We start from the raw sequence: 72089 nt of genomic DNA on the forward strand, positions 1-72089 counted from the left end.
TGCGTGAGTTGTAAAATAAAAACATTTGTAAAATATTAAATGTGTCATTCTCTTTAAGCTTCAAGGATGTTTTAACATTGTTTTTTGATTAAAGTATGCTGATTTTTGTTAAGTCACGCTCAGAATCATATTAAAATCACAAAAATATAGAGCTGGGGTAACCCTAGCCCCCAAACCCCCGGGCGTGCGACACTGTCACCTTTTTTACTCTGAGGAGATTGCAGGTTTGGTAATGGTGCGGAGATTGGGCATAGTGTTATATTACTACAGAAGTTGCCATTTATGAATGGGAGCATTTTGGAAGTGCCGTCTTTCTGTTCTGCTGCTGTGCGGAGGCTGCCCTTGGCTTTGAGGTTGGTTCGTTTGCTTTAAGGAAGATTTTTTTGGTAATTGAATGTTTGTTTATTATCTTAAGTTTCTGTGTAGCTCGTCAACAAACTATCCACTGCATGTTATGGTCCGAGACCGTGCATAGTACCGCATTATGAACATCATTTGTTATGTATGAGAGCTTTTTGCGCGGTTTTTCTTTTTTTATTATTATTATTATTAATTTTGCTGTTTCATGTTTGACAGATGGAGTGAAAGGCGCAAGGGTTTCATATTATGGGACGAGATGCGCGTTTGCTAATGAACGCACTGCTGCCTTGCCTGTGCTGATTTTGTCGTTTCCTTAGTTCGAGCGAATTTAAACTTTCATTCTAGCAAACGGGGACGGGGCTGCTCCCGCTGGTTTGCCCTGCTCTTTGAATGTGTCGTCGATTGCAGTTTGTTTTGATTTGTTTCTTATTTTGTTTCGAATTATAAATGAGACTTGTTTTCTCTTGTTTTGTGTTCACTTGTGTATTTTGCAATTTAGTTTCTTTGTTAGATTTAAGTTTAGTTGAGTTCCCAAAACGAGACTGACATTATTATTGTTTTTGTTTATTATTTCTTTTTGTTGTTGTTGTGAACTGATTTTCTTTCCTTTTGGGGGCTGGCTTTTGCCAGTTAATGTTTATAGTGTGTCTTTTGTTTTTTTTTATATACATCGCGTGACGAAGAGGGTTAATAGAGGAGGGGTTTAGCCGCTATTTAACGGGTTCACACTGAGTGCAGTGCATTGAGTGACTTGATTTCACCAGCGTGGGTGTGTGGGGATATTAAGTGTGTCATGTACGGATATCAAGTGTGTCGTGTGTATTGAGGGTCATATCAGGCCATCACCCTACCCCTTAAGCCTTCTCGTGTATCTGTTTCTTTCTGTGTTCTTTCTTTTTGAAGTTTTGTAAAGTGTTGTATTTTGTTTTGATATGTGGCTATTGAGCCTTTGATGTTAATGTGTTTGGGTTTTAACTTTTATATTTGAATAAAGCTGCTTATCTTTGGTACTCCCTGGCCTATGTCTCTTTGCTCACCAATTTCTTTTGGTTACGAACCTGTGTGTCCCTTGTTTTGGGGCTGAGTTCCCGGTGTATACCGGGTGGCGTAGTCGACCACTATATAATTTTATACAGTTTCCTCAATTATCTGACGCCACTGGCCACAAAAGCATAAAGTTATATCAGATTTAAATACTTTACTGCGTGTTTGGGTGATAAACTACAGGATCTTCAGTTATGTCTGGACAATGAGGAAGAGGAAAGAAGCGTTTATCTTTAAGGTTACCTAAGAAGAACAATGAAAGACCGACAGGAGGAGGATAATATTCCTGAAGTCATTTATCCTCATTTATATATTTGTTATCATGTAATATGCTTATTGCTTGTCCAGTTCACCCTGCATATGCAACCTCAGCAGACTGCAAGCTTCTGATTGAGAAATGGACATTGTTTACAAATGAGGACGAGTGTACTCTTGTGATGGCGGATAACTCTCTACATCCGTGCAGTTTAGACACAGTAATTCACTATCATGTATCCTTCAACTTTCAGTAAGGATACACTACAGGATATTTTAAGTCTGTGCTGTAATATGATTCCATACACACCTGACAGCATTGTTTAAAAGCGCCACGTTGTTTACGTGTAAAGAGATGCAGGTACTAATGCACGTGGACACAATGCAATGCAAAGTGTTTTTAAACAGATTTTACGTGCTTAAAGAAACACACCCATTAATATATTGTTAAAAATGGAAGCTATAAACAATCAGTCGATGGGCATCTGAAAACGGTAATCTGAAAACAGCTTTTTATAAAACTAATCACTGCAGATGTTTATCTGAATTTAGTTTATGTACATGAAAGTTTATCTGAATGTAGTGCTATCAGTGATATTTACCCATCTGTTATGTAAGCTTATGTGGTAATTTTGTGGACAATATATGCTAACAGCTATTTATAACTTTCTTACAGGTCTGCATCACTCTAATCAGTACAAAACCATGAAGTGGAAAGACATATTCACACTTTTTGGACTTATGGTAACATGAACCACATGAAGTTTATGTTACAGCCATTGCAAAGCTCTGTTGTGTATCACTCAAAGTTTCAGTTTCTTAGCATTGCTTGGATAAAGACTTTGGAAATGCAGTCATGTGATCAGTGGCGGAACTAGAATTTTTTTTAATGGGGTGGCCAGGGGGTGGCCAAAGCTACTTTAGGGGGTCCATAGTCCATAAAAGAAAATGACGTGTAACCATGTGTCAAGAAAGCATAAATGAATCTTTTGATCGCATTAGACGTAAACATAATAAGGGTGAATTTTAAATCTTTCTACTGTATTTCTTACATCTGATTTACTGTCTGTTAAAGGGATTCACCCAAAAATGAAAATTCTGTCATCATTTACTCACCCTTATGTTGTTCTAAACCTGTATTTTATTTTAATAAACACAAAAGAAGATATTTTGATAAATGATAAGCACACAATAAATGGTATATCCATTGAATTCCATCATGTTGTTTTTATTCCTACTATGGAAGGCAATGGTTACAGCTGTGTGCATACCATCATTTATCAAAATATATTTTTTGTGTTCATAAGAAAAAAAGAAATATATATAGAACAACATAAGGATGTAAAAATGATGACAGAATTTTCATTTTGTGAACTATCCATTTAATGAAGCAAAAGATCAGGAAATATAAACTCCATGATAAACATTAAACTTACTTCAAATAGCAGAGCTCAACACAAAGGATGTTTGGATTCATCTTTATTTACGAAGATACAGAAGATGCAAAAGTTTTCTTTTTACGTTTGATATTTAATTAACTTTAATGACAGAGAGACTTCAACAGGTTAGGCTAAAACCAAATGCAATAAAATATTTATTTGTTTAAGACGTAAAGTAACCAAATGTTTGGAGACTCACCGAGACAGCTATTTTGACATATGAGCATTTGTCCGTTTAAGCCCAAAAAGACGCGAACAGTCGTTTAAGCTCTGGCTGTGCGACGAGCACTATCGGATATGCGCATCGCGCTTTCAAGTTCAATGTGGCAATCCAGTCGAATTAACAATCATACAGTAGCCTATAAAGATCACGTCAAGAATGAATACATCGTGCTGGGTTTTGTTGTAAAAAGAATTGGCAATCTTAGATAGGGATGGGAATCGAGAACCGGTTCTACTTAAGAACCGGTTCCCAGTGAATCGATTCCTTCGAATCGTAAGCATGCCTGCTTAACGATTCCGCTTATCGGTTCCGCTCGCGCTCGTTGCAAATGTGTCATGACGTCACATACACGCTGTGTTGTTTTGGTTTAGAACGCAGCAAACATTGCATCGAGGCAGAACAATCCAAAGTTTGGTTATATTTAGTGGTGGGCAGAGCGAGGCTTCGCGAAACACTGAAACAGTTGAATCAATAACTTATATTTCACGCGAACATACGACAATACGGTCGCGTTGCAGGAGGTTGCAGGACTGTCGCGTGTTTGACACACTATTACACAATAACAGCAGCGAGTCAAACACCAGCGGAGCTAACGGGACGTCATCTGTTATTAATGCAGAAGGTAATGTGTTAATGTGAGCGCCATTTCATTATGTAAACTTTTACAATACGGATAATCTCCGTTGTCATTGTCCATCATATTGAGTCTGACTGGCTCTCACACTGGCTCAGAGGCTGCAGAAAGTATCTCTCGTGCACCTCCAGCTACTCAGTTTACAGAGGCAGGGAGGAACTAAATGACCGAGGCGAGGATAAACACATTTCACAGAGCAGTAGAGGCAGACACTACTTAAGTATTTCTACTTAAAAGTACATTTTCAAGTATTTGTATTTTATCAGTGTTTTTGTATTTTTTTGAAAACATACATTCCAAAGCATATTATCATAATTTTAACTCCACCACATTTCATAATTTCAAGTTTTTGGTTTATATTTAATATTAAAGTACATTAAAAATCTAGTAATGTTTTTTACTTTTACTTAAGTAAAAAGTACTTTTACTCAAGAAAAGTAAAAGTACACAATTTTTATGTAATTATGTATTCAATCAATTTTAATATGCAATATAAATACACAGTATGATTCTATGCTTTAGTGAACATTTTTAGTAAAGTAATTTTTTCCCCAAGACAACACTCTGATAAAGCACAGATGCTTGGAAAATGAAACTAAAATACTCAAGTAGTGTCCACCTCTGCCGAGCAGTGACTAAGTTTGTGGTAAAGGGTTTGCATCCGTTTGCCACAGTAGATGTCTCTGCATTTCGGTAGGTTAATTTGCTGTATTTTGTCCAGCATCATGTCTTTAAAAGAAAATAACAAATGCATGCATGACCAAAAGTGGCATGTTTTATTTCAGTCTAGTTCAGTTTAATTAATTCCTAGTCCGATCACACATTTACTGGTTGAGAAACACTGCCCTAGGCTATAGGTCCCTGGACTTTACTTTAAGAAGTAGCTCACCTACTTTTAAGTTGGTTCTGATGTTGCTACACATAATTTGTGTATACTCTGTTCTGTGTCTTCTGAACAGATATTAAAGCGAGTTAATACAAACATGCAAATTTGTGCTTATTCCCTCACCCAATGAGAATTGATAAGAGAATCGATAAGGAATCGGATCGATAAGCAACATCGATAATGGAATCGGAATCGTTAAATTCTTATCAATTCCCATCCCTAATCTTAGACTTTATTCAGTCCACAAGAAAATTACCACAATTCCAGCATACGGTGAAATCATGTAGTATTAGCAATGTACGACTTCACTTACATCATTTTAAAGAGATTCCAAGCATTATGTAGACATGACATTTATCTTCTGATGGTATGAAAAGAATTCGTTAAGCTACAGTAATTTTTCTGACGCGTTTTTGAAAAGATGTGATGGGAGAGATAACAGAACGCGCATTATGTATATTTTCTTAATTTTGTGAAAAGCACAACATTCAGTTTTTATAGACACACAAAAAATGACACTTTAACATTTTAAATGATGTATAAATAATATCTGTATGTCCAAAATCAGCAGAGTAATCCAAGTCTCTTTGCGCAGTTATTGAAAAATAAAGAGTTTGCGCCGCGACCGCAGGGAGGGTTAATATTCGGCTCTCCTGATTTTGCCAAGTGGTTGATGTCCTCAGGGCATCATTATGTTGACCCTGGGACAACATTTCAATCAACCAATCAGATTTCAGAAAAAAGTTTAGAGTTAGTTTTAAGTTAAAGCTTAAAACCAGGATTAGCTGTTTCTAGACTATTGTTTTTCACTTATCATGTCCCTCTGGTTTTAGGGTTTGGTTATGGTTAGGGTTGGGGTGGGTTTAGGTTTTATTTAGAAAAATGTTGTCCTTGGGTCAACACAATATGTTGCCCTGAGGACATCAACCACTTGGCAAAATCAGTCCGAGCATATGATTGACCCCTGAATCATCTGAGTGGATTCTTCTGGATATCTCTTTGTCATCTTGGGTCGTGTTTCAACTCTTCTGCTCTTGTTTTTCTGTTCTTGAGAACCTGGACTGTTATTTCTGGGAAGCGGTAGGACTGAGACATTATTTCATGCACATTGCCCAGGACTGAGATATTTTTTTCTTACATATTCTTCTGCATCCTAAGGAAAAACTGAACATTTACATATTGGGGATATGCTTTTTGAAATACTTGGGTTATAATTTTACTGTTTATATTTGTTTGAATCTAATTGTCAAATTATTTTCATTACTTGAGTGTTTTTGAAGTGCCAGGAAAAAAAGGGGAAAAAACATTTACCTATATTGCCACAATATATATATATATTCCTGGCTAACTGTTCTTTGTGTGTGGCATTGATATTTTTATATTTCCATTTATGGTGTTTGTGTCATGTGTTTTTTTTTTTGGAAATCAGAGTATTTGACTTAAATCAGTGGTTCTTAACGTTATTCCTGGAGGCCCACTGCCCTGCACATTTTGTATGTCTCCCTTATTTAACACACCTGATTCAAATCATCAGCTCATTAGAAGGGATCTTCATGAACTGAACTGAGTCTGTCAGACAAAAGAGACATACAAAATGTGCAGGGCAGTGGGCCTCCAGGAATAACGTTAAGAACCACTGACTTAAATGACACGTGCCCCAAAAACTCCTTGAAGAAACTTGGAGTAGAGCTGCACGATTAATCGTTAAAAGATTGTGATCTTGATTCGACCCCCCAAACGATCTTAATTCAGTATTTTGACGATTCAGGTAATTATATTTTTAAGGAGGAAAGACGCCGTTTCGTCAGTTCTCTCGACAACACGCAATCACAGCGGCCGCGATGAGGTCTCATTTATTATTGCGCAAGCCAGGTGTGCTCGTGTTCGCTCCACTGGTACAGCGGATGCTTTCGCCGAGAAGTTAGACAGAAAGAAACAGAAACTGAAGAGAATGAGTGAGGCAGAGCAATGCGCAGGTACGTTCAACAAGAACCTTGACGTTGTTTTAGTACCAAAAAGAGAATCTTATCCCTTCCGAAAGGGTTTTTAGCACGGGGGAAACATTGGCTGCGTCCAAATAACCACACTTGCTGTTTTTGCACTTGACTGCTTAAATTACGTTTGTATTTGGCCCAAGTGTAGTGGGCGTGACTATTAAGCGTGCATGTAGATTTATTCATCCGATGAACGTTCACGCTGCCAGTGAGAGCATCAAAAAAACACTAATGCATTCTCTGGAAATCTCTCAAGTGGAGGTTTCCACCTTTCGATTGGTTGGCGCCGAACGTTTCCGTCTTGGTGCCGAACCGCGTCAAAGCTCATTACCATAAAGTAATGTTAATCCATGTCTACTTAAAATGTATATTTTCATTTTTTTCTTTAAATAAAATAAATAAATAATAACTCTACTATAAACATTAACTGAATTTAAAGATTATGTACATTTATCTGAAACTTTCAGAAGCACAATTCTTTGCACCTGTAAAAACTAATCTTAAACTAATGTTCAGGGGTTGTACATCTTTAAAATTAACAAAGTTCTTGAGAATCGTGAGAGAATCGTGATCTTAATTTTAGGCAAAAGAATCGTGATTCTCATTTTATACAGAATCGTGCAGCTCTACCACACTCACAAGATAATAATTAAAACACGTTATTGCATAGCGCAAAAAGCACATGCACTCACATATCAATGGGTTTAAAAACAAACATTTTAAGGTTTAAGACATTTTTACCCCATTTTCTGGTTTGTATTCATCGTGGATCCTAACCTCCAAATGTGTATTATACAACAAACGGAATTCTGTCAACGTCTGTGATTTAAACATGTCATGTTTTTAAGATGAAGCGTCCCATGTGTGTTTTATGAAAAATACTATTCGATGTAAACTTTTGTTTGTAACATTCAAAGGTTCTTATACACAATCAAGAATTAAACATTTAGACGTGTCTGAGTAAACTTATATCTGATAGCGCATGAACCGCTCGTGTCTTTCTGTGTGTGTGTGTGTGTGTGTGTGTGTGTGTGTGTGTGTGTCTGGCTGTTTCTAAAACCTTGATGTTATTTCTGCCCCCCATTGACATAAAGTAAAAGTTTTTTTTTTTTAGATTTTAGGTATCATTACACAGATACTGAGTACAAACATGTTATCTCTTATTTGTGATTTAAAGAAGTTAAAAATCTTTAAGACATTTTAACACATCTACTAATTTTTTTAATGTCTCGTTAAACCCATCTGTTATCCCTTTAGGGAACAATAAAATGTTTGCAAATATTATTTATCAAAGTTGACGAAAGGCTATTATAATCTAGGTTGCCAGTAACTTGACAACAAACATTTCTTTAAAGACAAAACATTTAACAAACTTGGCATGTCACACAGAGACACACTAGGATTTTTTTTGTGTGGTTTTGTTAAACATGATTGTGTGCTTCCATAAAGCTAGCTATAACCACAACACAAGATAGGACATGGCTCTACACAACATTAAAAACATGTGCTTATATTAAATAGGTAAAACCTTAATTTTTTTACTAAATAAAATAAAAATATACTATTCGAGCATCTTAACCTAAGGTTAGGTTAGGTTTAAGATGAATCAGCGTCTCTAGCTTTACGACTTACAGCACAACCCCCCCAGAGGATATAGGGGTGTGTGTGGTTTGGTAGTTATCACGTGGTAGGCGCCCAAACGATCAACGGCATGGAGGTTTGTGAAAAGGAACGGGGCCTGCACAGATGAGAAGCTCTTCGACTGAACACAGGAACTTTATCAAAAACTTAACCCCGGATTAACACAACATAGAACAATTTTGAACAACTGTGAAGGAACCGCACACCCCAGAGGCTTGTTTTAGGTTTTGCAGGAACTGTGGACACTATTTGACCAAATTAAGGCACGATTCTTTTGTTGCTGTGAAGGTGTCCGAACTCACAAACAAACAATCAAGCGCTGCACGAAAGTTGTCTACGACGTTACAGATTTTTGAAAAAGATGGCGCAAAGATCATTCGAACGATTTCGCAATGGGCAGATGGGGTATGTGTATGGTACCGACCTTTTTAAAGATATGCTTAAAAAGAACTACAAGCGGGAGATGACCAATCTACTATGTACTGTGATATACAAAGATGCCAATGTGTGCCTGCCTCCAAATTATTGCGAAGCTAATGCCGAGCGTGTAACCAGACTCAAGGAAAAAACAGATGGTGTGAAAAGTATAGATGAATCTTCAATAACATGGTTTAGATAACTCTTCATACAAGAGAACCAGCCTGTGTGCTTATTAGAAAAGCCCTAGAGATATTTTATGAATGTGATGATGGCGAGTTTTACATTGTTAACATCATCCTCATGTCGGCATTTGTAATTCATGTATGCGTTGATATGCTTGTAAAGAAGCGTGAAGTTAATGTATGTGAAATCATAGAAAAAGCCATACATTTTATGCTTGAAAAGGCCATAGGCTCCTGCATACACTTTCTATGGTATCTAGACAACATCATAACATTTAATGATGATTAAAGGGCCCATGTCACAGGACTTTTTTAAGATGTCAAATACATCTTTGGTGTCCCCAGAGCACATGTGTGAAGTTTTAGCTCAAAATACCATATAAATAATTTATTATAGCATGTTAAAATTGCCACTTTGTAGGTGTGTGCAAAAATGTGCCGTTTTGGGTGTGTCCTCTAAAATGCACATGTGCAGATCAAGTGCAAACACTGATCACAATGATGGTGGTTTGTTGAAATTGAAACTCAATTGTTCTGTGAATTATTTTCTCTCTGCACTAAATGGCAGTGCTGTGGTTGGATTATTATAATAAGAGCTCCTTATGACATCATAAGGAGAGCCAAATTTCAACGACCTATTTTTTCATGTGCTTGTAGAGAATGGTTTACCAAAACTAAGTTACTGGGTTGATCTTTTTCAAATTTTCTAGGTTGATAGAAGCACTAGGGACCCAATCATAGCACTTAAACATGGAAAAAGTCAGATTTTCATGTCATGGCCCCTTTAAAAACCATGCGTGTGAGCCAGTGGCACTTCTTACGCAAGTTTTTACATGATATGTTTTTAGTTTTCCAAAAGTCTTAAGCTATTTTATTTTTCACTTGCCACAATGATTGTCAATCCATGTCCATCAACAATTGTATACTTAAAAAAAAAAACTATGTTTTAGTAGTTTCAATGTTTTGTCACTGTGATATTCTGCATTGAATTTGTTTACTGCTTATGTTTCTTGTATGTTTCGCTGCACCGATTTCATAAAAACAAAAAATATACATGGAATCTTTGTCTTAATGTCTGTGTTGTTACCATTAGATGTAGTCCTCAGAACATTTAGACATCTTGTTTAGACAATGTGTGACATTACTCATTCTACATATGTTGTTGCGACAGAGAAACGTGAAACATTAATAGAAATTACATGTGCCTACTTCTCATGTCCTTCAGCGGTGTAAAAATAAAGTCATCAGCGTTAGTATGAAAAGCTAAATCCCACAGGCACGATCTGATCCTAATTCTGTAATTTGGTTACCTCCGGCTGTCACATAGACAGAGACCAGCTACTCCATGTCTCTACGAATCCTGACAGAGTTTTGGCTTTATGTACACACACACACACAATATGTTACAATATGCCTATGTTACAGACAAAATATGAATAGAGAAAAACTAGTCAACGAAATGTTGTCTTTCATATTTTGTCTGTAACATAGGCATATTGTAACATATTGTGTATTGTTTTTTTATGATATATTAGGGCATATAAATGTTGATTTCCAGTTTAGTACATTGCTTATACAAAGACATTTTATTTCAACACAGTTCAGTCAACTTTTCTCATCTCAGTATAGCATTATAGTTTGGTAAAAGCTGTTCATTCATTCACACACAGACACGATTTATAAAACAGTCTTTTTGCAGTTTGCATAAACTAATCTATATCTCGATAAGAACAAAGCACTTAATAATGAAAAACCGGACTATTGAGTTGCTCCTCAAAATTAATTTAAATCAGCACTTCAGAGGTACGTTTCCCATGATTAATCATCACAGCCTCGCAAGATGATGTAAAGTACTGTAATCTGATTAAACTTGTTGTGTTTATCGATTTGATGTGGGGGCGTTGAAACGTTTGCATGGATCGCTTCAGATTATTTGCGTTTGAATAGGGTGCGCTCTCCATGGCCCTGGTCACATTAAAAAATAATACGCTGAAATGAGAACGACTGACATCTCTCTATTTTCATACAGATTACATAAACAGAGAATGTGTGCTTTTGTTATTAATCAGATCATTTAAAAGTACACACTTAAATGATTATAAAAATATATTGCTCATGCCTTGGTGAATAGTATTCGCTGAGTTTTGTTTAAGTTTAAAGAAAAAAAGTTCACTGAGACTAAAAGCACACCCTGTTTATTTTCTTTATTTTACATAAGCACAATGTTTTATTTCGATTCTAAGTGGACACATAAAAAAGAAGACATTTAAGAGTATATTTTTTATATTTCTTAAGTCTGTATGACCAAAAATGACAGAGTATTTTAAAGGCTCTCTAAGCGAATATGTTCAATGTCACTTGTTGTTGATATTTGAACTGTTTTCAAACAAACGGAGCGTAGCTACCTCCTCCCCCTCCCTTCCGTGCTTTCGTGAACGCGACCAACCCTCACCCTCAAATCCTTCTTGGCGTTTATTGGCTGTAAAACTTTGTTTTGTTTCGTGGTGCAGGTTTGGCCACTGTGTGTATATTGAAGTTTGTAGAGCCTGGGCTGTCTACAGAGATCGCGTTTTTACAGTTTGATCTGTAATACGCGCGACGGCATAGGGCGGGTGTAGGCAAGTTCAGTCCTACAGAGCCGCAGTCCTGCAGAGTTTAGTTCCAACCCTAATCAAACACACCTGAACAAGCTAATCAATGTCTTTAGGATTTAGACATCAGGTTAGATTATCAGTGCTTAGGCTAAAATATGCAGGACTGCGGCTCTCTAGGACCGAACTTGCCTACCCCTGGCATAGGGTTTTGAGCCAAACAACATAAAATAATGTGTTGGACACCTACAAGCATATGGCAGGCAAAACGTGGCACAATATCATCACGTTAGCTAACATGAATATGCCAGCATGACATTAATGGCCTGAGTAAAAAAATTATATGACCTAATATTGCTGAAAATGATGGACAGTCTGCTGATGACTTTATACACATCGTTTTGTTTGCATTTAGATGAATGAAAACAGATTATCTTACCTTTTTCAAATGAACTCCAGGCACAAGTTCTTCAGGTGATAATGTCGTTATTTTCCTGGGCACTCACGCGGTAGCCTGGTCCAACCAGACTCTCGTACTTTCATTTCATTTGTACAGAGAGTCTGGCCACGCTCCATTGCAAAGCGTTACTTCCATTAAGGAGGGTCCTCTGTGGAAGTTCAAAACTATTGGATCTACCAAGAGTCACTCAGGATCTGACATAGGCGATCGCTAACGTGTGGTCGTGACGTATATCATGCGCCAAACTGGCCGGAAACAAGAAGTCCAAATAATCATAACAACAAACTTAGCATACCTGGTTCTTGCTCCGGCTTTAACTTCTGTATATTCGGTAGTTTTGCAACAACAACAGAGCTTTTCTCACGTCTTTCTCCGCTGCCATTACTGAACTACAACTCAAACTGACGCACGACCTCAACGTCATCGTTCTTAGCCACACCCCTCTGTTCGCTGATTGGACCTGCAGAAATTTGCAGGAGAAAACGAAAGTCTACACAGAAGTCCCAGACGTAGTACTGAAGCGAAATGAAAATTAAGCGGTAGCAAGTAGGAGGGCGGAGGCAGGCTACTCACGCGGTTTGTCATCTAGCGTAATCTCCCATGATCTTAGTCCATCTTCAGTGCAAGATCATTCTGACTATGCTTATCCACCATGATTTTCTCACATTCACTCTTAAAACATTAAATTATTTTGTTAAAATTGCACGTTCGACTTATTTTAATGCAATAACCAGCTAATTTCCTTTTTTTGAGTTCAGGGTGTGGTTATCCATATTGCTTGTACACTTTTTTTTACCACATATTTTCCTTCCATTTGCCTCTCTATTCATGTGCTTGGACACATAGCTCTGTGAACAGCCAGCCTCTCTTGCAATGACGTTTTGTGTCTTACCCTCCTTGTGTAAGGTGTCAATGGTTGTCTTTTGGACAACTGTCAAATCAGCAGCAGGGCTGGACTTGTAATCTGGCATACCGGGCAAATGCCAGTGGCCTGACGCACTTGTGGTCTAGTCGATATAATATGATTTTTTTAATTAGCAAATGACCGGCCCATAAAGCAGGGACAGCGGCCCATTGGTTCATTTTCCATACTGACATTGGGCTGGCCCAATCATCTCTTAACAGGCTCCACCTCTCCCCCTCTGTTCTTGTGTCAGATGCAGTCAGTGGCTCAGAGCCAGAAATCTGTGGATTTAGGATGGAGAAACAAAAGCACAAGGGGGGTGCTGAGAAGTTGCTGGCCAAAAAAATAACAATTCTAGAGGTTGATGCCTCAACATGTGCAAAAACCTGACATGTTTAGTGCTGTAGCTTCAGTTTCCAAGCCTACAGTACCTGATGCCATTTTGCAAAAACAGGTGAACATAGCACAAGGAGCTAGGAGACGTGACTAGTAATGGCGGCCCCCAGGGAGAGGAGCAGGTGTCTGATAGTGAAGTCAAGGAGGGACAGAATGAGCAGGAGAGTGTAACTGAAACGGTAAGCATGGCAGCTAAGGTAGTCAGGAGGATAGTGTATGTGTGGGCCTGGTTGGGCCACGACGACGAAGATGATGATTTACCTAAATGAATGAATATTATAATAAGACAACATAATCGTTGTCGCTATTATAAAGTCTGTCACATTGTCACCTACTGCACCAGCCACTCAGTCAGCTAAAGTCAAATAACACTGCATAAGCTAATTTGCATTGTTTTTTGTAGCTAGGTTAGCAGAGTTAACTTATTCAATTGCAACTTCGGCTGACTATTCTAATGTTTACCCTTTAAAACCTATAACGGCCGTATGGGCCTTCTCTAAAAAAAACTTAAATGATGCCATTTGATTATTTTAATTATTACTCAAAATGGCTGCGTCAAAGCATCCACGACGAGTTACACGTTGTAAGAGAGGTAGCTAGTGCATGCTATTTCGGGATTAAAACCCGCTTTGCATTTTGAAAGCTGTATATTTTTGTTTAGCTGTATATTCAACGAAGTAGATATTTTCTCATGTTTCGAATGAATTTCCAATATCATTAATATTCAATATGTACGGTGCGTGAATAATATGAATGCATATATATTATATACAACGTTTTGTGTGAGTAATTTGGTAGTATAGTTTGTTTTTCTTTTTTATGGGAAGTATCTCAACAATGAGAGGTAAATGTTGTTTGGTGTCATATAAAATAGGGGTTTGTGCTCTTTAAAACAAAGTAGCCTATACTTGAAATTGTAAACTAGTTTTTCTGTTGTCTGATTCATTGAAAAAAATAATAATGTAAGAATTAGCAGTATTCTACATCCACATTCTATTGGGTTCTAGAGGGTTAACCAGCTTTTATAACATGGAGCACATTGTCCATCAAGAAATCCTGCTCTTTTAGAATACAGGACTATACAACCAAAATGGATCTTACTAAGTGTACTTTTAATAGTTCTTCTTAATAATTGTAATCATCTCTCTCTCTCTGTCCTTATGTATAGTCAAGCCAGGTTAAGTTAGCAGTGGAGGCGAGAGACAGGGAGGAACAGGCTGTAGACTACTTTGCCCGTCCTGAGCGTGCCATGATGCAGGTGTTTTTAAATCATCACCCCAAACAGGATGCTAAAAACCCTATGGTGAAGAAGGTGTTCACCAGTAAAGATGGCAAAAAAACAACTTTATATATCAAAGATACTTGTATGGTGATAATTTTACTCATTTAGTTATTATTCTTGTCCCTCTCTCTCTCTCTCTCTCTCTCTCTCTCTCTTCTTTCAGGATGCCATTTGTGTCCATCTTTTTAAATGGAATTCATGAAATAAATAAACTTTTTCATGATATTATAATTATATGACCAGCAACCTTATTATAAGGTATACGATATATTCAGTATCACATTATCCCACCACTCACAATTGTAAACAATCTTAAAACACAATTTTTCACACACATTTCCATAATTTCCCCATAATTATTGATTTTTTTCAGAGGGTTACATATGAAACATCATTTGTATATTTTCATGTCTGGAAAAAAATGGGTTAAGTGTTTCTACATTAAAAAGACCAGTTAAAAACACTTGTACAGAACAATGAACTGTACTATATTGTGTCTATGAAGAGTGTCAGGCACAGTTGATGGAGCAGCAACTGAGTCCAACAGTCGATCCAGTTTTGTTCTCAGCTGATCCCTCTGGCCCACCAATGCCCTCTTCTCTTCACACAGTTTTTTTTTAGGGTAATGAAGGCAGTAGGAACTAGGTTTCCTTCATGATCAGAATCAAGAGTGGTGGTAAGGGGATGTCTTCTGTACCACTGTCTTCCATGGCTTTAACTCCAAAGAAAAGAGTGCAAGTCAAGTTAATCACTTATCACAAATTACTTATCACATAGCCATGTCTAATGACAGTAATTATATTAAGTATGTCAAAATTTGCTAGTAAGCCTGCATTAGCTTACTCATTAATATAATGTGATGTTCAACAACAAATATAATATGAACACAACAGTATTTAATATTGTATTTTTTGTAAATAATGTGTGTTAATTTTGTGTTCTCTGTGCAGTGGGTCAGGAAGTGGCTCTGCTGCAAGGACATTACACAATTTACTTTCTGCGAATAGGTTTACACCTTTAAATGTACATTTAATGACATATTGTGACATTTTAGTGCTCTAACTATACATTTAAAGTAAAACACATTACGACTAGAAAACATCTTACCTGATTTTAAATCTTTGATTTATTTTTGACCGAGAACGGGGACCACGGCCCTACCACCGCCTCCCGGAACGTGCACTACTATGGTCAAACTTCTGTTCCTTCTTCGTTGTTTTCCCACACACACACACTCACCAACAACTTCTAAACCTAACACATGGATCTGTCTCTCCCAGCAATAAAATTATGATTGTGTGCATTTCCATGGTAAGAGAATGTCCAGCAGGGGGCAAAGTTTTTCTTTTTTCTAGTAAAATCGATTTTATTCAAGTGCCTTGAATCTTTTTTCCAGTTTTTGTTCATTGTAACTATATAAATAATTCATTATTTCAGTAACACTTTACAATTAAGTTGTATTAGAAAACATAACAAGATGCATTAAATAACATGAACAAACAATGAACTGTCAGGAATGTGGACGAGAACCCAAACGCAGACGATGAGGGGTTTAACAAAAAACACTATAAAGACAAAACTAGAAAACAAAGCCCACGTGGGGGCATAACAACATGTAATACACGATAACGTCACAAAAGACAGACTTAACACTAAACTTGACTAGACTTTGATATTTAAACTGAAAGGCACACGACTAGAAACACAGGACAAAAGACAAGAGGGGATTAAATAGGAAAAACTAAACAAGATAACAAGGAAAAACAGGTGAGGGGAATGAACTAATGATTACAATGAACAGGGAGAACAAGGGGGTGGAGACAACCTACGAGACACCGAAGGGCTTGTTCGACAGCCGGATGACGTCAAAGTATCGCGAGACGAAATACGATTTCTTGAATCATTCTCGCGGTACTTTGACGTCATCTGGCTGTCAGTTCTTGCGGCGCCGCATGAAGTCGAACAAGCCTAAGGTCATGAGCCTTCACATAGAACATGGGACTGCCAGAACCCCACCATCATGACAAGACATATATAAAACAGGACTCTTTGGCAGGATCCTGGCAATGAAAAATATATTTCTTTTTGTTAAGTTATTAAAAATCAAAACAGTAATGCAAACAAAACAATTACAATACAACCACAACAGTGACAATTGAACAGTGTGTTTAATAATTAAAATGGTTAATTACAGCCAGAATGTTCAGAATTGTGTCATCCAGGACACAAATTACTTCAAAAAGTATAAGAAGTTTAAAACTTGTTTACTTTTAACAGAATTATATTTGTAAATTCTACTTAAATGTGTAATATAACAGACAGTACAACACAAAGAACTTTCTTATGGTTATAACCAGTCTCTCTTTTTTTTCCAATTTTCAATAAAATATAAAATACGTTTTTAATGCAACATGATCTCACAAAGTTCCGTGGGATAGTCACGGAATTTTGTGCTCATTTTTCAGTGGCATTCTCACGGATCTCCGCATTTTTCCGTGGCCCTGCTACGGACTGTCTTTTTCCGTGGCATTCTCACGGATTGGTTACTCAACTGCTTTTTCCTATTTTCAAACCATTTTCACTTCGGTTTAGGGTTAGATTTGGTGTTTGCGTTAGTATGTCACTTTAACTATTGGTTTATACTATTTTTTCAGATTTATTTTTTTTATATTTTCTAAACTTTAAACAATTGTCGCCTGGCGTTGGGGTTAGAGTTGGGTTTGGGTAGGGATGTCATTTCATGTAAATCTAACCCTAAACCGAAGCGAAAATGGTGAGAAAATAGGACAAAACAGTTGAGTAACCAATCCGTGAGAATGCCACGGAAAAAGACAGTCCGTAGCAGGGCCACGGAAAAATGCGGAGATCCGTGAGAATGCCACGGAAAAATGAGCACAAAATTCCGTGACTATGCCACGGAAATTCGTGAGATCAGGTTGTTTTAATGTCATGAATTAAGTGGCCAATGGATCCATGTCTGTGAATCTTACCAAGCCAGCAGTTCCACTCAGTTAGACAAAGATTTTTTTAGTGAATGTTTGGTGAGGTTTCCCCTGCATCTATATATTATCACCTGATTGTGGATGGATGAAGTATCATCGGTGGTTGACCTGAAAATGAATGTAACTGAGCTGCTGCAATCACTTAGAATTGGACTCACAGATCTTACATACTTTCGTATGATGGGTAGCAGATTACTTCTGGAGAGATGTTTGACTAACTTCAATATTGGTTTTCGAGATGTTGCTTCCATCTCCAACATTCCAAAGACCCATGAATGTTTCCTTCGCTATGTACTTAAAGCATCCACAAATGTACTACACACAGTCAAATCAAAAGGATACAGCAATGTTATTATTTAAATTTAAATATCTTAAATATTTTTATATTTAGTAATCTCAACAGCATCTGCTATTTAATGTTGTACCTTTCATTTATGCCGTGATGTTAACAGCATGGTATTCAAAAGTGTTATTTGTGCTTATTACACGGCTCTCTGGAATGCTTGATTCTGATTGGTCACTTGAGACATTTGCAGGTTCGTTCTTTTCAAATAATAACCGCTCCAAAATAATAACGCATAGCCGGACTATAATAACGCCGCCAATAAAGATCAATAAAGATTACTGTCTGTTTGGCGCCATCTTGTGACAAACACTCGACAACCACGACAAGACACAGACAGCTTACTGAGACTGAACTTGACAAAATAGAGCATGACAGCTACGAAGCCAACACACAAAAAATACAGAATGGGCATTAAAACTTCTCAAAGACTGGCTAAAAGAGAAAAAAATGGAGACAGACAAGTATGAAGCAGAGGATCCTAATAAGGTATTACGATCATTTTATGCATCTGTGCAAAGTTTCGCGGAAGGATAAAAATGTTAATTTAAAACAAATATGCCAATAAAATGTTTCAAATTCATATTCATGTCCAGTTTTTTTTTTATGTGGCAAGAAGCAGTGTAATAAGCGGGATAATGTAGAGGCAGCCGGTAGTTATTGGGAAATAATCCCCTTCAGTGTGATACAAGACCCTCCGCTTCGCGTCGGGTCCTGATCACACTGTCGGGGCTTATTTCCCATTATAAAACGGGCAGTTCTGGTTCTTCATTCTGATTGGTTGAAACGCGTTCTAAGCCGTGATAAAATACACCGGTAACCTCACGGTTCAGACCACATTACATAAGTATCACTGCGCCACTGTTACTGCGTATTGATTTATGAAAATAAACACCACAGTCTTAAATCATATTTTTAATTTGTCTACAATTGCACAATTAATGGCGATATCCAGATGAATGTCAATAAATATTGTTGAGTCATCTCGTCGATAAAGAGAAAACGTTGTCTAAGGATTTTATAACTCAAGTTCATACGTCTGCTATTATCCACTGGGTGGCGATCTTACCCAACTTAAACACTGACACATTCACTGAAAACACCGTGTAGTACTGTTCATGGCTCCGTCTGAATCTGATCTCTTACTAAAGTTCTTCACAAAAATGGAATTATCTCCGCTTTTAATAAAAAAATTTGAGAGGTGATAAGAGATCAAATGAAGGTAGGATTAAATGTTTTTTTGGTTGTTTTTGTTTCAAAGCGGATGGTCTGTTCTTTCATTTGATATTTTATGTTTATATAAAGAAGATAATTTTCTGGAAGGCATTAAACTAAAACTGGGTGGCAACTTAAAAAAAAAAAAACCGCTGACGGGGAAAGAGTTCAGCATGCTTCCAAGCATATTTGATCATCACTTCAACAGTTGCACGATATAAATGTTAATGTATAAATTAGATGAATGGTGATTTATAAAATAAACACCACAGTCTTAAATCATATTTTCATTGTGTCTTTGCTGTGTCTGTGTTGGTTGGGAACTGCGCTCTGTTTCAGTCACACTTGATTCTGAGGAACTACTTTGTTTGGCGGAAGAGTAATATTTGTTCTAATATAATTACAACTTTTTTGGGTTTTATTTTATAAAATCCCGCTAACGTTATGCATATGAAGTAACCGTTTTATAAACGCAATAAACCCCTCGAAGCGTTGGGTTACCAGTGCATTTTATAACAGCTAAGGGGGATTAGGCACTCCGCTTCGCGTCGTGCCTAACAACGCCCCTTAGCTGTTATAAAATGCACTGGTAACCCACTGCTTCTCGGGGTTTATTGCTTTAATAACTACCGGCTGCCTCTACATTATCCCTTACATAATGAAGTGAGTGGAGTATACTTCCAACTATTGTTAAAGGTTCCATTCTTTTTTTGTTTTTGAAGCTTTGATTGTGTTAACAGAGCGCAATATAACATGTGTTCATGTTTCACCGTTAAGCCGTTAGCTTAGCTGGCGACTGACATATTCCTGTGGGCGAAGTTTAGTCAAAAAACTGTTCTAGTGACGTCATTTAAGCAGGAAGTAGAGGGCTGTAGAGGCAGAGATATCTGGAGCAACAAAAATGTATAGAATGAGGAAAATAATGTGTTTTTTTAAACATAAACAAAGCAAACACACTGTATTATACCAAATACACAAAATAGCGTTGTTTTTAGCAACAAAATGCTTCTTCACAAAGTGCTCTTTAAGTCTGCATTTGGCATTAGCCAGTAACGAACATCAGTGCCCTCTGGGCCCTCAGAGAGAACTTAAATTAGTTTTTTTCTTCAGAGTACAGGAGGTTTTTAAGTAATTTGATAATCAAAGGTAGGTTATTTAAAATCCTAAAGGCTGCTGTGCCAAATGATTTTATTGTGTTAACCAGTGTTTTACAGTATAGTGTTAAAGCTTCACTTGAAATAAGTTTAATTACTTAAATCATATTGCTGAATTACAGGTCAATCAGTAAAGTTGGGTTAGGGTTGTGGTAGAAGATCTAGGTTCAAGAGTCATGGTTTGCTTCTAGTTTGAACTAACTAACCAGAACAAAACACATTTGTTCAGTTTTTCAAAACACAAACTTTATTATGCCACATTAAGAAAGCATTATACGTTTAAATTATTAAGTCTTGGTAGCTACCAAAATTATGCCAGCTGAACAAAACAATACAAGCTAAGTTGACAATTTATCTTATCGTACTTTGAGTTAGGTTAACAAAAACTAAAATTAAAAGTTGAGTAAACCTAGAAAAGCTGTTTTGCAAGTTGCCTTAAAATTGTATGTATTTTAGTCCTTTTATGAATTACAAATTTTATTTAAAATATAATTTAATGACAAATTTTGAGTTTACATAAAGTAACAGCTGTATAGATTTATTTAAACAAAAAACTTAGTAAATTTAACCTCAGAATTTATCCTTATTTTCCCTTCTACATAGATGCCCATTTAAAGGCGGAGTGCACAATGTTTGAAAAACACTTTGGAAAAGAGAGTCATGCCGACTACCAAAACACACTTGTCACTTGCCAATCAGCAGTAAGGAGCGTGTCTACTAACCAACATCCTTGCCGGAGTTGCGTATGTGTGGGGTGGGTCTATCAAAAGAAGGTCCAGATTCTATTGGGGTAGGGGCGTGTATGTTTAGGTGATTTCAAATTTCAACATTGCCTTTGTGCACTCTGCCATTAACATTGTGGTAAAATTATAATCAATGAGTGCGTTTACATGCACAGTCTTACGCCGATTATGCTTAATAAACTGATAACACGTGGGGTCATGTAAACGCGTAAAGCGGTTTTCTTTAATCGGGGAAAGCCCATAAACAGCGTAAGCAAAAACCGATCGGCACAAGTAGTTTTTTGCTCGTTACGCCGATTTCGCGTGGCATGTAAACACCTTAACCCGCTTTCTCACGGTTTTCTCCATGTGCGCATGTCTCCGCATATGAAAGATAAACGTCACACGCGGAAGTAAGCGCAAGGTAACGCATAAAAGTCTCCACTCGACTAAAGCAGTTGGCAGAGAAACTGTGAAAATAGAAGCTCATGTTACATTTACAGGTTCTGCAGACACAAGGAGAGATACAACAGTACAGCTTAAGACAGATATGCCGTCGGCTTTTTGATCGACTATTATGTACTATAGGCGGTGACGTCACTGCCTGCGAGAAAACTGATAATTCTCCAAGTCCCATGTAAACGCACTTGACTGCATAGCCGGCTTATTGATTTGCATGTAAAGGCATGAAAACAGTTTTCTATAATAAGCAGATTTTGAATAGTTATCCGCTTATTCTGTGCATGTTAACACACTCATTGTTTAAATCTACCAACATACACTTTAAGAGATAAAGGTCTCTTTTTGGTTAGCACAGTGGCCCTGATCAACGACTTTAACCATTCACTGCTTGCAGAATCTATTTAGTATTATACATACTAAACTTTATAAAAAACAGGCAGTAGCTTCCAAACTCTGCAAAGGCTAAGAGCAGATTCACACTGGATGTGTGGGGTGAGCGTCTCAGCTGCGTGGCGTGTCCGTTTTTTATTTATGCTCCCACGTTAGCAGGTTTGACTGTGCATACCGCCTGCATGACACGCACGTCTCAGGCGCGGCTTGAGCCGCATCGAAAACGTGTGCATGTTAGGAATAGGACCGACGCCTATTTTTCACGTCACACGCAAGCGTCTTGGAAGCGTCAAGTCAGCTTATCAATAGGAAACATACATGTATACAGAATAGGCTAGTAGCAGCAATGCCGCGTCAGAAATGCTTCTGGTAAGGAAGGGCATAGAAAACGCCACACAGCTTCCATGCGAAAGACACACCACGCATCCGGTGTGAATCGGCCCCAATATGGAATGCACAAGTTCATCTATGCAGAAAAGAAAAGTGCTTGCTAATATGTCCAAAAACTGTATCTGTAATATATCTACTCTTGTTATTAAACATAAAACTGAATACTATCAAAATATCCATGTAAAGCATTTCATCTGCATCTGTGCAGCATCATTGCTGTGGTTTAACTTCTACTAATAGTTTGTGTGTAACTCTGAATAGATGTTTGAAAGTATGCAGCAGTGTTTTTCTTCGGTTGAAATAACATGATGTAAGATTTTGGTATGAAATAGCAAAAGAGAATTCCATATGTACTGGACATCTGAACAAATGCATTTATAAGAAAGTTGTCTCTGCTATTTACGAGAAACGCAGCTGTCAAGAATGCGAGCCAGATCACAATAAAAAAAATTATACTAAAGGTTATTGATTTGGCCTCATTGTAATTTTTGGGAAGATCTCGTGCCATGTAGGAAAACAAGATACACAAGGCACCAAGAACAATATCTATGAATGCAACTGTGCTAATGGATATTGGATGCCCCAATTTACAGGTGAGAAATATCTGTTGTTTAAAAGACAGTAAGTCACTAAAAAGTTTAGGAGGTCCCAAAGTCATCCACAAAACACAAACAATGAAATAAAAGACAGAGAAAGAAATGACAAACATCCACTGGCCATTGTACTTTACCCACAACCTGTGCACGTTAGGGAACTCATTCATTTTAAAGACACAAACTATTTGAAAGGCACGGACAGTTAAACAGGAGAGACAGATGGTATAGAAAAACATGAATAGGACATTTCTTAATATACATCTTATAGATGTGGGTTCGCCAAAGAAAAAGAACGCACTTAGGCAAGACATAATCAGACACAATAACATTAAGAAAGACATGTTGCCACCAGAAGACCTCACCACTGGTGTGTTGTAATTGTAGGCAAAAATAAAAATCATGATAATGAGAAAAGTAATCAAGCATACATTGGAAAATATAATTGCAATGGAGGGGATATCTGTGAACTGTAGATAAATAACAGAACGTGTCTGACATGTCGCACTGCCATCAGACCATTCATTCTCTGCACATGAAAAACAGGTATAGGGGTCCCCTGGAATAAAAACAAAGATATGAATGTTGGTAGCAGGCAAAATCTGAATCTTGGTATTGCCAAAAAGTAAACAGTTCATAAATTTGAAAATTCTGCCTACAGTAAAATATCACAGTGCTTAAGGTACTTACGAGAATAATTCACATAGCTGTTTTGTGGACATTTTTTACACAGAAAGCAGCAATCATGATATCCCACGTGTTCTCTTGAAAATCCCTCCTTACACTCAACAGAGCAGTTTGAGAAAGGAACCTTTATAGAATAATAAAGAGTGTTAAAAGTTAACCTGGACATAAACACATTCATATCAAGGCTGTAAGGATATAAAGACTATCAGAGGTAACTTACAGAAGTGTTGTTACGCCAGGGCATGAGTGAGTTGTCAATGGTAAAATTAATTTCTGGATACGTGTCATAAGTGCCCACCATCTCAATCCATGGAGGATTTGTTGCAGTGTTCCAGATCACAACAGCGTAACTGACAGCTAGATCACCATTCCCATCATATTTCACCTGACGACCTTTAAGTGGAAAATCCAATTTCTTAATTTCTCCTAGAAGCTGTTGTGGTGAAAATAAATTTAAAAAATATTAAAATAAGAGGCAATTTATTGAGTGAAGTGAAACAGGGTGTCCGCGGGGTTTTAAAAAGTATTAAAAAGTGATTAATCAAAATTGTCAAATTTAAGGCCATTAAAAGTGTTAAATGTGGTCTCAGAAGTATTATTTTTTTCCAAATTAGGTATTATTTTTTCAGACTATCAGGTCTCATATTCTGATTGAAATTCTATCTGGGTTTGCGTCAGGCCCGGTACTAGGCTTGCTGGACTGGGGGGGCAGTCAGGATTTTTGGGTGGGCAGCCATTTCTCGACTAAAATGATTCATACACTAAAATTATGGATGGTCCAATCCAATATTACTTTGCATGTCTTATAATAAAAGGCAATTTATATGTAATTTTGCACGTTCACATTTAAAAAGTAGATGCAATTAGATTAATGATTTATAATGTTATAATGATTACACTAGTTTGACACATTTAGTCACAATTAATGAAATCAGGCAAGCAGGTGATATTAATGCAAAGCTGTACATATAGCTATATTTTATTAATGTTTACACTGCATTTAATCTATTATTTTACTTATAGATAAATTAAAGCCATTCTTATACCTACCCTACCCAACATATGCCTTTATTCTAAATAAACACTTGTTAGGAACTTTATTTCCACTTCTCAAACATTTTCGTCATGTAAAATAATGTATTTTCAATGTGATAAGCTGTATTGTCATTAATTCCTGACCCTATCATTGCTGCTGCAGCAACCTCAAATATCACAACAAATCACAATGCTTTAAATAATATATTGTTGCATCATGTAAGCAATTTGACATGCATGACAAATTCGTCAAAGGTTATCCTGTTTGCCTATAACAGCACCAGACAAAAGCACAAGCCCTAAAATACTGTAAGTGTGATTTGCGACGAGACCAAAGATAAATCACACTGCTTTGTTTATAACACAGTAAATTAGATATTATAATGCAACGCAACATTATAAAATACAACGTTTTACCTTACGATGACCTTGCGGAGTGAAAGCTCCTCTTGAACTTAAAAGTCTGTAGATTATTGCGTGTGAAGTTTTTCTCAAACACGAGCTGAATGAGCTGATGAATGATGATGACAAAACCGCTAAAATTTGATTTTAAAACTGCACTGCACGCGATGCTCAGCTGTTACAATACTGTATATTTACTGTATAACCATCTTATATCATTTATATCTACTATATAGTATGCCACAACCAAACTGCATATTCTAATTTTAATAAACAGAACTACGTCTAAAACAAACACATTAAATGCTGCTGGAGACTTGCCATTGGCTGTTGTATTTGCATGAATAAATAATGAGGTGAGTCTAAGAAAGGATAAGGGGCTATTTTGGGCATGTTTTACTATAAAAAAAGTTTTAATTTAATATGTGTTGGGTTATTACGTTTATGTAATACTAAATTGCATTGTTTTTGATATATATTTTAAAGATTTTTTAGTTACCGTCATAGAGAACAGTAGTACTTTTCCTGTGAGTTAAATACTGCTGAAAAGACCTCCCAAGGTTTGAATAAGCTAATCAGACGATAGTGGGCGGAAGCTGTAAACGCTATCGCTTGCCCAAAGAAGACATTTTTTGTGTAAAGAGACTCCATTATTTTAAGGTTGGCTGGACATTTTTTGGGGGGGGCACAAGGAAAATCTGGGGGGGGCAATGCCCCCCCCAGCCCCCCTGTAGACCCGGCCCTGGTTTGCGTTAGTTCATTTAAATATGGGCTTTAGCATATCTGGGCACATAATCAAAGATCTATCATCTCTGGGATGTGATCAAAGCCTGGAGTGGAGCCAAATCACTTTCCTCTCTCCACTGTAAGGGTTCTGTAATCACTACCGCTGGATCCACTCCGGGTTTTCTGACTGTATAACGTTAAGCTGAGGTAAAACTTTATTTCAGCTAGCATGAACAAACACAGCTATACAGAAAGGCTCCGATGTTTTGAAGATCGATAAAGGTGTAAAAGACCAATGGAGATTGACTTGGCTTAGTGAAATGATGAAGATTGGTAAGCCTTTCAGTTTGTGGGCTAAGAAAACCAAACAGCCAGGTAACTTGCGTGTCTTTGCACAGTATGACTAACGTTAGGGGTCCTGTATTTTGGGGGTAAATGATTTCTCACGTACGTGATCATCCGCGTCACGTTTTTTAATGCTATGCTGATCTAGCCAGTGGCTGATACAACGGGTTTGTTAAACTCGTGGGTAAACTTCATGTGGCGCCACAAGAACCAAGAGGCAGATGACATCCAAGTCCCGTGAGAGCGATTGACGAGGAATCATAAGAGGAGACTGCTTCCGAAATGCTCTCGAAGGACTTTGATGTCTTCCACCTGTCGGTTCTTGCAGTTGCATTTGCGTGTGGTCACAAAAACGTAACATTTGTACATATATGTGACCCGTCACGGAAACCAGGGACACAAGTCGGCAGCACAAGTTTCGAGAAAATGAGAAACAAAGGTTTTTTTTTCAAAATTTGTGATTTTCGTTTTATTGCAGAATCTGTTAGTTGAGATCACGAAGAAGCCTCTCCATGTTTGAGATAGCAGTTTTTGTATATTTAAAAGCGTACATTTTGCGTTTGAAATAGGCATGTTTTTCCGGAGATTCTAGCGTGCAGCGGGGGGCGTCATTGTCTGTGTGTATATTTACATACTGGATAAGCTTTTGTTTTCACCTCCGCCCCCCAAAGGGAACAGCGTGACTACTAAATAAGGATAGCTCGCCCAAAAATGAAAAAATGTAATTAATGACTCACCCTTATGTCGTTCTAAACTCGGAAGACCTCCGTTCATCTTCGGAACACAGTTTAAGATGTTTTATCGTTAGATTTAGTCCGAGAGCTTTCTATCCCCTTCATTGAAAATCTATGTATGGTTTCCATGTCCAGAAAGGTAATAAAACATCATCGAAGTAGTCCATGTGACATCAGTGGGTCAGTAAGATTGTGTTGATGCATCAAAAATACAGTTTGGTCCAAAAATAGCAGAATTACGACTTTATTCAGCATTGTCTTCTCTAGCGTGAAGTCACGTGACTGTAGTGACGCGGCTGCCCTGTTCCTCAGACATGTTTGCTACGTTTTGTTTTTTTTCAAACTTATAGCCTGCGTCTCCCCAGACTGTAAAGCTCGGGCGCACAAAACAAAATAAAAATAAAAGAAGCTGGGGCGCAACAAATAACAGTCAGCCGCATCATACGTCAGCCGCGTCACTGACTTTATGCGGCGCCGCAGTCGGATGACGTCAGAGCTCTTCAAGAAATCTTACGGAGTAGTTTAATTTCGACTCGCTCTCGCGGTACTTTGACGTCACCTCAATGTCAGTTCTTGCAGCGCAGCATGAGTCCAAACACACAGAAGTTACACAGATATCGTTGTATTCTTCATATAATTGGCTACATGTTTTGTCTATCAATATTTTCCATGAAGTCATTGGCTGATGGAGGAACGAGCGAGCCATTGGTAACATCTCTAAAGGATGTCACGTTTTCGACGGCGCTGTTTGGATGATCTATTATACTACTTCCCTATTTTAAATACAAACTTTGAAGGCGGGTTCATGTGTTTAACGGAGTGTAAGTTCATATACCCTTACATGTTACGATTTAAATAGTCCTCAGATTGTATATTATATTGTATTACCAGACATTCATGCGAAATCTGATGTAAACAATCTATATTTCACGGATTATACGCATTTGAGGACAAAAATGGTCATTGGATAATCTGAAACAGACTGGATTCGACTTGTGATCCCCACAAAGGTAAAAAGAGTCATGTTTATTTTTGCATGTTGTCATTTGGTCATAAAAAACTACATATGATGCTAGAACATCTCAAAACGGCTTTGCAGGGGGTATGGCTTAGCTAAATGAGATGTAAATGAGCCCTATTGTCTCCCCCAGCTGGAAAGAAGAGTCCCTTTCGTCTCGATTTTCTCGGTTTGAGTATTTCTGAGTTCCTATATTCAAATGGCCACAACTTCTCAAAATCTTATCAGATTTCCATGTGTTACACATCGTTGAAAAGCTTAGAAACTGCACTTTCAGAATATATGAATAACTCAAAATGCCCAGATCCGACTTGTGTCCCTCCTTTCTGTGACTGGTCACATATTTAAGCACCGCAGTTTAAAAATAAGTGATTTTAAGCCATTCAAACACAAACAACAGTGCTAAATGCGTCCGCTGTTTCTGTGTCACAGGAGCGCAAGCCGCGCATTTGTTTCTCATTAAGCTTGTGTTGTGAGTATTTTTGCTGCTTTATTGGCCTTAAATAACACACATGCCTCAAAAATCCTGTCTTTGCAAATATTCTCATATAAACACGACCATTTAGGCCTTTGGAGAAAGTAAACAGCAGAAAAATTGCACATAAAAAAGCACATCAGCGCTGCCTCTATTGTAACATAATATTTTGTTGATAAAGGTACAGTCATTCAATTTACAACTGTCACTTTACAACTATGGTTACAGGCATCCTATGCGAATTGTACACGAGTTTGACTCGAGTTACTCGTTCAGGGTTTATATTCAAACATAACGTTACTGTATTAGAGCTGTGACTGTAAGCTGTTGTGTGAACAGAACAGACCCTGGATTATTTGTTTATGTGTACTAAATATATTATATTAAACAGTTGTATTTGTTCACATTAGTAAATGCATTATGTAACATGAACAAACAATGAAAAATATAGAGTATATAAGCATTAATTAATTCTTGTTTATCTCATTACAGTAATTGACAGTAGTTCATGGTGCATTCACTTATGTTAACAGTTTCAACTTTGATTTCAAAATTATTAGTAAATGTTAAAATAAATACATTTACAATTAATAAATAATTAATAAAAGATTCATTTAAGGTGGTGATATTCATGTTTTCTTTTTATATAGTGAGTAGGCTTGTTGCGATAGTCGGTGAAACGGTGATTACCGGTGTTTCAGCCTCTCACCGGTTAGATCACTTGCCCACCGCGACACCGTTTTTCACTGTCGTTTTGATATTTTCTTGTAATTAAATCATTTAGTTTCGTTAGAGAGAGCCAACACTAAGAACTGAATGTGTCTGCTGGCTAAAATCAGCGGAGCTGAACGCGCATCATCACAGAGCAGCGCCTGCGGGTGTCAGATTTCATTTATTCCTGTCAGACTGCTGCGAGCTGCTTGACCAGATGATCATGGCAGAAGCCGCGTGCTTACTCGTTTATGTTATAATATACATATATGCAGTGGTTAAATTGGCTTTTGTAGGGAGGGGGAGCCCTTATTTCCGGTAAATAGTCATCATTCAAAATCACGCCGTAAAATTACTTAATGTGTTTTACACTAAAGGGCTCTTTTTCCAGTATTAATGTGTAAGGTAAGGTTGAGTAGTTATTCAAACAAAGATAAATACTTTACAATTCACTTACAAGTTCACTTTAAAGCTGTGCCAGAGGTTGATCCAAACTTTAAAACCTGAACTTTAAATGATGCTAATCTATGGGTCTGACACCCTATATGCATTTGTTGCACATGTTATTATGCACAATTGATCAAACTTTGAAAGAAGGTATAAGACTCAACCTCCTTGACTAATTCTAAGCATAAGATAACCCAAAAGATTAAATTAACAAGAAAAATGACATACTGAATCAGCATCAATATGTCTTATAAATTAGCCATAGAGATAAGCTGGTCAGCAGTTAGTAAAACAATCACTATAGTTAGGTTGTAATTGATTTTATAATCAAAATACATTATTTTATTAAACTATACAGTAAGTTCAGTGTTATCTTTTAACATATTGTAATGAGATGAGTGATATGGCTATACATACTTTAATCATTTGTTTCTATACTTCTATTAAGTTTTCTCGACGTGTGCACCACACTTACCTCTTTATCTCTCATCTCTACAATGTCTAATGTCATCCTGTGAGAATGCGCGGGGTCACTGTACTGTATAAACAACCGGCACCCGCCCGCAACTTCGACCGCAAAAAAAATGTCTGTGATTTTGGCCGATTCGGACGGGATAAAAATTCTCATGCTATTCCTGAGATAGGAGCGTCTGTTTCATGCGCTTTGGCGTTGCAGAAGATCACGTGCTCTGGATATGCGTGTTTGCAGCCTAATGTTTGATATTTAGCATTAAATGTAAAATGATTAGCCTACAGAACATGTCATTTATTAATTTAATTTTAACAAATCAAACTTATACAAATCATATAAAGTAGCCTACGTGTTTTATATAACTGCCTGCTTAAAAAAATCCAAATAAATTAAGAAATAATGATTAGTAACAATTTATTATCTTTATTAATTAACATTACCATTCCAGATTGAAACAAAATAAGGTTGAGTTTATACCTTATAACGTTACTGATATTACAGTGTTTAGTCTTAACAGTGTTTGATATTAAGCTCGTCTTGATTTAATTACTTTATTCCGCCAAATGGAAAAAAACATACATATCTGAATGAATGGGACTCAAGACCTATACGGCAGATTGCGTTGGCCAAAACACCAAAAGAACCGCTTTTTCAAAAGATATTGCGGGTAGACACAGATATTTGCATGCGGGCAGGATTACATTTATCAAAAGACCTCTGAGTTTGGCGAAAAACAGTAAGTAAATTGCTCTGGAATTTTTACAGAGGTTGCAAAGAAAAACACAGACATGGCCGATTCGGACGGGATTAAAATCACAGTGGACCTCTGAGAAGCATGATTTTCTCAGAGGTCCCTCTGTAAAACTAATCCCGTCCAAAATTACAAATGTTTAAATGGCATCTTTATTTCAAACCACCCGACCAACCGCGACCCAAATGTCATTACAAATTTGGCCCAGCCCAATTTAACCCTGTTGCTGAAGGAGACGGAGCTGAGCTCCGGCAGGGTGTGTTGTGGACTTGAGGAGGCGGAGCTGCGCTCCGGTGAGCCCTGGCCCAATTTAACCACTGCATATATGATGTTAAATATAAGTGAGATTGTTTTCTTGTTGTGTTTTTCATTAAGAATAATAATAAACCCATAATTCAAGCAGCGCTTTATGGAGGAATAGCCGGTTGCTCTGCTTGGGACTGGCGGGTTTCTGTCAGAAGTACCTGCGCACATTGACTCAAGCACTTAAACCAGCTGTTGCACTCGCAATTGTATGCAAATTCATACGCGATTTAACGCAGCGTACGCAAGCGCTTGATTTAAACAACAGTTGCATCTAATTCAAAAGTTAAAGTAAAATGCGCACGTCTGTATGTGCATTTATAAGCCCCTCCCACCTGGTAAAAACGGTTTGTCACGCGCTGATTAACTGGTGGGAAAATTCTGTCACTGCAACAACCCTAATAGTGAGTTATTTAGCTGTTTCGCCTTAATCTGAAATGCCCTGCAAACTACAGCTACCTATATATGCCACAGAAGACTTCAATATGGAATTTATGGCAAAAAAAATTCCCTTAAAATGCTATGGTCTCGCCTACATAACGTGTAAGTTAAAGGAATATGACTTGGCCTGAAAAACATTTCAGTCAGAAGAATTTTTTTCACTTTAATCCATGTCTATTCTGTTTTGTATGTTATATATGTCAAAATCTGTGTAAATAATAGAAAGGTCGCTGATTAACACTTGCAATTCAGTGTCGTTATGGTTTTAAAAAATATTCTGATGGTGGTAAAAAACTATTAAAAAGTAGTAAATTTAACGTAAGGAATGCTGTATATACCCTGTGAAAGTGTAAGTAATTTAATCACCAGTGTATAGTAACCCATAGTTGGAATGTGACCTCTGCATTTATCCCAACCTTTTGAGTAGTGAACACACGCACACCCGGTGCAGTGAGCAGATAACACTGCAGAGGACAGGTGCCTTGCATAAGACTTGAACCAGCAACTCTTGGGTTACAAGCCAGACTCTCTAACCAAAAGGATATGACTGCCCGTATTATAACTGTTATGTATTGGTCGGTCCCAGTCTGACCGAAAAAAATTCCTGAGAGCCACAAAACTTATTTGATCCCTAATTTAAAGATAACATTGCATATAACATAAGACCGCTAATGTAATGTTAAAACACGGTTCTGCATGCACCTAGTGTTAAGCATAATACACATGGCTCGGTTCCGACTTCAGAGTCAAGACGGTTGACTAAGTATATTGGTGGTAGATCCTTCTCCTACTTTGCCCCTAAGCCCTGGAATGATTTACCAAATTCGAGTATCAGACACAGTCGATCAATTTAAAACTAAACTTAAGACATTCTTCTTTAACCCTCTGGGGTCTAAGAGGTTTTTGGGGCCCTGGGGAAGTTTTGACATGCACTAACATTTGTGCTTTTTTCAGTTGCTTAATGGCAAAAGTCTCATAACACTGTGTTCATCACAAACTGGGCTACAATATCATATAATCAACATGTATCTACATGTTTGTATTTTTGAGAGAAAAATGTTTATGCGTGGTTTTTGAAAAAGCAAAATTTTTAAGTCACTGATATAAGTCCACAAAACTCATTCTAAACATGTTTTCCCAAGACTTTTCAAAACAGGATATAGTAGTCTAGAGTTTTTTCTTCAAAATTATGTGAAAATCATTCGGCCTACTCATTCACATAAAGCAATATATTGATTTACAATTTCTAAGACACTTTTGCTTGGGAAAGGCTGTATGCGTGGAGGTGGGAAAGCTCCTGAATAATCAGTGATTGACAGCTGAGAGACAAAAGAGTTGAATAATGAGCCACATAATGAGAATGTTCAACAGGAATGTAACTTTCTCTGTAGTAAAACCATGATAAGGTTTACTTTTCAATATAATGTAAATACACACACACACACACACACACACATTATATATATATATATTTCTATTTAAATTTTTTCTATTAATTTCACAAGTATAAGTTACCTTTTAAAAACCATAGTAGCCTAATCATGGTAAAGGTACTGTTTGGCCATTGTAAAGTGAATACAGGGTTAGTGTTTGGTTGGCCAGCGAGAGGTTTACTTTTGTGCAGAAAAATCTCAAGAGAACAACTGCCTATCGTTGTCTGGACTCTTACTTGTGTTTTTGTAATCATTATAGTAGAAACACAACAAGGGACACACGTGATGAACTTATCAATGTTTGTTTACAGCCGCCGCCATTTCCTCACGTGTTGATCATGAAAGCAGTGAATGTGTGCACATATAATGATCCTATGTTTAATAAACTTGCTGTGCGGAGATATATGCTTAGACGCAACTAAATAAGGATTGTACTGTTTGCAAACGCGTATTTTATAAGAATACCAAAAAGCACGTAGAGTTTCCTGACTCGTGTGTTTGTGTATGTACGTTTCCCTTCACATGAACTGTTTGACGGTAGACAAATAAAACACTTGCGTCTGGAGATACTGACACACATACGCAAGTAAATAAAGATTTAGATGTCATGTTTGGTGCTTGCAATCGGATTAAACAACAAGGAATGGAGAGACTGGATTGTGGATTGCGCATCCATTGACTGCAATAGGCACGAGTTATGCATATGGATGTCTCTGCTCGTTCACTTCAATGGCGATCTCATCTCATTACATAACAGGAGAAAGACGTTAACTCTCCTCCTTCTCATACAGTTAACACCGAATTACAATATCGGTTTTCAATCTCACTTACATCATTTAAAAGGAGACATTCCAAGCATTATGTAGACATTTATCTTTTGTTTCTATGACAAGTATTCGTTAAGTTACAGTTAATTTTTCTGACGCGTTTCTGAAAGGACTACACTGAGGGAGAGAGAACAAAACGTGCATCATGTTTATTTTCTTAATTTTGCGAAAAGCACAACATTCTGTTTTTATTGGGAGTGGACAGAAAAAAAATTACCTGTTCACATACCTCGATAGTATTTATATATATAAATATATATGTATCTCTCTCAAGGGTTTTTCTCCTCCTAGGAGTTTTCCCCCTGGACTAGCCTGATAGAGATTTTTCCTAGGGGTTTTTTCATCCCCTGGAGAGTCCGCCACCTTTGGCTTAACTTACTACTTTACTGTAAACGTTACATTATTACTACGCTCGGACACTGCTACGTGTAATGTTACTTTCAAACAAAATACATATTGCAGGGTTGTTCTAGTCCTTTCCTTTTTGTGGAAAATAAAAGAAACAGCTGCCCACTAAAATGTATAAAACATAGTTGCTGCTTATTAGAAAGAGCAAACATAAAAATTGTCTAGTTTATGTTATGATTTTGAATTATGATTTAAATTCATCTCATTGTGCAATTGTCATGTGTTTTTTCTCAGTCATGTTCAGCAATCAACCGAGCCTGAACACAGCTACATCAGTACAGGGTCCAATATACAAATGTGACCAGTCACGGAAAGTAGGGACACAAGTCGGATCTGGATTTGAGTTATTCATAGATTCTGAAAGTGCAGTTTCTAAGCTTTCCAATGATGTGTAAGACATGGAAATCTGATAAGATTTGGAGAAGTTGTGGCCATTTGAATGTAACACATTCAAGAAAGAGAATGCTGAGAAATTTGAGAAAGAAAAAGTTTACACTTCCCTTTTCCCTGGCTGGAGAGACAATAGGGCTCATTTACATCTCATTTAGCTAAGCCATACCCCCTGTAAAGCCGTTTTGAGATACAGATGTTCTAACATCATATGTAGAATTTAATTACAGAAGTCCGAATGACAAAATGCAAAAATAAACAGGACTTTTACCTTTGTGGGGATCACAAGTCGAATCCAGTCTGTTTCAGATGTGTTAATCATCCAATGATTTTTGTCCACAAATGCGTATAATCCGTGAAATATAGATATATAGTCTATTGTTTACATCAGATTTCGCATGAACTTCTGGTAATATAATATAATATACAATCTGAGTACTATTTACATCGTAACATGTAAGGGTATATCAGATTACACTCCGGTATTTACGTTCCGTTCGCACCTTCAAAGTTTGTATTTAAAATAGGGAGGTAGCATAATAGATAATCCAAAAACAGCACCATCGAGAACGTGAAGTCCTTAAGAGATGTTACCAATCGCTCGCTCGTTCCTCCATCAGCCAATGACTTCATGGAAAATATTGATAGACAAAACATGTAGCCAATTATATAAAGAATACAACGATCTCTGTGTAATTTATGAGTTTGACTTCATGCTGCGCTGCAAGACGTCAAAGTACCGCGAGAGCGAGTCGAAATTAAACTACTCCATAAGATTTTTAAAACTAAGCAAACATGTCTGAGGAACAGGGCAGCCGCTTCACTACAGTCACGTGACTTCACGCTCGAGCCGGAAGAGAAGACAATGCTGAATAAAGTCGTAATTCTTGCTATTTTTGGACCAAACTGTATTTTCGATGCTTCAACACAATCTTACTGACCAACTGATGTCACATACCATGGCTGTTCTGCAGGCATATCAAGCTGAGTTATTAAAAGACATTGATGAGGTGACAGCGGGCGATTCTGAGTTACATAATTTACGTAGGGCATCAGATTTTTCTCTCAGAGTGATAAGATAGACAGCTAGAGCTATAGGGAGATATATGTCGCTGATGGTGACAACTGAGAGACATTTGTGGCTTCATCTGTCGGACATCAAATACGCAGATAAGTCGGTTTTAGTAGATTCTCCTTTGTCTTCCTCTGGGCTCTATGGTGAAGCTGTGAATAGCGTTGTTGACAGACACAATGAAGTGCGAAGGCAGGCGGCAGCCTTTAGAACCTTTCTTCCTCAGAGAGTTTAATCTTCCTCATCACGGCGGCACCTGCAAACTCAGTATAGACAGGTGCAGAAAGAGAGAGTTACCACTTGTGCCCCCCCCTTGTAGAGACTGGAGGTTAGGTTGGCGTGCTCAAAACCCCCAAAGAACCCCGATCTGAGACTGGTAATTCAAGCAAAAAACAGCCCTGACCAGAGTGCTACAGAGCTGTTAAAGGGGCATGCCCTCCTGGGGAGTGCAGGATTTTTCCACGGTTTATGGGTTTCCGCACTCCTCAGTGCCCTCCAATGTTAACTGTGTACATTCCGCCTCTTGTAGTACGGAGCACAGTGAAATCAGATGAGATAAAATGGGCATGTTCTCCAGGGGAGTGCAGATTTTTCAGCAGTTGTAGTACAGAGCACAGTGAAACCAGCCAAGATTTTGTATTCCTTTCCCCAGGTGCTCTGCTCCCTGGAGTTCTGGAGAGGGTCCGTCAACAGAAGGCCCAGCTGTTGCTCGTAGCCCCATGTTGGCCCCATGTTTGGGCAGGTGCCTCTGTCCAAGATGTCTCCTACTCCTGGATCTTGGGTGCTTATGTTTAGTTTTTATTTTTACATACAGACAGGCACTCGTAGTCTGATGGTTTGGTTATAGCGTCTCTATGGCGACGCATCGCGAGTTCCCTTGAAAGGGAACGTCTCAGGTAACGTATGTAAGCCTTGGTCATTGAGAAGGAAACAAGATGCTGCTTCTCCTTTGCCATACTTCTCGTTTCTTGTCTCGTGACACCCCAAGCTTCTGGGGGTTTCTAGAGAACTAAGGCCCTGTTTACACGTACATTATTTTAAAAAACTGAGACATTTTCCTTCATTTGTGCCCTTCGTTTACACGCAAACGGAGAACTTGCCTCTGAATCCGATTCTTTCTAATATCTCCAGCCAGAGTGGAGATTTGGAAATCTTCGGTTACACGGTTGCATGTAAACTGAGACAAAAAAAATTTTTAGGCAGCCAACGCCACAGTATGCGCCAGAGCACAGACCTGCGCCAATAGTGTGACCTTGTTCAAAAGAGGAATGAAAGTGATTCATTGCTGTTTTCAGGATTCTGATAAGCTTACTGATTGTGGGCTTGAGCTTCTCGATACACCACCACCTAGAGGTTTGGTATGCTCTTGAAGGCATTTAAACATGGGAATGTGACAATGAACACTTTTCTGAAAGCTGACATGTGTGCACAAAGTTATTTTTGAAACCGGAGAGGTTGAAATGTCCGTTTAGGAAAATAGCCGCTTACGTGTAAACGTAGACTTATAGCCTTTTTCAAGAGGTTTTCAAACCTCCTAGCTGGTCAGGAAGACAGGGGGTTCCATATTTCTGGGGAAATTGGAAATAATTGGTTTAGCCTCCATAGGGAATCAGTTTGTGAATCAGTGTCTCTCAACTGAGATTGATGAGACCATACCTAACTCTAAAGCTTCCTCCACCAGAAAACTGTATACATTAAAGTGGAGAGTTTTTACTTCATGTGTAGTGAAAGGCATATTGACTCAGTTAACTGCCCAGTGGTTTCAGTTCTGGAATTGCGCAGCCGAATAACACTCGGTGCGTAGACGTTTGTGGCACGGCCAGCTACGCAATGCTCGTTCCCGTTATTTCAGGGAACCGGGGTTTCACGAGTTCACACTTACAAATAAGTTGGTTATATTAAATTAGTAAATGTATTTGGCGTGCTGTCCGGGGAGAAGGCTCTGAGCTCGGAAATGGGCCCGAACGCAGAGTATCCCCCCCGGTTTAGGAAATAACCTGGTGAGTGAGAGGAGACGGGGTGGTGGAGGGATTCTGAAGACTGCAGATGATCTTTGGAGAGTTAAACTTTGACTTATATATGGCTTGCCTTTTTGCTGATTGGGTAGATATGGTGATTACTGATTGTGGACAGCTGGTGGTACTAGAGTATTTGTTGATTACTGATTATAGACAGCTGGGAGTACTTAAGTGTTTTATTTGACGTGCTCCTCCCGAACTACGTCAATAAAACATCATTACACGAGTAACCTAAGCGCTCCCTTTTAATACGGTTTACTTCGCATTGCGTCAGTTGCTGACGCTATGGGGGAACGTAATCCCATCCCGCCGTGCATACACAACGGACTGAGGTGCCCTTACCGGAGAGACACTGCATGTGGTCCTATACCCAGCGTGTACATAGCTCTAGCAAACGTCAGTGTAAGCACCATATATGAGACAGTAATACGCATACAGTGAAGTTTCTAAACGCACCATGATGCATATATAACAGAGCACGAGACAGCGGGTTCCCAGAGCGCGCCCCGAGCTGTGCATGATTTATTAATAGATAGCCATGACGGTGAGCTTGCAGCGCACCGTGAAGCCATACAGAAACGCAGTCACGGGAACATTAAGCCGATAAGACCTTTGTTTGTAAGGCAGGGACATCCAGGCTATAAAATCTGACAAACGTAGACGGCGAGGACCAGCCGGCCGCATTACAAATATCAAAGATAGAAATCCCTGTAGACCAAGCCCATGATAAAGCCATACTTCGCGTGGAGTGGGCTTTTAAACCAACTGGACTATGTTCATTCAGGGAGGCGTATGCCAAAGCAATGGCTTCGACGATCCATTTAGATAGCCTCTGTTTTGTGAGCGGCATACCTAAAGAGTGGTGCGCGAAGCTTACAAACAGCTGATCTGACTTGCGTTATGAGGCAGAGCGGTCCGTGTATATTCTTAACGCTCTGACGGGGCAGAGCGTGTTTGGGGTTTGTTCGCCGTCCGCCGGCGGGAGGGCGAGAAGTGAAACCAACTGAACTCTAAATGGCGTGGTCAAGACCTTAGGGAAGTATCCCGCTTTCGGTCTAAGGATCACTTTGCTATCGTTAGGACCGAATTCCAGACATGACGGGTCAATTGAAAACGCGTGTAGATCGCCCACTAGTTTAACCGATGCCAACGCCAAGAGGATAGCAGTTTTAAACGAGAGAGGTCAGCCTGCTCGAAGGGCTCGAAAGGGGGACCGCGCAGCGCTTTCAGAACCGTGGACAAATCCCAAGACGGGACCGTGTTAGGTCGCGGTGGGTTTAGTCTGTAAGCGCCTCTGAGGAATTTAATGATAAGATCATGTTTTTCCACGGTGTGACCGGCGATGAGGGGGTGATTCGCTGTTATCGCCGCCACATATTCTTTAAGCGTCAAGGCGCACAACTGCTGTCCAACTTTTCCTGTAGAAAGGAGAGAATATGCTCCACTTCACAGGTGTTTGGGTTTAAGTTTTTCGTCGTGCACCAGTCAGAAAAAATAGACCACTTTTGAGCATAAAGGCACTTGGTAGACGGGGCCCTGGCTTCCGTTAGAGTATTTAACACACGTCCTGAAAGGCGTGACGGTTGCCGTTCAGAGACCAAACGTGTAGATTCCATAGCTCTGGTTGTGGATATCGCCCCTCCCGCCTGAGAGAGGAGGTTATTTCTCAGCGGTACTGGCCATGGTGCAGATGTTTTCAGCTGCCATTGGTCGGGGAGCCACGGTTGATTGTGCCAAAACAGGGCGATCAGAATTATCGAGCATTTCATCTCTCTTATCCTCTGAAGGACCTGTGGTAACAGAGCCACCGGAGGAAAAGCGTATAGAAGACACGCCGGCCATGTTAGCGACAGGGCATCGTGGTGTCTCGAGAAGAAGATCAGGCAATGCCCGTTTTTGTCTGATGCACACAGATCAATCTGCGCTCGGCCGAAGACGGTCCATATTTTCTTGACCGTCTGAGGATGCAGCCTCCATTCTCCTGGCAGCGGACCATTGTGCGAGAGAATGTCTGCACCCGTATTGGCTACACCCGGTACGTGAGTCGCTTTCAACGAACGTACGTTCACTTGAGCCCATAATAAAAGCTGTTTCCCCAGCCTGGATAGGGAGCGAGATTTCAGCTCTCCTTGGTGGTTTATGAATGAGACCACCGTCATACTGTCCGACCGTACTAGAACATGCTGATGTTGGAGTTTTGGTCGAAAGTGTCGTAGCGCTAGGATAACCGCCCTCGAGGTGGTTGATATGTAGCTGAGACAATTGGTTGTTCCACGTACCGAAGGCGGGTTTGCCGTCGCAGTGCGCGCCTCAACCCTTCGCAGAGGCATCCGTGGTCACCACTTTCCTCCTGCTCATGGAGCCAAGTTCAGGGCGGAACTTTCGCTTTCAACCAAAACCAAAGAGGTCTCATGAACAGCATCCCCAACGGTATTAGTGGGGATGCTGCTGCCATCACACCCAACATTTTTTGGAATCGTTTGAGAGGGAGATGTGATCCTGCTCTGAACGACGCTGCCCTGCGTCTGACCGTGAGTGCGCATTCTGGTGTAAGCCATGCTCGTGCCTTTTTAACCCTAAATTCTCCAAATGCTGGAGTACAACGATCTTGTGCGCAATAATTTCCCTCTCTGACTGGGCTAGAATAAGCCAGTCCTCAAAGTAATTCAATATGCGGATGCCACAATGTCTGAGAGGGTCGAGCGCCGCATCCGCACATTTGGTAAACGTGCGTGGTGCCAGAGATAATCCAATGGACAGAACTTTGTATTGGTATGCTGTTCCGTCGAACACGAATCCTAGAAACGGCCTGTGACGAGGTGCTATCGGAATGTGAAAGTAACCGTCTTTCAGATCCACTGATTTGAACCAATCGCCCGGTCAAATAAACGCCATGATTCGTCTGGCTGTAAGCATTTTAAATGGCCGTTAGACAAGAGCGCGATTCAAAACGCGTAGATCTAATATCGGTCTGAGGCCGCCATCTTTCTTTGGAACGAGAAAATAATGACTGTAAAAGCCTGATTCGCTTTGATCCGCCGGGATTGTCTCTATCGCGTCTTTTAGTAATAAAGAACGCACCGCCTCCCTGAGGATCTGCATGCGATCGTCTGGGACAGTGGTGAAGAGGACACCGCGAAACCGGGGTGGTCTTCAAGCGAATTGAAGTGAATAACCGTGTTGGACGGCGTGCGTCGATATGCTTATGGACGGTGAGCCGTGTGTGTGTGTGTGTGTACAGAGGAGGAAATTTGCTCTTTTGTGAAAAGGAAAAAAAATTTTTTTTGCTGTTACAGCAAGGGTGTGTCCAGCGCCCAAGGGGACTGAAACACGCAGAACTTTCGAGGGCGGGCCGGCCGAAGCGAGCCCAAAGCCTCTTTTCCTCCTCAGACTTTCTTCAGGGAGGCGGCGCCGGTGCCGGGTCCAGCGTGATCCTAGGACTGGGACCGCGGCGTCGAGGTGGACCAGTCGGTCATGCAGGACGCTGGCGTTTAACCTCCGGTTCAGCTCTCTTCTGGGGTTGAGCTGGTTTTGGCTTAGGGCGCTGAGCTTGCGGTGGTTTTGGGCGGCCGGTCTTAGACGTTGAGGCAGATAGTTTCGGTAGGAAATGCCGCATAGCCTGAGACGATTTCTGTGCCTCAGTGAAGCGTTGGGTAAACCCCTCCACAGCAGAGCTGAAGAGCCCCAACAGGGACACGGGCGAGACAAGAAGGGGAACCCGATCCATCACCTTGATCTCCGTCAAGTTCAGCCAGAGATGTCTCTCCAGAACAACCAGGCTAGCCATGGCTCTTCCCACAGCCTGAGTGGCGAATTTAGTAGCGCGGAGGCCCAAGTCAGTCGCGCTGCGCAGGTCTTGAAAGGTTGACGGGTCAGGGCCTGCCTTGTGCATATCATGGAGGAGTTTCGCCTGGTATACTTGCAGCACTGCCATCGTGTGGAGACCAGATGCAGCGTGGCCATTGGCGGAGTAAGATTTTGACAACAGGGCTGATGTCAGACGGCAGGGCTTTGAAGGGTGGTTCATCTTTGCCCTCCATCCGCCAGCAGAGGACGGGCAGAGGTGGGCAGCGACAGACTCCTCGAGCGGCGGGAGCTTGGTGTAGCAATGTTTGTTGGCGCCGTCCACTACGGAGAGGACGTGGGAGACGGCGCTCTGAGCGCGGGTGGAGTAAGGAGCGCGCCAGGACTTAGTGAGCTCCTGGTGTACCTCCGGGAAGAACGGCGCCTGCCGCTGGCGGGATGGTTGACAGCGTCCGGGCTGCAGGAACCACTCATCCAGACGGCTGAGTTGAGGCTCTGACGGCGGCGAACACTGAATATTGAGCTCCGCTGTAGCTTGTGTCAGGATGCGGATGAGCTCAAAGTTGTGAGGACGTGAAGAAAACCTCATGGACATGTCCTTATGGACAAAGGTGACAGGACAATCGCGGAGACGGAGCACGCGGGGGATGAGCCGGTGTGGACTCGGTCTCAGGGCGCCTCTCGACTACACGGCTCCGCTGCTGTTTAGGCGGGAGAGCACGGGAAGCCTTCCTTTTGAAGACATTGAGGCGGGAGCGCAGCACCGCAATAGGAAGGAGCTTGTAGTGGGTGCAGCCCGCCTTGGTGAGCATGGACTCGGCGTGGGCAGGACCCAGACAGAGGACTCACTCGGTGTGGAGGTCTTCCACAGGTAAAGGGGTTCGGCATGAGCCATAGTGCCGAAGCAGCATTATCTCAACGCGCTTCTTGCTCTTTTAGAGTGAAATTTGCTCTTTTAATGCTCAACCGGAAAGCGTCAGGGGAACACGCTGGTGTGTAGCAGTCCGCTGCAGTGCTCAGACCGACCGTCAGTGAGTAAGGGCTTCTTCTTCGAGCAGCGAGAAGGTTCGCGCTGAAGGAGAAAATTAATGAGCTCTTGACGCTTGATCCCGGAATTATATAAGGACATGTGCCACGCACCACGCGGGCTCAAACGTCATTGGTCTGTATTTTCTACAGACGTTAACCAATAGGCTTCAATCGCGGAGTAAACAGGAGCTTCCCCGATTGTGTCAGCAACTGACGCAATGCGAAGTGAACTTTATTGAAAGGGAACTTCAAAGTGTTAGTTGTGGCAGCCAAAACCAAAAGACACACATGATGTAAAAATACTTCTGTATCATTTGTAAATTTGCACCCTGTGTAAGATTTTTTATAAATGGTGTTGCATATCCTGTGCACATTATTGAATTTTCCTGACTCTCAGGTAATAATGTTTCTGGTGATCCGAATTTTTTTCCAATAAATGCTTATAAAATTTTCTTCCTCTAGGTCAAACCATAAATATTACATAAGAAATTCATACTAGAAACCCACACTAATTTAAAGATTTTTATTTATTGCATGGCCAGAGACAAAACATGATGTACTTTTTTATGAATGCTTACAGTTAAGTGAATGATAAAATTTTAACCGCTGTTACTTAACTAGCTGTTAAACAAAATGTAAGAAAAGGAAGGAATATTTGCTGGAAACTTACAAAGAGTGCATGGTTAATCTGTCAATCAAATGCGGATAAAAAGTTGCGTTAGCTGCATTGTTTTATGTCCATTATTCTGAATGTTTGCAGGTGAGGACGGGGGTGGATACAAACATTGCGGGAATGAAATGTATATGAATTTGTTTTAAAGAGGACATTTCACAAGACTTTTTTATTATGTCAAATAAATAGTTGGTGTCATCAGAGAACATATGTGAAGTTCTAGCTCAAAATATCATATATAAATTATTATAGCATGTTAATATTGCCACTTTGTAGGAGTAAGCAAAATTGTGCTGTTTTTGGGTGTGTCCTTTTAAATGCATTTGACCTGACATCGGCCAAATTTGACCCTGTGGGTTCTTAACCCATTTAAGCCCACCGGCAACTATAGTTGCCACAGTGCATAGTTGTCATTTTCCTTTTTTAATAATTTGTTTGTTTAATAAGATGTTTTCCATGTTTTATTTCTCAATGACATGCAAGCTAACAACCAAATAAAGGATTTTAAAAAAAAAGTTATTTATTTCCGTCCTGTCACATGAGGCTGTCAACTTCTTACCTCTTCTTCCAAGAAACATGGCGAAGGCAAACCCTCCCAAAGAAAGGTTATTTTCATTTTACTAACAAGTATTTTTGGTTGACATTTATATATCTACATAATCATGAAGGTCTCTAGAGTCATCCAAACAAAACAAATCTTATAAGAGATCTATAGTTTTTTATATACTTAGTCAAATGTCCAAGCGGCAACTATAGTTGCCGGTGGGCAAATGCCTTGTAAGTACATATATCATGGGGAAATGGGGTATACTGTGTTAATAGGTTAATAAATCAAGGTTATTGGTCTTTTAAAGTGCTTTTTTATTTTATAATATCATACCTAAACCCTTTAATTAACATCTCTACTGTCCATTAGACCTTAATTTGATAGGGAATAAATCTGTTAAAAGGATGAGATGAGAGAGCAATCTTTCCACAGCTCTACTCCCCCACCCCTGTGTCTGTTGTTACTTTGGGGGGATGGGCTGTCTAAAGTGATAGCAGCAGTTTCCAAACTTCAGTCAATCACACAAAAGGAAGAATGAAAGATAAAGAGTTAAAGCATGGGATTAATTGCTGTAGATTATATTTTTCTCCCTTTTATAATATTATGCCCTGTAAGGGGCAAAATATTGAGGCCCCTTCATCCAGTTTGGATGCGTTTCATTCTAATAAGTCAAGGACCCTAATTATTTTTATGACTAGTAGCTTATGATTCCATTATAATGTTGAAATTCAGACAAGTAATGAGTTTACTTTTGCATTATTATATGAAATCACCTATACTATAGTCAGCCATTTAATACAATGGACCTAAAAAAAAATGTGTAATTTTCTTTCAGGTATACCTTGGCAGAGCTTTTGGATATTCTTGATACAGATAATCCATCTGGAAATTTTTGTAATGTAACAGTTGTGCCAGAGTCTGAGAAGAAAGCTCATGACACAGATTGTGACAGCGATGGATCTGATGATGACGTGGCATGCGATTACAAGCGCCTACCATCAAGGTTGCTGAAAGGAGAGGGCTTAATCTCTGATGATGCTTTTCAGCTACCCCTCCTTGACATGGCAGATGTACTTGAATGCCCTGCGGCCTTAGTTAGTGCATCTACAGAGCCAAACACCATCAATACTGTTGAGGAAAAGGAAAATAGTCCAACAACCCCTGGACCCATGCTTAAGAAAATAAAAAACAAAGAGCGGAAGTTCAAGAAATTTAAGGCAGATACCAAAAAAACAATACAGGCTAAGCGTCATCAACTCCCTCCCTATCAACCCAAGCCAACCAATCCTATCATCACATCAAATGATCCAGCAGACATCTTTCTCACATTCTATCCCAAATCACTACGGGATATCACCCTGGAAATGTCTTATACATATGCAGCACAGAAAGGTGCCACCCTCAATCTCACTGATGAAGAGCTCCTAACATTCTATGGCATTCTTTTGACCACTGGGTACAACTCAGTCCCAAGACGACGTCTTCTTTGGTCAGGCGACAATGATGTCAGCAACACAAGCATTAAAGATGCCATGCGGAGGAACAGATTTGATGAGATAATGGCTTCCATTCATGTTGTGGATAACATGAAAATCACAGATGACCCTTTCTTCAAGGTGCGTCCCGTGTTTGAGGAGCTGAATAAAGTCAACAAAACCATGACTATTCAGGAATATCTGGCAGTGGATGAGATGATGATTGAGTACTTTGGTAGGCATGGATGCAAGCAATTTATCAGGGGGAAGCCCATTCGCTTTGGTTTCAAGATCTGGAGTCTTGCATCCTCAATCTGGGTTTGTCTACCAGATGGAGCCATACGCAGGTAGCCACACTCGTCTCGTTGAAACTGGACTGGGTCAGGGTCCAAGTGTGGTTCTTGGCTTGGCAGAGAAAGCTGGAGTGCCACCTGGATGCAAGTTCTATCATGACAACCTATTCACAACACTCACCCTGGTTGATGAGATGACCAAAAGGGGCTACGGCAGCTGTGGCACACTTCGGGAAAATCGCCTCTTTGATATCCCACTGACACCATCAAAGATCTTCCGGAAGACCTCAAGAGGCAATGTCGAATTCCTTATTGAAGATGGAAAACTGATTGTGAGATGGAATGACAACAGCGTGGTCACTGTTGTGACCAATATGGAGAATAAGTACTCCGATGTCGACACTCAACGGTGGAACAAACAAAAACATGCAATGGATAAAGTTAAACAGCCTACTTGTATAAAGAGCTACAACACACATATGGGAGGTGTTGACCTGCACGACCAATGTGTGAACCGTTACCGGATTGGCATCCGATCAAAGAAGTGGTGGTGGCCATGCTACAGCTGGGCACTCAACAGTGCTATGGTCAACGCCTGGTGTTATTACAGGTACATGGGGGTGTAATGGGAAGTGGGAGGTGAGGCTGCTGGGTGGAAGGGTCTATATCTTAAGTGGCATGACAAAAACAAAACAAGTATTCATCAAGTATTTATTTCATTCAATACCCACCAATAGAAAATTAATTCATCCATCCATCCATTCATACAGGTCATGTAAAGAGGGAGACGGAGATCTCCTCTCCTTCCACAGACTGGTTGCCCAGAGTCTCCTCCAGCGCCATGGGATGAGGCCACAGGGGCATGGAAGAAGGTCAGTGTTGGCTTCTGCAATGTGTGAGGCTGCCAGATTTAACAACATGAACCACTGGCCCCACAACACAGGGAGAAAGTACATGAGGTGTCGAAAATGTGATGGCCGCACTACCTTTGCATGTGAGAAATGCGGTGTTGCCTTGCATGTTGAGTGCTTCAAGAAATACCATGGAAACCACTAAGAATCTACCCAGGAGAGAGAGGAGCAGAGGGAGAAGAGAGATAGAAAAATGGGAGCGCACGACATAACTTCCCAATCCGAAATGTCTTTTCGATTATAATGAAAACGCATCCCAGAGAACGATCTACTCTGTAACCATGTATTAATTACCCCTAGGATAATTTTTCACTGGAGTAGTCCTTTAACTTTTTTTATTTTCTATACACAATGCCCTGTTGGGGCAACCTAATGGCTGCACTTTGTTCTGCACTATGTTCCACCACTTTAAGACAAATGTATTTGTTGTTTGTTTTGTTTATCATACACAAGAGATTATAAGCTAGATGCAGTTTTTTTTTTTGGGTTCGCATCGAATGTTCTTTGACTGTTATACATAATAAATGTGTTTATGAATAAAGGTTGATCTGTTGAAAGCAGTTATTTTGAGTTAGATGCCTAATGTATTCAAATTTGACATTGAAGGGGTGCATACAACCTATTTGCCCACCGGCAACTATAGTTGCCGCACATTCAAATACGATTTTCAAAAAAAGAAACAAAAAATTGGGTAAAATAAATGCAGAACATGTTTACAGAGGACACTATTAACACAATTATATGCATGAAACCAATCAGAAAAATTTGGGCACAAATGGGTTAAACATGGAAAAAGTCAGATTTTCATGATATGTACCATTTAAAATGAATAATTCTATTATGGGCTTTCAGATGCATTTACTCACCATGTATGGCTTGACTGTTGTATTTTTGCTGCATTGGTTCATGTTGCAGTGCAGAACTTTATGTAATGCGTGAGCTATGGTGTATATGGCAGCGTAGATGGGAAAAGAAAATGTGGGATCTTCATTTATAATTTCCTCTGCTGTCACCAATGAGCAGTTGTCACAATCTTGATTACATGTCTTTGTGTGGATTTCACTCTCAATGTTATCATTAGGATAAACCTCAGTTGTTTCTTTGGTTTTATAAATGAATTCATTAAATCCAGGCAATGACAAAAATCTCTCTGTAATGCCAATAATTGTTCCAATTTTCTCAATTCCTGGCTCTTTTAAAAGCTGCTGATTCATGGACCATGTTTCATCTGCAATCCAAACTTTGTCTCGGATGTTGTTTGATATGGCTGCTTTGATTATATTTTTTGCATATTGTGGCGTAGCGAAAACCACAATGACATTGATGTTAAGCTTATCAATTTTTTTAAGAGTTAGACTGTAGTTTGCACTTTGACTGAGAATCTCTTGATAAGCCAAACAAATCCCAGTATTTTTGATATAATTGTTAAACAGTTGAAGGCCTTCTTCAATGTCTGGATCTCCAAGAAAAGCAACCCAGTTCCATCTAAACCACTGGATGATGTGAATAATCATCTGTATCAAGTCTTTGTTGCTAGGGTTTGTTCTTATAAAAGATGGATACTGAAGTTTATTACTCAATGTATAGCTGGTAGCTCCATAATTAACCTTTAAAAACAATTTGCTTGACATGTTACATTTAATATACACACTCAACGTTTAGTTTTATGCACAGAAGTACTTATATGTGTCTCTGTGTTAAAGTGATGAAGTCTGGCAGCACTGGATGTTGTGAAATAGGTATGTTTGTTAATAAATATGAATAATTACCAGTGGTATAAGGTCCATTGTGATCAGTGGTGCAATAGTAATAGTTCTTGTGTTTCCATATGGTCCAGTTGAAGCAATGACTTTAGGCTGATGGCTGTTGAGTTTTTCTTGAGGATTTATTGATCCATTCTGTGAGATAAAACTGAAGACTGAAGGGAAATTCTTAGTGTCAGAACAATGATCAAAAACTTCATAACCCAGAGAGACATTGGGCAGCAGGGTGGTTGAGTTATTAATCTCCTCAACAGCAAACCTCATTAGTTGAAACATCTGATAGCCCGAGTTTGAGAAAGTTTGCCTATAGTAGAAAACATTTGGAAGGTAGATAATCACTGTTAAATATTTTCTCAGAAAGGTGTAAATGTGTAATATTCATCCAGATAATAATAAATGAACCTCATAAATAAAATAAATATTCTTGCTTACCTGGAACATTCAATGGCCTCCGGGGAGGACAGGGGTGCTGCATGTTCAGCTTCATGTACTGGAAAAAGTCCACCCAATAAGTAATCTCCATCTAAACTGAACTCAAATGATGAACGAGAAACTTTGAAAAAGAAAGAAGTAGTAAAGGCAACAAGAAAAGTGTAAATGCAACTCAGAAACATGATTTAAAATGAATTGTTCTCATGAAACATGAATGTGAAGGTGTTTTTATATAAAAATGTAATTTGCTTAAACCACTTTGTTTATTCACAGCTCTGGGCATCACACTCAATGTTTTTATTGTTATAAATATTAATTTTCATAGACCATATTTCATCTACAATGCAAACTTTGTCTGTTGTATGTTTTTTGCATATTGTCATACAATGAAAACCGCAAGGACACTGGTGTTGTGCTTATCAGTCTTTTTTAAAGTTAGACTTTAGAGTGTAGAAAACACAGGCCAGTATGAGTGGATAGAGACCAAAAAATCTTCATCAATTTTGTGATTTAGATTTTATTTGCGATTTTGACATCATATTCAACAAACATCATAAGTCCCACACAAACTGATCTGTAATAGGTCTTTAGCATGAGTGTGTCCCACCCATAGCCCCCACCTTGGAAAAATGAGGAATGAATGTCTGTAGTCTCTCACCCTCAACAAAGATACAGCAGTTCCTTCTTTCAATGACGCAAAATTATGATTTTTATATCATTAAAAAGAAGGAAGTGCAACACTGAAATCAGTATTTGTCCCGTCTCAGGGGAAACTGAGTGAATGATGCACAACCATTTAAAAACATGACTGGGGTTCTAACGATACAAAGCTTAATGCAAATCGGTGAAGTGTCCCTTTAACTCTACATCTATTCAAGTCAGAGTTAAATGTTTTATGTTCTTCTGACCAATTAGGTCCAGAATATCCTTTGATGAGCCAAGGCAGTAGTGGATAGGCTGGATCACCTACTACTAGAAATCAAACTGATCTCTTGAAGTGTTTCACGCAAAGTAATAAATAGCGCAACACAACTGGAATGCGCTGAATGCAGTATATACCCTTATGTATCTGCAATCCGTACCAATATGAATGTAATAATGCAATCTCTCTTTACAAGCAAAAAGTCTCACCAACTGCTGCTAAGACAAATAAAACAGTCTGTTAACACATCTTCTGAGTTAACATCAATGCATAAACAAACCAACACTTTCACAAACAAACCAATATAACATGCATTTAGCTGTTATTTTTTTACAGCATGAGTGTTTCTGCTACCGATCTCTCTCGAACGCAGTTCATCTTTTTTTTCTATTGACTCGTTAACCACCAATCACATGATACTCTCATATGCATGGGTGGGTTTAAAATAATAATCATCCAATCACATAAAATACAATCAAAGTTGTATATGTTCTCCAAGTGCAAACTTTAGTGTTTAGAAGGGGTTTCTTAAAGGGATACACAATCATTTTCAGATTACTTTAAAAATGTGAAACTTTTTTTAACATAACACAGTTTAACCCTCTGGTGTCCGACCATTTTGGGACACTGGCAGAAGTTCTGAAATTCTCTTACATTTTGTCTTTTTTCAGTTGCTTTAAACATATTAATGGCAAGTGTCTCATAATTCACAAACTGGGCTACAATATTATATGAGCTACATGTATGTTAGGGATGTGCATCGATGCATCGCGTTCCCAATAAAAAGACCTGTCTAAAATTGATTCCGAATCGTAAGGCTCCGATTCAGTGTTTCAAGCACAGCTAGTGCATGTACTACAGCTCTGTGATCAGTAGGATGTATAATCAATCTAAAATCACTACGAGTTTGACTTATTTATAACGTGCATTTAAAAAGCAACAATCGACAAACACAATCATTCAAAATATTCTCTTTTATCATGAAAATACCTGAAACAATCGATATAAATATGCCTCTAGATATTTCCTGGAATAGTGTTTGTAATGCTGCTGTTTCAGTGGCACAAATGGAGTTTCTGCACGAAAGCGCCCTCTGTCTTTTGGATGTGGCGGCATTTCACAGTAATTCATTCAAATTCATTCATTGAGAAAACATGCATTTGCCCGATTCATTGTCACAACCCTAATGTATGTACATGTTTGTATTTTTGAGAGAAAAACGTTTATGCGTGTTTTTAAAAAAACAACATTTTTATGTGAAAATCATTCTGCCTTAGCCTGACTACGTCAGACTTTGTACTTCCGCTAAATTTCATTACGCTTCTGTACTCAGTCTGAGATATTTCCAATTCAAACCGTTTTCCCCCGGCTTCAAGACTTACGGCCCAATCAACGAACAGAGCGCGGGCTGAGGACCGTGACCATAGACGCTAAGCGCCGAATGTATGGTTGTAGTTTGTTGTGGACATGGAGGCACAGAAAGCTATTTGCTCTGTTGTGGAGAACCGGCACTTGCCAACTTAAGCCCGAACATGAAAAGTGTTTGTTAAACATTTTGAATGGAGATTATGTTGTTGCCCTACTCCCAACAGGTTTTGGGAAAAGTTTAATTTATCAACCGATTTATTACCGATCGTCAGCGAGAAACTGTGTGCAGCACAGCTTGACGTGCAAAACGATTGAGAAATCATGGAACGGAATTTCATTGTTCACAGTTAATGGTGGAGGACGCGTGGGCAAACATTCTTTGGTTACGCTCCTGGGGCCTATTGCACAAAACTAGGATAAGGGATTAAGCCGGGATATCTTGGTGATCCTGGCTCAATTGAACTTGTATGACTTTCTCCTGTATGACTTTCTCCTTTCCTTTACATTTCATATAAATATAAAAGCACAAAGTGTAACATTGTTTCTTTATTGAATAAGGACAAAACAAAGCAGGTAAACCATCAGCTCCTTTCGAAACTGAAGTCACACAGTGACTCTACAAGATGGAAAGCACAGAATCCAAGCATATTATACAACCAAAGGATAAATACACATTCAAAGGTCTGTATATAACACACCCTGCATGTCTGCACACTGAAATAAATGCAGGACAAATCCATGCACATTAACTGAACAGACAATTTCAGACAACTGAAAACAAGACAATTAATGGATGCAGTAGCCTCCCTGCAAGCTTGTATTACAAACAGTATACACACAGTATACTGTACAGCACAAACATCCAAAATTTGAAAGCACACATACTGACTAAAATAATTCAACACATATTGGTCCCTCAGCAGCCGACCACTGTTGTCATCAGGGAAGATTTCCGGATTATCCCAGTCCATGGCTGGCGGCACTCTGGGGGCCCTCTACCTCAGGCAGGCCACATTGTGGAGGACAGCAGAAGCCACAGTAATGTCACATGCCCTCAGAAAACTGACCCTTAATTTGTGAAGGCAGTGAGAGCGTGCCTTCAGGAGGCCAAAGGTTATTTCAACTCTGGCCCTGGTCCTGGCATGGGCATAGTTGTAGGCCGGCTGTGCTTCCTGGGGTCAGGAAAAAAGGCTGGCAGCCATACCCCCTGTCTCCCAGCAACTCACCAGAGAATTCACCTGTCAACACAAAATCTCATCATTACTTCCTCATAAACACAGTGATATTCTTGACACAGCCATTATGTAAAAAGTGGTTATTAATAAGGGTTGTGTGGCTCACCTTGTGATAGGGGCTGATAGATTTCAGAGGTCCGAAAGATTCTAGAGTCATGGAGCCAGGCCATTTTGCCAGTGTTCTAGGAAAAGATAAAAAAGTTATGTTCACCTGAACATTAATGCTGTGAAAAGAGATTTCATATTAACAAATTCTGCCTCATGGGCACCTGAGGGGGCTTTTATCCATGTGTGTGCAGTCCAGTGCACCAATGACACTGGGTCCTGTAAAAGAAATAAGATTTTGTGATGGCTCCAAATGATGACTCCTCACCATTGTAGACTGAATAGTACTTTCACAAGTTTGAAATTATACCTTATGCCTTCTGGAATCCAGAGAGATTGTCTCCTCATCATCATTGCCTTTATGTGCTGATGAAATGGGGCCTTGACCCTATCACATTTAATCGGATTCATATTAAAGGGGACAGAGAATGAAAAACCATTTTTACCTTGTCTTTGTTGAATAATGGTAGTCTACCCGCATTCACGAACATACAAAAAGTGCTAGACATGCTAAACATCTCAGTCTCATAGAAATTCCTCTTTTAGAAATGTCAGCAAGAAAACGGCCCAATCTGAAAAACTGATGCTTATGACATCACAGGCATCTGACTGCCCCTCCACTTTAAAATAATTGGCTACATTTTTTGAGTGGCAGCAAAGTCAGTAATGAGATTGCAAGTTAAGCCAGTAGGGGGAGCCAAATAGGTGCAAAACCACTTGTTTAAAATCCCCACCCTAATAGAGCTATCTGAGAGAGGTTTTTAGGAAGCTTCTAAGGCCTTACAGACCCAAACAAAATTTTTTTGTCTACATGTCACATCACAGAACAAGGAAAAATACTCCGTTCAATCATTCTATGTCACCTTTGAAGCTAGTAGACAAGACATGCCAGGCCTACAGTATGCCTTTGATGGAGTACTCACTGGATCGGCATCGTCTGGTGCTCGTGCTGGTGGCTTTAACAGTAACACAGTGCTGCCAGACACTGCAAGGCAATCGGCAAACCAAAGTCAGACAGTCCAAATAGATTCAATATGAATGTGATTGTGTGCTTGTGCATTATACAGTATTAGTCAGGGCCCTTACCATTCTGCAGAATGTTCTTGTATTTGATTTTGACCTGCTGCCATGTCCGTTTTGGCCCGGTCATGTTTAATCTACATCACACACACACCACACACACAAAGAGAGACTTTCTTTATCACACAAGAACATTCAATGGAGTAACACTGCAAAAAATGACTGACTTTGTATTTTTGTCTTGTTTTCAGTAAAAATATAAAAAAATTCTTAAATTAAGATGTATTTTCTTGATGAGCAAAATGACCTAGGAAAATAAGCAAAAAAATCAGCCAATGGAATAAGAAATTTTTTTTTGAATTAAGTGTTTATGAAAAAGTATATTTCAGGAAAACTTTTAATATACCTTAATTTAAGAATTTTTGATATTTTTACTGAAAAAAAAAAATAAAAAAACACGAAGTAAGTTGTTTTTGCAGTGCAATGAGCAATTGACCTTGGGTCCTTTGAAATGCGCTTTATAAATTAAAGTGATTATTATTAATAGCTCATCTATTTATTCAATTCAATTTTTATTTATAAAGTGCTTTTCACAATTGTTTTATTGTTTCAAAGCAGCTTTACATTAATAAAAGCAGAAAAAAGAAAAAGAAAAAAAACGGTGGACAACATAAGAAGCAGAGTACATAATGAGCGTAGTAATAATGTAAGGCTTTCATAATAATTTATTGAAGCCTTATCCAGTGTGATGGAGTGACTTTACACAATTTCACTCATATTTGCAGTCCATTTTTAATAAAATAATTAACTGTTTCATAATCAGAGTACAATTGCGTATTTGGAGATGTGAATTAACTATTTTAATTGTAATTGTGATGTTTCAGCGGAGCAGTGAGTGTGTAATTGTGCACTACTTACGCATTCAGGCGGTCTGCAATACTTTGCCACGCTTTTTCTCTCTGCTTTACCACTGTGGCGGTGTTGCCTTTCTTCTTAATTATGTCTTTTACCTCCTCGTATGGATTTGTGCCTCTGACGGGGAAAAGAACGCCGCTAGTTGCCATGGTGAATCGGTGAATCTGCGATCGGTGGCGGGGTCTATTTGAGTGATCTGTGAGCGCGCACCTATCCAGGATTGGTTTCACCTGGCTTGATGAATCCGTGTCTGATCATCCTGGCTTGGTCTCTGTGCAACCAATTAAGCCTGGACGCACTTGTTTTGGCTTCATTGAGCTCAGCTCAGTCATTTATCCTGGATGTCTTAATTCTACTTTTGTGCAACAGGCCCCTGATTTACCAGAAAATAAGGTAGGAAGATTTAATTTACATATGGTTATGGCTGTCTGGTGGAAGAGTTTGAGAGAAGAGAGGGGCGTTCCTCCGGTTAGACGTGAGTGGAAAGACACCGTAAGGATAGGGTTCAACTAGCTCTGGCCCGATTTATTTACATAATCTGCAAAAGTCGTTCATAGCCATGTTATGAACCTATACAAAAACTTAACTTGCACTCTAACAGGTTAAGGGTGGTTTCAGGAACATAATCCCTAACAGGACGCTATGAGAGAGGAAGGTGTCCCGCTTCCCTTAATTCTGATAACCAGATGGTGCCTAGCCATTGCGCGCCCAGAGGCAGTGTGCAAAACCCCACAGGAGCTGTGTCGAAACCCTTGTAGTAGACAAGATTTTTTTTTTTCATATTTCTTTTATTTTAGTGATACCTCTCATTTATGCTGTGATCTTGCTGAGGTTTATGATATATTTGCTGTAAAAATATATAAATGCTGCGGTGACCCCTGTGTGTAATGCTATGTGATTGCAATGCTGGAGGATTATACCAATGGCTTGTGTTAATTGGCCGGGAGCATTTAGCTTCCGAAAGAACAATTGGATGCCAATTTTATTATTATGCGGTAAGCATTTATGAGGTGATTTGCATTGATTATTGATGGTTAAAAATGGTTGTGTAAAGGGCGGGATATGAGGCAGATTCATGTACGCACACTTGCAGGGGATCTGTGAATCATAAAAGGAAGGGTCCTACGCACAGTTTTATAAGGCTTTATATAGGCCCTTAAAACGAACAACCTACTATAGAAGTACTATCTGATTGTTGGGAGTACTCACAAAAAAGAAAAGTTAAAGGATTTGGTTGGAAAATTAATACAATAGCAGAAGAGTATGGCCTAAACAAAGTTGAGTATGCCAAATATAGTATGGGTCGATGTTTTATCATGGGTATTCCCAGTGGGAGTAGAAGTGTATATACCAAAGTTTGACATAAGCTCCAGGAAATGTAGAAGTGTATGTATATTGTTGTTCTTTTCAGGTGTTTTTATGAAAATAAAGAATATTTGTTATGATGTTTGATGACTTTGATAAGCGCATACAGTTTGAGATCTATATTATATGACGGAAGAACACTAAGTTTGCAGCACTTCGACCTCGGGCGCAGTAACATCATCACTCCTGACTTTGGAAGTTTGAGTGAGAGGGGGAGTTCTCACTAAGGCTAAAAGTATTACTGATTCATGGTGATATGGACATCATCAAAGAATTATCTGTGAAACATTTATAAATGTTGAATATATGTGAAATTTATACAATAAAAAGGGGGGGGGGTTCTCACTAAGGCTAAAAGTATTACTAATTCATGGTGATATGGAACTCATCAAAGCATTATTTGTGAACCATATATGTTAAATATATTTATACCACGGGTCTGTTGAATGCTGTATTGTGATTGGCTGAGAAATGTTCCGTGGGTATGCATTAATTTCTGATAACCACACACCTAAATTGTCAAATGTCTTAAAAATAGGCACCAGAGCAATGTTTGTGTGACCGTGGTATAAGAGGAGTCAACCGTGAGTCATCTGCTAGGTTGGGTGCTGACGGTGAGCAACACGTCGCCTCCCGCTCTCAGGTTGTGGTGTGTCTCTAAACGGTCATTTGTTTCATTTTGCCAGAAGACTTATATTCTGGCTGTGTCTATATGTACTCTGTCCTGGGTCAGAATGAGTTTCTGATTGGGTCCCTAAAGGCTCTGGCATCCATCTTTTTCACATTGGCTTAGAAACGGGGACGCAATGTCTTGTTCTGTTTCATAGGAAACTGAGGTTACAGAAGTAACCGAGACGTTCTCCTATGACATGCTACAGCTGCACCCTGGAACTTTTTGCTTAAAAATATCTTAAAATACATCAGTGTCCTTTGTTTTGCCTCAAAATGCACACAAGTAATGTTTTTAGTAAGGCATGTTTGTTAAAACTAGTTATATTTCCTAATTAAACTAAGGCCTAGTTGAGACATTTTTTAAAATTACAGCTCTCTCTCCTGTTTTTACCCTCTTAGGGTTAATCGCGTGGGTGCATTTTGACAGATATTAGTGGAATCAGAACAGCTGCATCACTGCGTGGTATGGCAGCACTACTGTATTGCATCCATTATTAAAGACCCCACACACCCACAAGTGGATATGGAGGTCCAGGAGTGCAAATTGTAGGACGTCCAGACTAAGGAACTCCTTCTTCCCCTCAAGTTATTAGGACTCTTAAACAGCTTGTTGACCACCCATCTCAGAGAATAGTCAGTCCAACTGTTTCATCTCATTTTAAAGACACAATATGCAGTTATTTTACCCTAATATAACAGCTTCAAAGATATTTTGGTGGTAAACAAAGTCATAGTAGGGCGAATCATCCTCCTTTTGAACACTTCTAGAAAAACCACCAATGCAAGCTTGAGAGGAGCGCCCCTGACAAATCTTGCGAGAATCACACTTGCTTTACGGCAACGATGTCACACACGTTAGGCTTGTTCGACTTTGTGCGGCGCCGCTAGAACGAGTAGTATGAAGCTGCAGACTCGGAGCCTGCACCTACAGACCCCCGCCCAGAGACCCGCATTTTCAGACCCCTCGTTTTTCGAGACAGCGCCCCCTGCGGTTTGGAAGATTGTATAACACCCTTATCCAAATGGCATTGAAAACAATAGGATGCAATATTACGGTCTCGTTTTATTTAAAGTAATCCAAATAAATATTTGCGTTCCCGGCTTAATGCAAGTGACAAAAAACTAATTGTGTTCTCTGACAATTACCCAGTAGTTATTTTTTTGCGCATGGGTGTAATTAAAAGAAAATTACTGATGGAAGGGATACAATTACAGATTGAACTATCGTCAGAAAAATATTATGTGATATTATATTGCTACAATGTTTTTTTTTTTATTATTAAAAATCAATTTTTTCTATCAGTTAAACCTGTAAGGGTCTTATTAACATCATGCTAACATTACAAAACCTGTTTTTTTATATTTTGAATGCTAAACAAAACTTTAATAATAGACAAAACAACAATAATAAACAACTCTGTACTTTATTGAACAATCACCTAAACATCATCTTGCTGTAAACAGGAGAAAGCTAAGAAAAAAGGAAGAAAGAATTGTGTTAGTGACTTTACTTTTCATCTTCAATTGCATTAAAAAGAACTCATTTATAAGTTACTTTGGATAAAAACGTCTGCTAAATGAATAAATGTAAAATAACGTAAACGCATAAGGTAAAATAATTACTTCCTGGTATGTGATTTTTTCCTTCTTTTTCTGTCTTTTGGAAACTGCTTTGTCAAATTCCTCGACTTTACTTAAATAAAAGATGAATGCCGTTGTCAAAAATGTTGTGTAATTTAAAATACTATTTGTTTGCAAATACAAATTACAAGCATACCCAAAGTGATAAGAAGGGCCACTGAGGAACACCTGCTCAGCTTCCTGCCAGGATAATGCCTGCATTTCACATAGGCGATGAATGATGGCCTGTCCATATAAAAAAATACATCAATTAATTCATATAAAAACATTGCATATATGACAATAATAGAAACAATCCGATTGACAAACATGTTTGAGCCTACTTCAGGAAAAAGAAAACTTCAAATAAACTCCACTTCATTCTTGAAGTTTAGTTGAGTTTTAGGATTATGAAGCAGAGCTTTGAGGTATTAAAAAGAATAGCAATTTTACTGCTGCTCACTGTCCATGTAGACAGGCACATGTGGCTTTAGGGGGAACCACTGCAGCATTTGTGCCATTTTGGAATTTCTGGAAGTGAATTCCCCCTTTGAATTGTTATATCCATCTTTAAAAAAGAGAGAGAGTCAAACTCAAATTCAAATTTTAAGACCACTCCACAGTGTCCATACCATAGGCTGGTTAATAAATAGTGAAGGCATAGTAAATTTGATTATTAGTCAATTGTCTGAGTTGTAAATGGCTAGCAACAACTTCATATCACAGTTTAATTGATATTAATTCATTTTAATACTTACTTTTTTAAGAACTCATTTAAGTAGTCTACATAAATTATATAAAGTAAAATACATTTTCCTGCATTAATTAATTCAATTTATAGTTTAAGGAGAAAAGGTCCGGTAATTAAAAAAAGGTTAAATGGTAAATCTGATTAAATAATAAATGATGACATTCTTTGATATTAACACACTTTGGGGTGGTTTCCCTGAACAGGGATTAGTTTAAGCCAGGACTAGGCCTTAGTTTAACCATCTGGGGTCCGACCATTTTGGAACACTGTAAGAGGTTCTGACATGCTCTTACATTTGGTCTTTTTTTCAGTTGCTTTAAAACATATTAATGGCAAGTGTCTCATACCACTGCGTTCAGCACAAACTGGGCTAAAATATTATATGAGCTACATGTATGTACATGTTTGTATTTTTAAGAGAAAAATGTTTATGCCTGGTTTTTAAAAAAGCTAAATTTTTAAGTCCCTGATATAAGTTCACAAAACCCATACTAAACATGTTTTAACAATACTTTTCTAAACAGAATCTAGTAGTCTAGAGTTTTTTCTTTAAAATGATTTGAAAATCATCCTGCTTACTCATTCACATAAAACAATATATTGATTTAGAAATTGTAAGACACTTTTTGTTTAGAGGGGCCGTATGCGAGAAGGATTGATTGACAGCTAGCAAACAATGAGCTGCATAATGAGGCATGAATGTGAGAAGAAACTACAGTAAAGAATGTGAGGACAAATAAATGTATACATGTTTGTTTGAGGTTTATTAAGAAGTTAACAATATAATCAAAATAAAAATGAAAGTCAGTAGGACATTTTCAGGTTATTTGGAAACAAACTCTATTCAAAAACGTAACTTGTATAAGAAACTGATAAACAACAGAGCTGTAAACTTCATGCGGCTCATGTTACCATCTAACTTTATGTCCAAAAAGTGTTTTTCCACTTCATAGTTTTGTACTGATGAGAGGGATGCAGACCTGTAAGAGAGTTATGAACAGCTGTTAGCATAAATTGTCCACAGAAATACCCTTACATACATAACTGATGGGTAAATGATAGCACTACATTGAGATAAAGTATCATGCACATATATTCAGAACATCTCAGATCAACATCTGCAGTGATTAGTTATATAAAAAGCTGTTTTCAGATGACTGTTTTCAGATGCCCATCCCCTTATCTTCTAGCTTCTGTTTATAACGCGTTTCTGTAGGTGCGTATGAACTTTAAAAACAGATCGCATATGGCGTCCATGTGCGCAAGCTCATGCCGCGTACACGGAGACGCTCATAAAAACGGTGTCGCGTGTAAAGCGCAATTTATGGAGTTTGCCTTGCATGTAAACAATATGGAATCATATTACAGCAGATCCCGCAGTGCAGCATTACTCAAAGTTGCCATGAAGGATACGAAAGTGAATAACTGTGTTTAACACTGTACAGCATGTAACAATGAAATCCGCCATTACGTGAAATCACGCGTCCTCGTTTGTAAACAATGCGAAAGTTTTTACATTCGAAGCGTGCAGTCTGCTGAGGTTGCTTATGTACACTGTAAAAAACTATTCAGTGGCTTTGTAAATATCACTAAAATAAATGATTAAAATAACTTAATAAAATCTCTTTATGTCACTAAGTTGATTTTTTGAGTTGGACAAACCAAAATAAATGACTAAAAAATAAAAAGATATTATTTAGTTGTATACATTAAATAAAATAAGTATTTAACTAACAGATTATTTCTAAAAGATATCCTTAATATTTGTTGTAAATTTGAATCAATATATTTCAGAATGTCAAGCTTATATATTTTAGTTTTTAAAACTGTAATAATTGCTCATTTCAAGTTAAAGCAACACTATGTAGTTTTTTACCTTCAAATAATGTCTCTAAAATTATTTCAGTGATAGAACAACTTTTAACTGGACAAATTCTACTGTTGCTGCAACCTGAGCAGCCTCCTAGCTGCTACAAGCACACTCTGAAAGTGGTGGTGGAGGGTAGGAAACACAGCCCCGCCCCTCCCCCTGCCTGCAGAAGAGTGTCTGATACCAGGCACTGTTGTGCTTTTCAACCACATGGGGGAGCTGTAAGTCATTTTTACATGGAAACTACATAGTGTTGCTTTAACATAGGTATTTAACATCAACAAAAAAATTAGTAAGTTTCATGCATAACTTTAACTATGATTTACTCAATATTTTTGGTGAAACATTTATTACATTGTATTATTTGAGTAAATGTAGGAAAAAAATTTAATTAAATCAGATGTAAATTAAAAAAATCACAAAGCCAACGGTTTTTTAATCAGCAGCAGAAGAAACAGCGCCTCTTGCAGGAAGACAAACAACCTCAAAACTCCTCAAAAATCCTGCTAAGTGTTGAGTTTATTAATATTTACACTTTTTTAATGAAATATTTGATGTGTCCTTGCGTAAACAACTTAAGGTGTATTTATCTGAATACTTTCGACGCCATAGTCTAAACTGGGTACAATAACAGCTTTCTGTGCACATACTGCTAGATTAATCATGAATATTTTTATTTTACATATTTATTCAGGTCACCAAAGTGTTAATACAGCTGTGCTACTTGAAATGAGTGTAAAATAATAATTTCTGATCGTTTTATTACTGCGTAATGTGGTTGAGTAGACAAACACGTGTAAATCTGTATGGGTGATAGTCAGGCGATCCGAAATCCGGTCCTCAGTTTCGCTCCACCCGGATTTATTAGACCTTTCACATTGAAGCGGAACACAACAGAGCTTTACAGAGCTCACACGCTTATATACATTTATATTAATTATCTCTTGACTCCATATGCCTATGCTTTATTTTCATTTTTTGTGTTAAGGGTGTGGCACACCGGTCGAGAAGCGCCTCGTCTCGTGTAGACAACTCACAGTTTCTGACACCGCACCGGACGTTCGCATTAAATAGCGCGAGGTTAGTCAGACAAAGTTTACCTCCAGATGTAAAATATGCATTCGCAGCCTATGTTATTCATTAAAGATTTGAGACAAATGTGTTATTTAATGTTAAACTAAGTGGCGCTCTGTGGCAGCGTCCAGAGTCACAGCGGACAGCCGTTTAAATAAAGTTATCTTTGTTGCAGGTGCTGGTGGTCCAGGTGTCTGGGTTCAAGAGGTGTTGATTCTGCATGCTGTGAATTTGAGAGACCTCTCAGAGTTTATTCAGCTGATTGTTTTTGTAACATGTACAACGTTTGCCATTTTCAATAAAATAGCGTGTACAAATTGCTTTGTTTATCATTAATAATTGATGGTTGAGTATGAAATAAATTTATAACATCAAGTAAATAAAACTAATTTATTTTAGTGAAATAATATTCACAAAATGTTCATCTACATCTAAGTAACATTTTTAATGATATCAACTAAATTTTTTTGTAGACTTCACTAGGATTTTTTATTGATTTGCTTTAATATTTTTGATTCCATCTACTCAATTTAATTTGTGATAAGAAATTAATGTAATTATTGAAATCTATTTGATTTCACAGCTTTCAAATTTACTACATTTTTTTTAAGTGTAAAAATGCTTCACAAATGCTTTTTTTTTTTTAGACAGTATAGTGGAGTGTAGACAGGAAAGTGTTGGGAAGAGATAGGGGAGCGGGATCGGCAAAGGACCTCAGAGACGGGAATCGAACTCGGGTCGCCGTGAGCACACTGGTGCTATGTGTCGGCGCACTAAACACAGGGCTATCGGCGCCGACCTTCACCAAAAATTTTGAGTAGATCATAGTAATAGTTTTTACAGTGTAGGCTGAACTGCACAAGCCATAAGCATATTTCATGATAGCAAATATAAATGAAGGCAAATGACTTACAGTTTATTCAGGAATATATCCTCCTCCAGTGCGTCCTCCATTGTTCTTCTTAAGTAACATTAAAGATAAACGCTTCTCTTCCTCAATGTCCAGACATAAATGAAGATCTTCCTCACGTGTGTGTATAAAGTTTATCATCCAAACATGCGGTAAAGTCTTTAAATTTGATCAAACTTTACTTCATCTTTTTGTTATTGTGTTGAGCTGCTCCTCAGTACCATTTCAACAGCGTGTACCGCCTGTGGGCTTGACCGCATTAAAGATAATAAAGTCAGCCGGGAAAAACAGTACTCTCTTTACTTCAATGCAGATTATATAAACAGGAATTATTTGTTTTTGAATATAATTAGCTTATTTAAAAATAGACATTTCAGGCTTTCTTTGATATGTGTATCATGTTTGTGTGATGAGTATTCAGGGAGTTTAATTTGATTTTTGTAACGTGTTTTGAGAGACAGCTGGCAGAGACAGAAATGTCTGAATGCGCAAGCTGTTTATTTTCTTTATTTGACAAAAACACAAAGATCTGTTGTTATTGTGAATGTACACAAATTAGAGAAGACCCTTTACAGTTTCAAATGATGTCAAACACGTAAGTGTATGATTATTAATGATGGAGTATTTTAAGTTGATTCTGCTATGATAAGGAGAAAACACATCAAAACGCGTCCCCGCGTTTTTGGACCCCTGGGGATTAATAAGAAAATATAACTAGTTTGATCAAACATGCATTATTATAAACATTACTTGTGCACATTTTGAGGCCAAGCAAAGGTCACTGATGTATTTTAAGACATGTCAGTAAGATGTTTTCAGTTTGGGCAGCTTTTATATTTATTTTAGTCTAAGACTAGTCTAATCGTAGTCCGGGAAACTGCCCCTTAATGTATTTAATTGGTCTACTTTAATGTCAACAAATTTTAATAACATTTTTACAATGGCTTGTCTACAAAAAGTCCAAGGTTAAAAGCTATTTCTCTGATCATTCTCGCAGTACTTTGACCTCATCCGGCTGTCGGTTCTTGCAGCGCTGCATGAAGTCGAACAAGCCTATTAACAACACCTGCACGCGCGAATTTGAGACATGATGCTCAACAATGGAAAAGTTAAGAAAGCCCGTTCAGAAGAGAGTAGGAAAAGGAAAAGAGAATCTGACCGTGTTAGGAACCAGACAAAAGTCCCACTCGGTCAGGCTTTTACTTGTTTGCGTGAACTAAAAGACAGCACTGGATGCAACATGGATGCTGACCTGGCGATCTTGTTGATGGACTAGTAAGTACATTTCTTATTTGTAAACTTGTTTGCAGTCTATGTTGTATGTTGTTGCGCTTGCTTGTAGTATGTCATGCAATTATCATGACAACAGTTGTCAATATATCACATAATTATCAGGACATAAATAAGCCTAGAGGTTGTAAATAGTGTAAACATGCACAATTTGCAAAATAGCATGATAAATAGCAATAATCATGTATAGTGACATTATAACGGCCAATGTTATGAAGTAATGCAACGTACACAATTAACTTTGTCATGGCATTTTGTAATATTATTAAATTATACAGTAGACATAAACATAGACTTTTGATTTAGCTGCAATCATGTAAAAACGTTATAGCCAACAAATGCGGTAGGCTACTTTATTAATATAGTCCTACTCTACAGTTGGAATAAACTTCTTATTAATCGTATTACCATCATCAGTAGTTTAGTAGACTATGCAGTAGCCTAATATTTGTATGAAATTGTGAAACATTATCTGGTCATTATATTCGGAGGTGTACAGAGTGGGGTTGGGAAATTACGACAGTTGCAAGTATTCTCCAGCGCTGTTTGACAAAAAGGAAAATGCATAGAGCGCCTTTAAAGCTCTACTGTGTACTTTATTGAGTTAATTCTTAACAAAAACCCATGTTTTCTTTCAAAAGTATGTGCTCATTCATGTGTAATTCATGCTCTCTGGCTGTATCCATGTTGTGCCTCCATCTTTGAAATACATTCGCCGACGAGGGACATTCCTGAAATTCAAGCTCCGCCTTTCGCGCTTTCACTTTACACTCACGCTGTCCGATAGCTGAAGCCTCCGGAGGTTGCATGTGTAGGCGGTATACGTTATCAAGACAGTCTTATTTCAGAATATTAACAATTATAAAGCTGACAATTATTCTTAGTTAATTGTAAATTTATGTAATATGCGTATGACTTGCGAATGTAATGCTCAGTTGATTTAAATAAACCAGGCTTGATGACGTATCCAGCCTGTGACCTGCGTAGCTGAATCCTTCGGATTCTACAACAGCCGCACACCGTGATGAACCTGCGATCTAATGCTTTGATTTGAAAGCCTGTTGAAGACATATTCTCGAGGACATTAAAACAAATCGCCAAGGAAGCGAAACGGGGATTTTAAACGACAACGTGACAGGAAAAACATCAAGACCAAAGTCACTATTGGAGTTAGTTTTCCAAGATGGGGCTCAAGGGACACTGAAGTTGCACTTTCTATATTCTCTACAGGTAATTCAGCATATTCGTTTACATATATACAGTCCATGTTGTAAACTTGAAGTTTTATAGTTCCTTGGCTAACTTTAGCATGATTATGCATAACACTTGTTAGTGTAAACATGCATAGGGTTTAATGTGTTCGAACAGCCACACGCTGTCTCTCCGCCCATTTATGTAATCTGAGGTACTGAGATAAATGTTTTTCATCTTTTTTGACCTCTAGCACAAACACACGGTGACAGCCCTATTTTTAGCATTTCATTGATAAAAGCGTCTGATCTGCGCGTCTTTCGTGTCATTTTACAATTGTGTGAAAGTTGTGCGATCTTTTTTCACCAATATGAGAGAAAGCTCTTACATATACACGGACATGTAACGTTTACTTAAAACATAAGCATTGTACTCTGACATAATGTCTGACATAATACTCTGATAAAAGTGTCTGATCTGCGCGTCTGTCGTTTCATTTTACAAGCGTGTGAAAGTTGCGCAATCTTTTTTCACCAATATGAGAGAAAGCTCTTACATATACACGGACATGTAACGTTTACTTAAAACATAAGCATTGTACTCTGACATAATGTCTGACATAATACTCTGATAAAAGTGTCTGATCTGCGCGTCTGTCGTTTCATTTTACAAGCGTGTGAAAGTTGCGCAATCTTTTTTCACCAATATGAGAGAAAGCTCTTACATATACACGGACATGTAACGTTTACTTAAAACATAAGCATTGTACTTTGCCATAATATTAGTTCGCGTCCATTTAAACCCGTCATGGTTGCTTTTTGTATGTGATTTTAAGCGGACATATCATGACAATCAGACTTTTTTCATGTTAAACATAAATCTGTGTGCTTTGATGGATCACAGGCAAAGGACATTGCAAATTGTTCATTTTTTTCTCATTGCTTTTGCTTTGTAGCTACTGGAAGCCATGTTAACCTTGGCATGACACGGCCGGGCCACCGTACAAGGTTAAAACGCGTTCCGAATGGGGGGGGCTAGAAAGTAATATTCAGTTGCTTGTCATATAGACTTTCACCGCTAGATGGGAGTAGATCCTACACAGTGGAGCTTTAAGATTGTAATGTTATTGCTGCTATTACCACCACCATTATATATTGCTAATATTATTCATGTAGCCCCATCTCAATGTTTACACATCTGTTAATGTTATTGCTGCCATTGTTATATTGTATTTGCACGTTACTGCACTACTGTTTTTTGCAAACCCAGATAGCAAAAAATATCTGCATAAATTTTTTGCCATCAGCCCTAAGCTGTCGGCTATAGGTGTGTCCCGCTGGCAGGGATGAAATGTTTGCCGACGAATACGACTGCTTAATTTTCTTTGGCGGTTGCCTCTGTCTAATGGACCACGGCAGGCTGGTGGTAAGCCGCTTTGAAATTTTCTCAAAATCGACCATTGGCCATAGGAGTTAGAGTACTGACAGCATTTTACTACCTTTCACATTTGAAGCGGTTATAAAATCATAACAGCCTATATATCACTGATTCTTAAAACTTTGGCAAAACATGTCCCACTAAGAAAAGTGCTAATTCTGTGGGAAATTAATAACATTTTCATGAAGAAAAAGAATCAATAATATAATCAGGGGGTCCTTGACACATATGTAAGGTTCTTTTATAGGTTTATTTTTATTTTTTATTAATTTAATGATTATATGCCGGCCCATAGCCTACAAAATCAGCTGTCCTCAGTTAAGAGATAATCATTTCAACTTGATTAAAAAAGCCAAAAGTAATATGTTTACCACATGGAAGAGTACATTGTAATATGTATTAAAAACTACAGTGAGTTTTGAACAATATTTACTATTATTTTATGATTGCTCAAACTGTGTCCCACATATTCGTCACCACCGTCAGATATTTATAAAAAGCAATAATATCAGACAACTACAGGGTCAACTGCATTCCTGAGGACCCCATTTTCAAACCTTCAGTGTTGAGTTATTAAAGTAATAGTCTCTCTTAATGCAAAAATATGTTTATTAAATAAAAAAATCATTACTTTTTTCTATTTAGGCTTAAAGTAAACGTTGTATGAGTAATAACAGGGAAAAAGACTATTTTATGAAAAAATTACGAACAGGGGAGGTTGCACCGGTAAATTGCCAAGACAGCCAAGACCTTGGTCTATAATGATATACCTTCAGATTTTGTAATTTAACTAACTTTTTTTCAAAATTTAAACCTGTTTTATCCAAATTCCCAAGAATCACTTGTATATGAATTATATCAAATAGGATATAGTTGTTTTGCTCCAAAGCAAAGATATGTACGTAAGCCTGTACTACAATGGACACAATACACTAGAAAAATATTAAAATAGTGAAGTGCGTATATAGGGGCGGTTTCCCGGACAGGGATTAGACTAGTCCAAGACTAAAATAAATGTAAGAGCTGTCCAAACTGAAAACAGCTTGCACTGACATATCTTAAAATACATCAGTACCCTTTGTTTTGCCTCAAAATGCACGACAGTGCTGTTTATATTAAGGCATGTTTGTTAAAACTAGTTATATTTCCTAATTAAACTAAGGCCTAGTCTTGGCTTAAGCTAATCCCTCTCCGCGAAACCACCCCATAGTGCATTAGTCCAGAGTTTATCTTATCAACAGTAAATGAGGTTCATTTAGGGACCTTAAAAATATATAGTATGAGTAATAAATTACTAGACAAAAGACAGGGAGAGCCGGTGAATATGGATCACGTTAGGAAATATCTACAAGAAATACTTAATCGTGAAATTGTGGCAAATATCCCTTTGGAATTTGATAAAATTGCATAAGAAAAAGCAGATAGATATTACCAAAATATGCAAGAAAAAAGTAATGATCCACGATGGCTTAAAAGAAGACACTAGCGAAGGAATGGTAGAATTCTTAGAAAGAAATAGCAGTCTCGAGGTAGGCAGTAGTGATGAGCGAGTCACTCGAAACTCGGATCATTTAACCCGATCCCTAATGACTCGAGAACCATGAGTCCTAGTGACCATTAACCCGAGTCAGTTGAGTCCTCTCAGATTTTGCATTAAGAATGAGAAATTGTATAAAACACAAAGCTCTTCAAATGTTTACAACAGAATTACAACAAATAACTCTACGTAAGCTGCCATAGGTTCTATAACTTGCAACAAGTTAATTTACATCTCCAAATGTCAACTGGGGGTACCGAGTGAGCAAAAAGCTGCTATTCCGGATCGTAATTTCCTGCAGCTCCGAGTCCGTGTACAAAGGGATGCATGCGCGCGACAATGAGTTGGTTGGCGGCTCGGGGATTCACACAGAGAGTGACTCAACTCATAGAGCTTGAATCCTGGACTAGGAAAAATGAGCCTTGCTCGTGTTATTAACCCACTGACTCATGTAGGCTAATCTGTTGCAATATTTGACTGGCACAATGTTTTGGGTAGAAGCTGCAAATGTTTAAACATTTTAAATCCGAGGACTGCTGCAGCAGTGCTGCTGGAAAGATCCGCCACCGACGGACATACACAGCTCCTCTTGTTGACTGAGTCACTCAGAGTGACGCGAGTGGTTCACTCACAGGACCCATGCAGGAGCGGGCGTCTCTGTCTGGGACTCACTCACAAGATCATGTTCTTGCGTGGATGAGTGACTGTGTGGCTGCATTAACCGAAACCTATCGTGGATCTTTTAAGTCAATCTGAAACAGGACACGTTCCTCTCACATCCAAGTCAACAAAGCCTGACATCTTCTTAACGTGGTGTTGATATATTTGTCATTATGAAATGAAACTAAACACACCGAACTTTTACAATTATGTTATTGATAATGTTACCACGGACATGCATGTTTTTTACGAGTTCCCCAGCCGTTTTTTGTGAGCAGAGGAGTCGTAGACTCGTAGCTGCATGCGTGATCTGAGTTGCTTGGTTGGCATTAGTATGATTTAGCGATTGGAATTGGAAGTGACTCGAGTGACTCGCACAACCCGGATCATATTAGTGAGTGACTCAGAATAACCCGAATCCTTAAAAAGATCCGGGTTGACCATCACTAGTAGGCAGAGAAGGACCCGTTTCTTTACTCAAAGACTTAAAAAACGTGTGTAAATAAGGCCATGGGTGTTGTGGGAAGTCAGTTATTTCCTCCGTTGTTTATGAATGCAGTTTTACTCTCCAAACAATACGTTGGCTGGCTGCTACACTGACGCGTCATGAACCGTGTATTCACACTAAAGTATTACCTTACCGGGGCAACCAAAACAAGTGAGTGCTGTACCCTGATTAGTGACTTGACATCTTAGTTTTCCCAGTTAAGATTTTTACCCACTTATAAATAAAAAGGAACAACCGATTTTTCAAAATGTAGTCTCCCAAACTAAAAGTACTTTAGTAAAGTACAGATACGCAAAAACACAACTTTAGTACAGTAACAAATGACATTTACTTTATTACTGTAAACCACTTGGCAAAGGACACAATAAAAAATATAGCTGCAAGCAGCAATTGCGGGGTCAAGCACCTTCAGCGCAATGAGCACCCAAAGCACAGCAAAAACCACACGACGCAGCAAATGCGCAAAGCGCAGAAAGCGCGCAATACAGAGCCTGAACCCGAAGCAAAGCAAATGCAGAGCAGAACCACTGCAGGGCGGAGCAACAACAGTAAAGATGGCAAAAATACAACACGTGTGGAAAACCAGACAGGTCGAGAAGAACGTGTTAAAGGGAACACAAAGGAAATCTCAATAAGTGAAAGTAAGAGCTGGGATTTGAACCCATGACCTCAGGTTCCCAAAGCAACGCACTAACCGCATGCGCCACTGAGTAAACGATTAAACCACTGAGTTGGTGTGTCCAAGCTATAGAATAGAGATTTAGAACTTTAAACATTGATATCCAGCAATTACTAAAAGTGCAGAAATGACAACAGAGAGCACAAATAACTGAAATACAATTTATAGTATGAAAATCACAAAACTTAAGTGAGAAAAAAGTTAAGACAAAAACCACTGCACATGGGATTCAAACCCATGAACTCAGGTTCCCAAAGCACAAGTTACCGCATTCGCCACTGAGTAAACGATTAAACCACTGAGTTGGTGTGTCCAAGCTACAGAATAGAGATTTAGAGCTGTAAACATTGATATCCAGCAATTACCAAACGTGCAGAAATGACAACAGAGAGCACAAATAACTGAAATACAATGTATTGTATGAAAATCACAAAACTTAAGTGAGAAAAAAAGTTAAGACAAAAACCACTGCACATGGGATTCGAACCCATGAACTCGGGTTCCCAAAGCACAGCAGTTACCGCATGCGCCACTGAGTAAACGATTAAACCACTGAGTTGGTGTGTCCAAGCTATAGAATAGAGATTTAGAGCTGTAAACATTGATATCCAGCAATTACCAAACGTGCAGAAATGACAACAGAGAGCACAAATAACTGAAATACAATGTATAGTATGAAAATCACAAAACTTAAGTGAGAAAAAAGTTAAGACAAAATATCACAGCCCATGGGATTCAAACCCATGACCTCAGAATCTCATGGCATGTGGTTAACCAGATGCGCAACTCAGTTAACACAGCTCAAAGGGCAGCAAAAAACAGCTTAGGTGCTGCAAGGATTGACATATGCCAATCAACACAGATGCAGAACTGACAGTGCAGAGCAGAACTAACAGAAATACAATGTATATGAGAATCAAAAAGCTCAAATGAGATTGAAGACAAGAAGATCATTCTGTATAGTAATGCTATACAATGTAATATACAGTCACATTAATTTACTATGACAAATAGACAACGTCACAGGCACGGCCAACTTTGGAGTGGTATTTCTAAGAAAAAGAAAACAGAATATCAAAAATCTGTTCAGTCATTTCTGTGCGGATTGCTCCAAACATTATACGAGCAGTACCTGGCATAAAATAAACAAAATTTGTAAAAAGAGTAGCGAAAAAATCATCTACCATATGCTTTACAATAACACATGAACAGAATGTTGGAAAATGACAAACGAGGTATCGTTGCAATCGGCATAAACCAGTGAATACAATTTCACAAAGAAATTAATATCAGACAAAGTATTCAGAAGTTATAAGCAGTTCCATAAGAACTGTTATAGTTTATAACCCCTAGGTGGCGCTATACTCTGACTTCCAAGGTACCTTCAAGACATCATGCTGAATCTCCCTACTGATTTTTGCACGGATATGTCCAAAAGTTCAAAAGATATAACAATGTATGACAAATTTCAAAATGTCGGACAGATGTGTGTGGTCAAACCCGGCATAATACACATCGACAGATGCGGCATGAGGTAAGCAATCCATAGACATCAAGATCATAATTTTCTGACAAACAGTTCAGAAGTTATGGGCAAAAATAGCCTATTTTATTATCTCATGACCCATAGGTGGCGCTGTCACCAGATTTGGCATGGACCCTAAGTTCATGGTCCACATGAAGTGTACCAAATTTCATTTCAATTGATCAAAGAATGACTGAGCTACAGCTTCAGAACCATTTTTGCGTCAACCTCGTTAAGTTTGCGCATTTATTACTTTTGAACAAAGATAAATATCAAAATTCTGTTCAGTCATTTCTATGCGGCTTACTCCAAAGATCATCTGTGCCAAATCTCATAAGAATTGAACAACATTTGAAGGAGGAGTAGCGAAAAAATGGAATACTGTACATTTCAAAATGGCCGCTACTGTAATGGGTGGAGTTTTACTGTAAGGTATTAAAAGCAACAAGCATGAGGAGAGCAATCACATGTACTAAGTAGAATTTTCATAGATCAAGCGGATCAGAAGTTATAACCCTTTGAACATTGAATTTTTGCACTGCTGGTGGCGCTATAGAGTTAGTACTAGAGACCCCATTTTTGGTCACATGACTTTTTAAGACCACCACTACAACTGTGCCAAATTTCATCATTTTCCTATGTACGGTTCATAGGGCTGCCATAGACGCCTATGGCTAAGAAGAAGAAGAAGCAGAATAATAATAAATATAGCTGCAAGCAGCGATATGGGGCCAAGCAGATTTAGTGAAATGAGCACCCAAAGCACAGCAAACAACATAGAAGGTATCAATCACCCAATGCGCATTTAGCACCCAATCAAAAACACAAGGC

General features: G+C 38.6%; 1 protein-coding gene across 1 annotated transcript; it reads right to left on the reverse strand.

Annotated features, from left to right (window-relative positions):
* Positions 1-22612: 22612 nt before the first annotated feature.
* Positions 22613-48786, reverse strand: LOC135730140 (taste receptor type 1 member 1-like). Its single transcript, XM_065247992.1, has 6 exons — positions 48605-48786; positions 48179-48476; positions 47276-48016; positions 23890-24102; positions 23673-23793; positions 22613-23541 (listed from the first exon to the last, which is right to left on the reverse strand). Exons 1-6 carry the CDS (start codon positions 48784-48786, stop codon positions 22613-22615), a joined length of 2484 nt encoding a protein of 827 aa, XP_065104064.1.
* Positions 48787-72089: the final 23303 nt, after the last annotated feature.

This window comes from Paramisgurnus dabryanus, chromosome 11 (assembly GCF_030506205.2).
Source record: "Paramisgurnus dabryanus chromosome 11, PD_genome_1.1, whole genome shotgun sequence".
Classification (NCBI taxonomy): Eukaryota; Metazoa; Chordata; class Actinopteri; order Cypriniformes; family Cobitidae; genus Paramisgurnus; species Paramisgurnus dabryanus.

Excerpts from the sequence above, each read along its gene's own strand:
- LOC135730140 (XM_065247992.1), bottom strand. The coding sequence starts at position 48,786 with ATGTTTCTGAGTTGCATTTACACTTTTCTTGTTGCCTTTACTACTTCT. Across the intron at positions 48,017-48,178 it reads CAATGGACCTTATACCACTG|GTTAATTATGGAGCTACCAG; the intron begins GTAATTATTCAT and ends TTGTTTTTAAAG. Across the intron at positions 23,794-23,889 it reads CCTGGCGTAACAACACTTCT|GTTCCTTTCTCAAACTGCTC; the intron begins GTAAGTTACCTC and ends TATTCTATAAAG.